Genomic DNA, 69,038 nt, shown 5'->3' with positions numbered 1-69,038 from the left:
GTTAAGGAATTATTGACTTAAATTGTGCTGAGAAGTTCCTTGGAAGTTAGTTTTGTCTTATTTCAAGTGTAATAAGATGTTTTCGGTACAAACTAGATAAAAATGCTGGGTAAGATTTTGTGTTTTTGCAGCGTGTTTGTACTGAGTCAGTTAAACGACACATGGTGACATCTCAGCCAGTTTATTACTTTTATTTATCTGTACGATGTTTTCTCTCTTCTGACACTCATAGCATAAATATGCTTTACCAGTTTATTCTTACTTTCAATAAAGAATCATCTGGAAGTAAAACATGGAAAAACTGCTTTTAATACACTCACAAATATAAATTAACCATTAAATTATTTTTACTGCAACACTATCACATGATTATAATTGAACCATTAAACTAAATGTTATTTGTGCTATAATTCTTCAAAATAAACATTTTTGTTACAGCCATTATGTCTGACTCACTATAGGTAAAAGTTGCTTTGTGTCTTTGCCACCTGTTCTCAACAATCACTGAAAATAAAACACACATCTTTGTAATTCTTCATTAAAAACTTATTTTACTCTCAACAAAGACTCAAAAATGGCAATAAATTTTATGTTAATGTATTTTAATGGGCTAAGTTTTACTGTTTCCCCCATTAAAAACATCAGAAATTACATTATATTGAGGCATACGCAATGTGTTTCTTTGCAGAACATCTGTGCAGAAACGATCTGCTTCTTTAAATTAATTTAATTTCCATAATCCATCATTCTGTGCATTTATCTAAAATTCATCTGAAAGCTTCTGCTTCTCTATTAAGGTAATAATCAACATTAATTAGCCAAAATGAAAGAAAATTTCAATATTTTCTCAGGATTATTAAAGAGAATTAAAAGAGAAACAAATCAGATGAAACTAACACATCATATAAAGGTTATAAGAAAAAAAAAACAGTTACTATGCATCAATGATCAAAATCACATCTGCTATGAATCAGCTGACATCTTCTCCCCATTGATTAGCTAAGATTAGAGAAACAGAATATAAATAAGGTTCAGACTACTTATCAATGCAAGGCTAATAAATCATTAAAATAAAACTCGAGCTGCAGTAATTAAAGCTGATTAAGTTAAAAAACTATCAGTGTGTCAGAATCTGAAAAGAATCTTGGTTCTGAACTTTGAGTTGTAAGCACAAAGAAAACTGAGTTTCTTTCCATCAAGAGCTGATTAGAGCTGCTTTTGATTAACTGGAATATTGATCAATATATTTGATGTATATTTACTTCATGATTCAAATTGTTCCTTGTGTTTTGTTTTTATGATCAGTTTCCAGTCAGAGGTTCTTCAGATCGGTTTCCAAACTGCTTTTAAACTCAAACATTAGATTTGACTGCAGTTTTTCAAATGGTAGCTTAAAATGTAACATTTTAATAAAAAGCAACACAGTTTGGGGAAACGATTCGATGCAAGCTTTAATAACAGTGTTGTAACTAACAGTGACTAACCACTTCAATAACTAGTGGTGGGACTCGATTAAAAATCAATAATTAATCACGTTTAATCAAATGTCAATGGACAAAAAACTCTTTTTGCTGCTAAATTATTGAATAAATAGACATATGAACTCAGCAACAAAGATGTTGATTGTAAAATGTTTTTTTTTTATAAAGTTTGGCTTTCAGGTGTTTCAGGGATTCCTCAGGACATTAGCATTAGCTGCTACCTGTTTAGCACTGAGTTGCTATTTTAGCTTTGAATAGTTTTGCTACTAGGCTAACTCCTTCTAGCACAACTTGAACACAGCAATAGTGTTTTCCAGAGTGCAGTCAGATTGGTTTTTGAAGCAGAAATGAACCAAAGTGGGCCAAAAGAAGCAACTTTGCCGTCGTCCAAACGACTAGCGGATGTTGGGTGTGTGTCAGATTTATGACCGGACCAGAAACGTGCAAAGAAAACGGTTCCAGTTTGGGCCTTTTGTATGTTTAAAATGAAAAAGTAATTGTGCTAAAATCTTTAGAGTTAATCAAAATTAACCCTTTAAATGTCTCTGTTATATCTAGTAAAACTATTTCAGTATTACTGGCTCTGTAGCTTTTGAATTTCTGTAGATGGTGTTCAGTAATTTGTTACAAACTCTGCTGCTCCCTCCTTTTTTCATTATTGCCCAGCATCACCTTCTCTTCAGGATTTCCTTTTCGTTTCTCATCCTTCCCACTCGTCCTGTTTTAAATGGCCTTTCTCCACTCAGTTTAATTGGAGAGTGTGAAGTTTGTCACCATCTCATTAATGTCTAAGTCTCTGCACGCTCCGGCAGTTCTGCTCCAGTGGGCACATCTGCCCAGGCTCATCCAAGCAGCCGCAGAGGTGTCAGACGCAGAAAGAGCCACACGCATTTGCGCATATGCACCAGCTAGGTATTGTCACTTGGGCTATTAAAAGTAAAGCTGGACCGATTATGATCCCATTCAGAGAGAGAATAGCTCTCCTGACGTGAATGATGGCACATCATATGGCGCCGAGTGGAGAGGGAGTTTCACTGGTGATGGAGGGGAAAGAGAAATGACAAGAGAAGATGGAGGGAGATGTGCAGGTACAGAAAGTCGTGAATAGAAAAACTGAAAAGAGCGGGTAATGAATGACGATGGCACCTATATGGCTGGACACTCTAATCATACAGCTGGAAATTGGAAAAAATGCTTGAAAGGCAATGAATGCATGCACAGAATCACTATTAAAATGATAATTATAGAAGTAAAGTCAATGATTTAGGCGCCATCTTTCATGCGGTTTTATTGGAAATGGACTTCCTCTTTAGTTTTCTCTGTTTCTCATCTCCAGTGTAAGTTTAAGACATTTGCATGTTTCCGCTGAGTTAATTTTTTATTTAGCGTTTAGCATTTTTGCTAACTTTAAAACGTTAAAGTTACATTTTCTTTATCATTAACAGAACTAATGGTTATGATGAATGTAAGCATCTAACTTTTTAGCTAGCGGTGCTCACAGCTGCTTTTTGGTATTCACAGCCTGAGTTATTTTCATCTTACACTAATCTTTAAATTTGGCTTAAGAAACATTAATAAATGGTAAAATGAACATTTTGCTACCTTATTATTCAACAGATTAAACTCAAACTACAGAAAAAGCCTTGTGTGAAATGATGTCCAGTAATTCTGATTTCCTATCGGGTTTCATCCAGTTTACTAACAGAATTTTTCCCCCTCATGTCTGGTTGGAGAAACCTCTCTCTTGCTTTCTGGACCTTGTGCTCTTTGCCAGATAAATGTCCAGCTCCTTATCTTTCTACTCTAAAGAGGGAGAGGGACGAGGCAACAGGTGCTTGCTCAACAAACTTGGTTGTCTGGAGGGACGAGTCGTTGGATCCCATCCAGGAACAAACAGAAGTACATAAGAGATAAAAGAAAGGGGCTTAGCTCCAGGGTTTATCTAAGGGAGATTAAAGAGTGGATGATAAGGGAACACAATCTCTGAGGAGACGATCCTGAGTCTTTTGTCAGTCGTTCTCTCAGCTGACAGAAGAGGAGCCTGGTGTTGTCTTCTGTGTCTGCTCTTCCTCAGTCTGACAGCCATTTTAAACTTCAGCAGGTTGTCTTAATCATGTCTCATTAAACATTTACTCAATTATCTCTGAAAACTGAACAGGACTATCTAAGAAAGGATGTTTTCCCACCTGCCAGTTCGGTAGACTCGGTTCGATTGGTGACTAAAGTTGCAACATTTCTTCCGTTTTCGGCTGCTGTGGTCAAACAAACCAAACCCTTTGAGCAACCTGTTCCCCTCCTGGCCTATGGGGGCGCTGCATCAAGAACCACTGAAGGAAAGAACATGAAAACCTCTGAAAAAGACACTGAGCGCAACCTCCTCCTTCACCAAATGGAAACGAAAATGGAGTGGTGTCAGATTTTAGTGGTTGAAGGATTTCTCTTTTTATTTTGGCAAAAGACTACAAGCCATTTCCCCTGCTAGCGCTAGCTTAGCGTGTTTGTTTTGGCTTTATATACCCAGAATGCTCTGCACTGTAGTTTGCTTCCTGTTTCTGAAGTGGTCTCCGGTCCGCTTGGCATGACGATCACATAAAGTTCAACTGAACCTAGACCGAGGTTTGCTGGCAGACCAGAGTTTGCTTGTTTGGCCGATTACGCATTCACACTTTCCCAACCGAACTGGACTTTCTGAGAAAACGGACTGGAGTTGTATTAAAACAGGCTGAACATGGCTGATGTGAATGCCCTCTAAGTGCCTGGAGATCTCCAGTCTTTGACCACAGCCGCCCACGAATTGCTAAAAGCCATGAATACTTAGTGGAAACGCCAAATAAACCTCAATATACATTAAACCTCACAGTGAAAACCATCTTAGCATTAAGCTAAAACAAATGAGCACCACTGGTCAGAGCAGTAGAAGCTGAAGGAAAACTAAACCAACATAAATTACACTTTAAGAAACAAACCATTTTCAAACTAGACCAAAAAAACTGTGACAATAAAGTAAAAATCATAATGTATATTATGTTGGGTATATATGGTGAGAGGCAGACTTTAACTAATAAACAAGAGCAAGAGAATCATTGTTTTATTGACACGCTCTGTTCTCCTCCATAACTGTGGAGCTAAAACTGTAAAATAAGCTTTCCTCGTCTCAGCAGCAGTTACTTACCCCTCAGTAACGCCAACCTGTATTGACGACTCCACAACAAGTGGCCCAGTGAAATGCATTTGTGCTCATTAATGTCAACATATTTCACTGTGCCTCATACTTGTTTCACACTCTGCAGAGCAGAGGATTCACATATTAAAACCGCCCTTCAAGACTTTGGGACAGCTCATGTAATAAAGGATTCAAATAAAGCATTCCTGGTGGAAATCACAAGCATACGGAGGAGGAGGCCAGGATGTAGAAAGCCAGAGTAAAACTATGAATATGTCAGCTGTTTTATTTTTTTGTCCTCGGTGGAAAGGTTTATTTAAGTGGTTTATTGGGTTCCTGCATCTTTGGGGTGGGAGGGTGAGGGACAAAGGAGAGGAGACAGAGGGCATTTATGAGATTAATACAAAGTAAACTTGTGCTTTAAATGGCCGGCCCTGCAGAGGACCTCAGCCGTCAGCAGGACGCAGACAATGGGAGAAACGGGGTGGGGCGCTGGCTTCACAATCAGCTCAGGGATCAGACAGAAAAATGCTGTCAAGTAATCCAAGCAGGACGTATTAAGTGGTTTCAGGAGAAATGAGGAGCAAGAGCGAGAGAGGGACAGAAAGTCTCATGTCTCCATTATCTTAAGTGCAGAGCGACTCTGGAGGCCGAGCGTCTGACATTCATGTCACATGTATGACTGCACGCATGACACTGCCGCTTGATAATTTACTTTATGGTACAAGCGTAAGGTCATGGTCTTTCAAGGGTATATGTGAAACGAAGCTAAAGGCACTGAGCTCCTGATCAGCCAGCAGCTGCGCTTCTGTAAATATCCCACTAATGTAAAAAAAAAAAAAACACAATTTTGCAGTTGCTGTGTTTCCATTCAATAAGAAATGCATTTAAAATCACATGTGAATAAGTTTGTTCACACAAAAAGTCGTTAAAAAACATGCAGTGCCGTGATCCTCCAACTACTTCCTGTCGTCTTCTTCTTCATGGTTTCCGCCAGTAGAAACTTCCAGTTGTTGACACATTTTTGTGTCACGAAAAATGTTTCCATTGCAGTTTTGTTAAATAAACCAATTTTGACGCAGCCAAAAAAACAACCTAATCCTAGAGGTTAAACTTTTGATCAAAAAAAGGAGACAGTTTTCAAAATTGGCATTCTGAGTTTGAGCTAATTTATTTTCAAAATGTCAAATTAAGCAGTTATATGGTCAATTGAAACCCAGCTAATGTCCTTAACTCTGTCGTCTTAGTTTCTGTCTCTGTAGTGGTTATAAATGTGGTTCATTTTTTTAAAGAGAAAAACATTATTTCTTAGTATTATTTTGGGGTAATATTTATATTCCTTGTTTCTTTTTAATATATGGCAAATGTAAATGTAAAAAACACCATAATTAATTTCTCTGTTGGAGTAAATTCATGGGAAACAGATGTACTGTGCTGATCCAGTGATCTGTGATCACTTATTCTGGCCTTGTGAGTTAAAATCCACAGAATAATTCAGTAAATTGATAACATGCATTTTCTTTAATGTTTCCTCTCAGACTATATAGTATTTATAAAGTGGTAGCTTTTATGTTTTGAGAGTTTATTTATTGATAAGGGAAGTGACAGAAGAGACCAAACGAAGTTACTTCTGTCCATCTGTAATGTGTTAAACTCTTAGAGAAATGTTCCCAGAGGTAAAATCCTGCTCTCTGGATTGTTCTTGGGAGACAGGAGAAGACTCTATCTGAGAATCAAACATCCGACATGGTGATAAAGAATCAGGTGGGAAATGGCACTTCATCACTCAGAGGGAGGCAAACTTAATCTGCCACTTTAGATCAGGCGCTTTGTGAGAGAACGGCTGCAGTAAACCCAGAGGGAGAGTTTCAGCCTCTTCATGTTAGCCATGCATAGAAACAGCTGGATATTAGGATCCATTTGTCCAGAGACGAAGATTTATTCAGCTATGAAGGGTCTACCTGATATGAAGTAGAAGGCCACATACTTTTCCACTGGGATTTGCTGGATATCCCTCAAGGTTTAATGTTTAAAATATAGTTTTCTGAAGTAGGTAGGCATTTTTTAAATTCCATTTGAGTCTCAGTTGCATCTAAAAACAGCCAGAGCTCTTAAATTCAGTCACATTGCCAACCCTAGCTACAATAATTCTTTGAAGAATGTCAATTAATCTGAGTTAGAACAACATAGGCTGCGTTCACACTGCAGCCTGAAGTGACCCAAGTCCGTCTTTTTGTCAAATCTGATTTTTTTGCCGTGGTTGTTCACACATCCAAATAAATGCGACCTGAATGTGATCTGCAGTGTGAACAATCAAACGACCCGCATGCGCAGTAGAGGGCGCAGTAGCGTCAGCGTTCTCGGTGTTTGCGGAAGTCATGAAAAGATCGGATTCAGGTTACGTCAAAAAAATGGGAATTGAGTCACTTCAGGCTGCAGTGTGAATGCAGCAGCCTTAGTTTCCCTTTGGGATCAATAAAGTATATTTGAATTTGAATTCCACGAGGCACTGCGCCGTTACCTAGCAACCCCACCAAGTCTCGGCTTGTTACCTAGCAACACAAGCAGAACTCCAGCACTTTGGTCAGCCGGATTTACCGCTTTGTGGCCAAACAATGGTGTTTTGGTATTTTAAAGGTCATTGGGGAAATAATTCCTATAAATAGCATAATTCCAAAACAAGGCAAAATAAAAAATTTTACATCAATTTATTTCACTGTAAAACTTTAACAAAAACTGCATTTTTGTGTCTGGTGAATTTTTGGTTAAAAGCTTCTTTTTCATTCAGTGAAGTTATTCAATACTTCGTGACAAAATGACTCAAGTAAAAGTACAGCGTAGTGTAGTTTTTTTTTCCAAAAAGTAAATGTAACTAGTTGCAACCTAACTCTGCCTCCTGCTAAATACCAATAGATGCTTTTAGCTTCACCAGCCAGCCACTGGTCATAATGTTATGCCTGGTCTGTGTAGTACGCTGCTGTTTAAACTTTTCTAACCTTCTGTCTGTAATTTTTCTGTCCGCTCTGCCCTGATTGGTCGACCTTTTGACCCAGATCAGCCATGATCCAGATGTGATGATGTCATCAGCTGAGAGCAGAAAAGCCTGACCTGCTTCAGGCCATCTCTGTTTTCTGGGAGGACAGAAACAAATCATTTTGCTTTGGACTCACTGAAGGTTACAGAAAAATGAAGAATGACTTTAATGTGAATAATGATGTTAATGTTTAGCTTAACATCCATTCCTGCAGCGCCACCTATAGATAAAAACTGACGCAGACATGCAAACTGCTGACGTTCTGGTTTCACTCACAGCATTTCCAGTCTGTTTTATCTCAGGCTCTGTCAATAGCAGCTCTAATTAATGAGACGATTATGGAGTGACGCATGGCTCTGCAGAGGACAGGCTAGAGGATTGGAATAGGCCCAACCTGGGCCGAGTGGCAGGAAGTGAGAATATCACATTGCTGTTTGTATATCAGCATAACTGGTTTAATTTTATGTTTTTATGAGTCAGCAACTTTATTGTCAGAGGGTTTACGTACACAGGGGCTCCCCATGCTAATTAAACACAAACCAATTACAAAAGCTAATCATCTAAATGATTTACAAAGTGTCCCTTCTGATGTTCAGCAGAGACCAAGAAGCAGCAGGAAGGAAGGTGTGAAATGATTATCTGCTCAAAATGCTGCAGCTGGAGCTGCAGAGGAAAATCCTCCTGAAAGGAGCTCAGGATCTTTATGTCCAGTTCATTGATTGTATTTTCTGTTTTACATTTGGAGGAATGAAGGGAGAATTTTTTTTGTGTTAATTTTGGTTTTAAAAGTTGTAGCATTTATGCTAAAGGATGTCAATCCAGGTCAGAGTTTTATGCATCAGCAGGACAAAGTTTCTGGTTTGTGCAGCAGCTGTGAACAGTGAGTGACCATCAGTGACGGCTCGGCGTGCTTTGCTGCAGGCGCAGTCAGTGACCTTTAAAAAGCTGTGCTAGCCGTGCTAAGCCACCATGGATGTCACTCCATCTCGTTTGATGCTGTTCCTCCAGGAAGCCGTTTGATATTTTCCAACCATGTCATGCAGCAAGACAATGACCCCAAGCGCACCTATAGGCTGAAAACTGCAGAAAGTGAAGAAGGAGAGAGAAATATGACACAGCGTTGTCATGGCAATCAGTCATCTGATGATGCATCTTACTCTATGAGTAAGATGCATTTTATAAAATAAAAATCTTATTCCGGTGAAAGATTTTTGAATATGTATTGAAGAATAAATGTCTAAACGTTTATATCACACACTTTGTTTGCCAGTAGTTCCATACTGGAACCAGTCACAGCTTAACTCACAGGGTCAGCAGAACTTTCTACAGAAAGACCAATCTGTTTTCTCGGTCATGATTGCTTTAAAATATTTTGAGTTTGTGTTTTAATCTTTGCATGTTTCACCTATGAAATGAAAACTTGTCTTTCTTTTAGTGATATTTGTCACTGTGTGGTTCTGATTGGGTGTTTTAACCTGAACAGAACAAAGAGAACTGACTGCAAACAAAGCACTAAAAATACCCAACATAATTTATAGGCACCATAGGAGGAAAAACAGGCCAAACGAACGTTTCCATTTTACAAGATTTCAGTGTTTCATTGTGAAACTAATAGGTTTCGCAGCGTTTCTGCATTTTGATGTGCGGCTGAGTTGCACTTGGCAGTTTGGTGTGGTTGCTGTGAAAAATCTCCTGATTATTTTTCCAGATGACTTGTAATAGCTGCGCCACATTCATTTCAAGCCACTTAAACATTAAAGGCTGTAAAATGCCGCACACATTTGGAACATCAATTGAAGAATTTGGAGCAGCAGAGAATTTAGTAATTGGCAAGATTAATAATATTTACAGCGGCGAGATGCAAATCTGCCTTCGCTGAGGCTCCATGAATAATTGAGTACGAACAATCATTTTGAATTATTCATCCCTAAATATTCTTCAGTGTGTTTTTTATGACCGCGGGGCAAACGGAGTTTTGTGACAGCAGCAACGCGCGGCGGTGGCAGTAATTACACCGGCTATTCTTAATTGCGTTTAAAAAAAAAAAAGTTCCTTTGTGCCAACGGTCTTCTTCAAAAACACGATAAGACGGAGAGTAAACAATGCTCCTCTCACTCTTCCCACTCATATTCCCATCACTGAGACTTCCTGTACCGCTTCTTCCCGCCCGTGTTCACCACTCACGACTAGAATATTGATGCTAATGGTATTAATTACTTATACTGTTTTCATTTTCTTTTACTATGTGCCTCCTAACTGCGCGGTCTGCAGGGGGAAGAGGGCAAACCGAGCAGACTTTGACTGAGCTGGGAAATTAAAAACGGGAGCGATAAGTTGATGTGTGCAGCGAGGCCTCAGACCTACAGGACCTACGAGGGAAACGGCGCTCCTGATTAAAATCACAGCTATCATTAAAGCAGCGCCCGACTTGCTGCTTTTAATTGAGAGGCTTTAAAAAGACGCTGTGACTCGACTGCAAAACACAGAGCAAAGAATGGCGCTGAAGGCTCTTTCTCTGAGCCTTTTCCAGCACAGGCCACTGCTGCTAATGACGGACCTTCCTGCAGATAACCCAATTATTTTATTCACAGGGAAATGCATCACAATTAGACCTCGCGTATTAGAGGTGAAACAAGAAAAAGGGACGAGGGAATTTCTGCCAAGAAACTCAGAAGTTTTTAGATCAATTTCTAGAAAAAACCTGGAAATTTCTCTGAGTTTAAAAAGCTGAACATTTGCTTGAAAATAATTAGAAATTTTGAGATTAATCTCAGAAATATTCTTTTTAAAAAAAGGAAAATTTAAAAGTGAAAAATTTGCTAAAAAGAACTCAGAATTTTTGAGATTCATTTCAGAAATATTCTAGAAAAAACTTGGAGTTTTCGGAGTTTGAAAAGGCAAAAATTTGCTCGAGATTACCTCAAAAAATTTCCAAATCTTCTCAGAAAATTTCTAGAACTTTCTTAGCTTGAAAAGTTGAAAAATTACAAGAAAAAAAAAACTAAAATATTTTCTTAAAAACCAGGAAAAGAAAAAAACTGAAAAAGTTTGAGATTAGACTCTGAAATTTTCTAGAAAAATCTTGGAACTTTCTGAGTTTGATAAGTTGAAAATAAGAAGAATTCTGAATTTATTGGATTTCAGAAAATTTCTAGAAAAAACATGAGTTTGATGGGTTGAAAATTTGCTACAAAACATATGAAATTTAGAGATTAATCTCAGAAAATTTCTAGAAAAAAAGAACATGACAGCATCTTAAGAGGTTCTCATGTTGTTTTCTTTAGCGGTTCTTGCTGCAGCGCCCCCACAGGCGAGGAGGCGAACAGGTTTGGTAAAGGGTTTGGTTGGTTTGGCTCAGAGCAGAGAAAAAGAATCACAGCAGCTGGAAATGTTGCAACATTGATCCCCAACAGAACCGAGTTTTCCGGGGGTGTTTTTTTTTTTTTTTTTTTTTTTGATTGTTTTATTGGTCTTGAACTGAATCAAAACGTCAAAACCAAAGATAAGAAAGTACTTAATAAAAAGTTACTGCTCCTCATTAAAAGACATGCACCTGTTCTGGTTCTGGTTGTAAATCAGACATCCAGCATCTTCATTTGTCTCTTGAGGCAGGAAATCCTGAAGTCCAAACTGTGAGATAATAACGCCACAAAAGGTTTTGTGCTTTGCAGCACTGGCACGATTCAGGTGTGTTTCCTCCATCGCCTCCTGTTAATTACATTCACCAGCAGCACATGAAGCTGTCCCTGCCTCTCTCATCTTTCTTCTCCTTTAAACGCCTCCTCCTCACTTCTGCAGAGTAACCAGAAACTGAACCGGAGGCCTTTGCTGCCCGCTATCGATCTGGGTGTCGTAATGACGCTTGAGAGATTGCCTGCACCGGGAGTGATCTGGGAGCTGGAGCAGGATTAAGGAAGCCATGGATTCTCATCGATTTCTATGTGATACAATCATTTCATTTGGGCTCTGCGATCTTTAAGACTTAATGCTACAGCACGCCGCTGCGCTAACAGGGTTAACACCTCCTGTTGTTCTTGAAATTCCTACAAAACTTATTAATTGAGGCCAAACCACCGACTGAGGACCCGAGCGATCAGAAATAGATTGAGGTTTCAGCGAGGATTGCATCCTGACCAGCAGAGAGGTCTGGCAGATCAGATAATGTAGCAACTAGCCGGTTATTTTGATATATTTATTAATATGCTCAATTTCTCCCTGTAACCTGCATCTACGGACTTTTACTTGAAGCAGACTTTGGAAGAACCATTCATAGAATTTGGCTAAGCATTTTGTAAGAGTTGCTCACATCCAGATAAGCAAATTTTCACTAGCGGAGTGAATTTTTCATTTATCACTTTAGAGTGATTAAGTTAAATCAACCTGAAGATTAATGAGCTGTCAAAACTTAAAAATAATCTTTAGATAACTTGTCTCTTGTTGTTAGAGGAACTTTAATTTCTAACGTTAAAGTTTTCTATTTGACTTTACTTGTATTTTCAAGTTGGCAGGTGAAACTTTATTTTCAAGTTAAACCATTTTTAAATGTTTTACAGTGTAGTTTGTAATAAAAACATTTACAGGATATAATTATTTATATTTTAGTTTTTAAAATCTGATTCTCTGGTTCACAAAAACAAAACTCAGTGAGACAGTTTAAGCCTTCAAGAGAGATACGGCCATATTCGTGTGTTAGAATGGCCTAGTTAAAGTCACAGATGCTATCCATTCAATCTGACTGAGCTTGAGTTTTTTTTGAGAAGAAAACTAAACTATGATTTCCGTCTTTAGATGAGCAGAAAACACTCTTTTTGATTTCTTTCACATAAAATCTCAGTAAAACGCATTAAATTTTATTGAGGATTGTATCACTGTCACTAAATTTCAGCTGTCAGGGATTCTTTCATACCTTGAAAATAAAATATGATCTCATATTAAATAATCTAACATATTTCTGATCTGTTGTATGATTTAACATCTGCAATGAATTTAGCATTTGAGCAGCGCGCTGACGCAGACCTGCTTGTTTCCTAGCAAGCTCTTCAATTAGTCCAATTTATGTAGCGAGGCCTGGCTTCACCTTCAGCGCAGCTGAGCAAGCATTGATCCGCTCCTGCTTTTCCTCTCCTCCATTGATTAAATCTCCGTTTGCGATGCGGGCCAGGAGGGCGAGAGAAACCGACGCTACCTGTCAGTTTTCCGGCGCGAAGAGAAATGAGCCGCTGGAGGTGAAAGGGGGAAACAAACATGGAGAACCCCCTCACTTAATCCCCCTCGCCCCTGTTTTCAGCTTCAGGAAGAGATTTGTTCCTTAATGAAAGTCTCACCAAGGTAAAGAGAGCGGTGACGGGGTTCAAAGCCACTAGATTACAGTGTCCTAATCAAAGTATTTGACCCCTCAGATTGATTTAGTCCAGAGGAGGCCTGTGTTGTGGAGAAAGGCACCTTGGGAAGGTGCAGATAATCAGGAGACTCTCAATCAATCGAAAGAACATGTGTCAAACTCGGGGTCCGTGGTCCGTCACATTTCCTCAGAATGTTTTATGTCAAAAACATTTATTTTATTAAAGGTAAATAAATATTATTTTATCAGTCAGATTAAATCAGTTTTTGTGTATTAATCTGAAAAGACATTAAATATTTAATATTAAGAAGTACAAATCAAAAACAAAGAAAGTTTAATAGACAGGTTGAGAAAGTCGCTATGCTAAGTCTCTAATTAGCTTTATGGGAAAACAATCTGCACAAAAAACTTATAAACACTTCCTGTTTCTAAGCAGAACGAGTAGCTTGGAAAACCTCGGATTATTTTGTGTTTTATTAGAGAAACCTTTTGTGAAACCTCATCTGAAAAAAACCCTCCACTTTCTCCCTGCTTCTCACGTTCTCAGGCATGACCGCACTGCTAGCTCTGTCAGGGTGTGTGGGGTGAGGAGGTGATAAAAAGGATCTGAGCTCATAAAGCTGCATCTGCCTACACACCGAGTGGCCGGTGTGTGACGGCCTGCTGGAGGAAAACACACTCCTCCACCGAGACGCCCCGGCAGCTTCAGCAGTAACTTACAGAAACGCTAAATGATCGACTCAAACCTTCACACGGATTAGTTTGATGCTCCGCTGATTGTTCTGAATTAAAACTGATTGAACTTTGAACTTCAGGTTTTGTCTGACAGAACAACACAAAGTGGTGCCTGATTGTGAGGCGAAAGGAAAGTGTTTTGCAAGCAGGAGAAAAAAATCTCTATTTTATCAATACTGATGTTTGTTTAGTCCACGGTAATCCAACTCCAGTCCGTTTTCCCAGAAAGTCCGGTTCAGTTGGGGAGGTGAGAACGCTAACTGAACTCTGGTCCACCTACAAACCTCTAGCTTGGTTCAATTGAAGTGAACTCAGGTTTTGTTTGACTGCATGTGTGAACGCCAAGCGGACTGGAGACCACTCCGAAAACAGGAAGCGGACTACAGCACAGGGAATTCTGGGTAAATAAGACCCAAACAAACACATTAGCCTAGCGCTACCAGGAGAAATGGCTAGTGGTTTTTAGCCAAAGACAAAACTGCTAAAAACATGACACCTCCATTTCTGTTTCCATTTGGTGAAGAAGGAAGTTGCACTCAGGGTGTTCAGAGGTTTTTGTGTCGTTTCCTTCAGCGGTTCTTGGCGCAGCGCCCCCACAGGCCAGGAGGGGAACAGGTTGCTCAAAGGGTTTGGTTGGTTTGTGGAAGAGAACTGCAGCAGCTGGAAATATAACAAATGTTGCAACTTTGGTCCCTAATCTAACCGAGGCTATGAGAGAAAAGTTTTTTATCACATTTATTCACTATTTAGTAATTATTATATTCATTCAGCAAACATTCTGCCTCATTTCCTCTTCATTAGCTGGACAGATTTTTCAACCACAGCAGAGCTTCTGAACTGTTGCTTCTGCCTTTTCCGCAAAGTAGCAAAACATTTCAATAAGTTATTTTATAGGTTATACTTTTTCTAATAATGTTTAAAAACAGATTATATTTTCAATCTTAAAAGATGGAAGGATTTTATATCAGAGTATCAGAAAAAATCTCACCAAGTATTTTTGTCTATTTTCTCATGCAAATATTTTAATACATTTGAAGTATGACAAAACTTTCTCACAAGTAACTTTTCAGTAAGATATAGGAGCTTGTTTTAAGCCAATAATTCCTTAATATTTAATTTTAAAAATAGGAAAATATCTTATTACAAATACTTTTTCATCAATAACAAGAAATTAATTACTTTAAACAAACTCCTATTGTGCTGAAAAGTTTCTGGTGAGTTAGTTTTGTCTTATTTAATATAATAAGATTTTGTGTTTTGCTGTGATTGAGACATTTTTCAGAATATTTTCCATCATTTCAAAAAACAATTTATTCTTTTATTCTATTCTACAGCATCTCTTTAACTCCACTGAAGTTTGTGCACAGTGCATGTTATATCTGCGCTTTATCTGTTTTATCGAAGTCAAACAAAACTTTTCTGCACAGTTTCAGGCATAGACTCGGTGAAGTTCATCTCCCCTGTGGAAGAGTTCAGTTCTTCTCTAAAGAGCACGGCGGCCGTCCGACTGGCATATGGGCGCATGAGACGACGTGTCACTGCGAACATAAAGGGGCCAGGTTATGGAGCCGGAGCAGATGCAGTCCTCCAGGGGAGTAGCTGGCACCAGGCTGCTTTCCTTGGCCCCTGTCCATGTTCTCCAACTACAGCAGGACTATAGGAGATGCCTTTAATATGGCTTTAAGTCCCAGCGAACAGCAGGGAACCCAGGGATCCAATTTAATTCCAGCCAGCTGCCCAACTCGCCTGCTTGCAGTCTGCCATATGCAGTTCTTACTGTGAGCGAGCGAGTGGCGCGGCGGTGAGTTTCCATGTATTAATGATGCTTGCATGAGCAAAGAGCACAGACAGGCCAGAATGTCTTTTTCTGTTAGCTGGTTCTCTAAAAGTGAAGCACGGCTGGGCGGTGTGGAACTTTATCACAATATTTTATCTTACTATTGTGATAAAAATGATGTAAATTAGTTAACAAACAAATATTCCTCTGAAAACTGGTTTCTTCAGGATGACAGTTTCTTAAAGGGCCAGTGTCGTGTAAAATCAACTTTTCATGTCATCAAAAACAAACATGGAGTTTTGCCTTGATGCATTCATGTATGTTTGAGAAATCGTTTAGTCTCCATGGAAACCAAAATGCCTGGTTGGACCTAGCTCCGCCTTCAAGATGTAGCTCCTCCCCCACTCAGCTCCTTCAGACTAGCCAGCAGAAATTAGCACCTGGTGCAACTGCGCATTGTATGAGATACTTTTCAGTATAATGCTGGTAAAAACATTACTAAAGGACTGAATAAGTTTAAATAATTCCTAAATATTGATGAATTAACTTATTGGGAAAATATCTTGTTACAAGTGAAATAAATTTAATTAACTAGCATTTTTAGAATTTTTTTCTTTTTTTTTCTTGCTGAAAAGTTATTTGTAATTTAGTTTTCTTATTTCCACTGCTTTAAGGTATTTGATACTAGACCAAAAATACTTGGTAAGATTTTGTGTTTTGGCAGCATAAATGGCTTTTCATCATGTATCACTCTCTACTTTCAATTTTATTCTGAGTTAGCAGTTAGAAATAGTTTGGTTAGCCAGTATTTTTCATTAAGCCTTTGCTTTTATTGTAATTTCCAAACACTACTATTCAAAATGTTGGGAACTGAATTAATCTTTATCGTAGTTTTCCACTCATACTGTCCACTGAAGGCACTTTAAGCTGCAGCAGGAACATTTAGAAACATATAAACACTGAGAAGAAGACACTTTGTCCAAACTTGGATTGATTTTCTCCTGTGGTGGGTTAAAAACGTGGCATTAAAAGTGGAACAGCCTCCACAGTCCTCTCACCTCTCTGGAAGCCAAGCTTCCTCTCCAGCAGGCTGAGGTTTGACACGGGGCCCCTGGAGAGCCGCCACCCTAACCTCAGCAGTGACCCCCAAACCACCGCAGGCCTCCTGAGGCCGACCTCAGCCGGAACAACTGGACGACATTCACTGAGCACAGGAGCTCACGGCTCCGTCCGCGCGCTCATAAACTCTAAATGTGTGCAGACGAGTGTGAGAGTCTCAGCTCACTTTGTGAGTTTTAAACCAAACCAAACTGGCCTTGGAAAGTCAAAGTAGGGATGTAAATAATTAACCGTTAATTAATGGTTTATTAGGTTAAAATTAGTTCCAATCAGTTTGTAATGTTGTAGTTTGGCCTCCATCCAGCAGAGGGCGCCGCTGGTCATCCTTAAACTGAGCCAGTTGATACAGAAAAAAAGATGGCCGCCATATACCAGAACAGGAAAGAGAAATGGTCCAAACAGAGTCCGGTTTGGTATGTAAAATGAACTCTACTGTTTAGACAGATAAAGTTTCACCGTCGAATTCTCATTCAAAAATTACCAAATCGCTATGAAATTGAAGATGTGATGATGACAGAGAGACGGAGGCGATAACTCAGAAAAACTGTAGCATGATGGGAAAAAACATGATGCCAGGAAGGAAGGTTGAATGTTGAGGGCTGGCTGTATTTAATAATGTGAGAAAAACACAATTTCCTGTTTAATCAGTCATTTAACACACAATGTTAAAATTTTATGTTTGTTTTATTTTTTAATTTGAAACATTTAGCCCTTCATGTCATGGAACGACAGTTGGCCATTTTGGTACAAGACAATTTTGCCCCTCATCAATTAATCGTAAGGCATATTATTTGGTGTTTGAACTTTTAAAATAAGTGTTTTATAAAGGGAGTCTCGGGTATTTAGACTCCCCGACACTTCGGCCTGCCACCGTAACAAACTTAAATTGTCCAAGAATTTGTTGCGATAAACGATACTGTTGTTGTTTTGTGGCCATTTTTAAGTAATTTAATGATAATAGTAAACAAAATAATGTCAGAGATGATCTAACTTTAAATTCTAATCAACATTTAATACTGGAACTGGAAAACAAATATCAAAAATAAATAAAACAACAAATAAAATTAATCAAGAAGTCTTTGTAAATTAAATTATCATCTAGTTTTTGGTAGAAAGAAAAAAGAGAAAAATGATGAAACATTCAAATGGAAATTGTTGAGTTTGTTTTAATTTAACAAGCGATTAATTCATTTATTGCGACAGACCTGCAAACACCCTGTAAAACATAAATGGAATGCGGCCAGCATGCATGTCGCTCTCAGAGCCCATTAACTGTTCAGACTGGGCCAAGAGTCGCCGTATCAGGTGTCATAACGGTTTCACTCCAGTGTCTGTGGACGCATGTCTGCAGAGGATCAGTGAGGAACCAGAGTTTTCTGTCAGGTTCAGTCTAATCCTCCTGTTAGTGAAACATTCTTCCAAAAGAAGATTTTAGAAGAAAACATCGACTTTATGTGATTATTTTATTGAGTTGGTGCATCATGCAAATATTGCAGCAAATATTGGTGATGCTGCAACTCAGGGCTGTTGCTGAAATAGTAATAAGGAACATGTGTGGGTGCGTGCGTGCGTGCGTGTGTGTGTGTGTGTGTGCGCCGTTGCCAACAGGCATTTCCTAATTTACTGCCTGGCAGTCCCTCCACAGAAGAAGCGCTCCATCCAGGGATGCATAAATCTCAGCAGCATACAGGTTATTGCTGTTTTTATGCTGAAATTCTGCTTGCCTTTCAATGTTACAAACAATGTTTCCTTTAACAGCACAAGCTGTTGTACACAAATGCTGCTTGTTTTATGGACTATATGCATTGCAGGGCTACACTCAACAGTGACAAACACAGAGAGAGCTGGGCATAATGAACGGTTTCCCCTCTGCAATCATCTAAAAACATCATATTAAAGAGGAGAAATGTGAATTATGAACGACGTGAGGCGCCGTTTCGCGTCCTGCTGGTAAATCACAGAATCGTTATGGTTTCTTCAACATGTCGTCATTTCAACATCTGTGCAGAAGTGGTGAGAAATTGTAAAGTTTCCAGAGTTTAAAAGACTTTGGAAAAGAAAAATCTGAAAAGTGTGGCTTGCATTTGCATTTATTACCATAAAATCCTAAAATAAAAAATAAAAGGAAAATGGCACATGTTTGATATTTGTTTTCGTTGTCTGGTGAATAGAAATCTGAAAAGTGTGGCATACAACATATTTGGCACACTATACTCTATATTCTATGATACTGCAGCAGATTTGACATTTTGTGTCTCAGTCTGAAGCTATTCCTCTATTCAACCCGAAGAGGGCAGCACTGAGACAGATTTAGACCAAATATTACAGATTTATATGAAAACTCCATAATATGCATAAAACATACATTGTACTTTTTTTTTTTCCAGGATTTTTTTTGGGGGGGGGTGTATAAATTTTTTTTTTTACGGTTAATTTCATGAATATTTCCATCAAATTACTGAATCTTTGATGTAATTTAGCAGTTTTTTTATGTTAAATTTACTCACATTTCTGTTCATCAGAAGCTGAAATTTTCTGTATTTCTACAGCATATCTCTAACTCAGTGTTTCTCAGCCCGGTCCTCACCGCTCCCTGTCCTGCATGTTTTAGGTATTTCCCTTCTGCCACACCTGAATTGTATCTCTGGTGATTAACAGGCTTCTGCAGTACTTGATGGTCATGCAATCATTTGAATCAGCTGTTCTGGAATAGAGACGCATCTAAAACATGCAGAGCAGGGGGATGTGAGGACCAGGGTGGAGAAACACTGATCTAATACATTCACCAAGATTATTTAAAAACTAAAATTTTGAGTATTTTTCCAAATTTGTCATCCAAGCTATTAACGTCTGTATTATATATTAAATATATTCTAATTAGGGGTTTATTTTCTCTTTAAGATTTTGGTGTTGGATTCAAGACAAAAAAGTGAAAAGGAGAAGAAATCCAGAAGATGTTTTTTAAATGTAAATTGTATTTTTGGTCAGTTTGATCAATCGCAAAGGTACAGTTTGTTCACATGTGTTGAAGTGACCCTCTGGATGCTTGGAGGTGTGTGTTTGGGTTGTAAAGCAGCAGAACGGGGGATGAGGAGCTTTAAGGACAGAGGAAGGAGGGAGAGGTGGCGGCCGGTAATGGGGTCAGCCTCAAAGCCGAGGACTATAATCCATCAGCAACCTTTCCTCCCAGCCCGCCGCCGTGGGGGGGTCCACCGCCGCACCGAGGGGCTCGCCTCGCCGCATCCAGCCAAACGTCTGCTGTCTGATGAAAGCCAGAACGCCCCACCAGATCGCACAAATCCCCCTTTAACTTTCCAACAACTTTAGCTTTGTAGGCCGATCTGTGTCTGTGTTGACAACATTTAATGCTTCGGGATTATCCGACAAAGATTTCAGGCAGCCGCTGTCTCGCTGCGGGTTTGCACAAGCTTTTGATGGATATCCCTGATTCTGTGAAGCAGCTGTGTGCTGTAGGTGCAGCTCGACCCTTTGTGGCGCTGAGTCGCCTTTTATTGCGCCGTAGTTTCATGTTAATTGTGGGCTCCGACTTGGTGCCAGCTGGAAAACAGAGGAATATCCCAAGCTGTCATCAGCAGCTTGTGCCACAGAAACCCAGAGTTTTCTCAGTCATCTGGCCTTTTTCTGCAGAGCTGAACATCATCAACTGTTTGCTGCTCTTTAAATTAGGGCTGCATCTAACGAGTATTTCAGTAATCAATTATTATATCGAGTATTTTGACGAGTCATCGCGTCACTATGACAGATTTTTCATTTAAGCACTTGAGCCTTTTTTACATAACATTTGAAATGCATTAATGCATGTAGAAATAAGGGAATCGTTTACTTTTTTGAATAAGAAAACAAAAAATATTGCCTAAAATACAGTAATATCGTTCTCAAGCGGCGTATTGGGGACATTGTAGACAGAAAAGAGGAGTCAATTTCAGCCAAAACTTTTTCAGATTAATTCCACATATTTTCTAGATATAAAAAATGTCAAAAATGTTCAACTTTTGAGGAAACCATCTTGATAATTTCTGACATTGGCCCCAAAATTTCAGATTTATTTTCTCTCAAATTTAAATTTTTTTAAACTCATAAAGTGAAAAAATTTTTTTAGAAGATTTCTGAGATTAATTCTTAATTTTTTCTGACAAATTTTAAACTTTACAAGCTCAGAAATTTTGAAGATATACTAAAGCATTTCTGAGATTAATCTAAAACATTTTTTCTAAAAGTTTTTTTTTCATAAATTTTACTTTTTGTGCTCAGAAAATTTCCTTGATTTTCTACAAAATTTCTGAAATTAATGTCAAAATTTCAGATATTTTTTTCTTGTAATTTTTCAATGTTTTAAGCAAAAAGAATTTTCTTGTTTTGTTCTAGAACATTTTTTAGATTAACCCCAACATTTCTGAAATTTTGGCAGAAATGTACTCCCTTCTTTTCTGTCCATAATAAGTAGCATTCCTTTAATGAACATTGGATCATTTGTCAAAAAAGTTGCATCTGCAGCTAAAACAATACCTGCCTACTCATCTGATTATTTTTTGGATTAATAAATGGACAGAAAATTTTGCTTAATAAGAGATTTTTACTTTTTACATGATTTGAACCAGGTGAAGTTAAAATCGTTTCTTGAGGAGTTTGAGGTTGAACATGTTTACAGATATATACTCTGTTCAGTTTTGGCTTAATTTCTGCTCTGTGTTCTTTCAGCAAAAGCTCATTCTTAGAGTTTGTATTCTCCACTTAACGATTGATCAATTACCAGATTAGTTGACTGTTATGTCAATACTTGATTAATCACGATTAATTTGATTAATCATTGCAGGCCTAGTTGAAATGTTCAGCAGCTACTGAGGAAACCAGAGACACTGGAAAACCACAAGCTCACAGTTCAAATTAATTTTTTAGCGCAGAAGCTGAGCCGATCCGTTTTCCTTTTAGCTGTGAATTAAGGGGATTGCAGGATGATGTTGGAATAATTCATCTTTTTTTGTGTTTGCCACATTGCTTAAAGGGTGTACAGGCATTGAAAACTTGGCTGGCCTAACAAGTGAGAGGAATGAGAGCTTTAAACCTCCGGCCAGGTTTTTCTTGGAACAAGGCAATCTCCTTCGCTCACAGAGCCTGCATTTTTAATGAGAACATCTGCTCCGGTGGCCCTCTGGTGGAACCCAGGCTTGCTTAATCACACAGTCGAGCCCCCGTCTCCCTCACAGTGGGAGATCTGCTCAGTCCAATGATCAGACAGGGCTCGCCACTTTGCACTGAACCACAGTACTAGATGCTAGAGAGAGCAGGGAACAGAGAGCTCAGAGGAGATGGAAACTTTCCCGTATCGAGGAGAAGTTACTGTAAATGAGGTTCAAAATTCAGGATGTGAGTTATTGTTGCTGCCAGGCTTCACTTTTAAACACACTTTATCTCCTTTGTCTCTTCATAATTCTTTTTACTTTGGATCTGGCTTTGAAAATAGTTCCTAAATGCACTTTTAAGAGTTTGCATTGGACTTTAAACAAATATGGCACCTTAGTTTTTTCCACAAAATAACATAAAAATAAAACTTTTTACTGGACATTTAATGGCAAATATTACACAAATTTGACTTTTTGGGCATTTTTATGCTTCCATTTGGGCCTCTGCTGCTTCTAAAAGACGCGCAAGCACTTAAAAAAAACACACCCAATCAGTTCATGTTTTCTGGTGTCTGGAAAACGACTCATTAGAAAAACCTCTTAAGTGTTGTGTCACATTCCATGGGCAGTGCCGTTACCTAGCAACCCCAGCCACGCCCAGCTCGTTACCTAGCACCCCGGCCACACCCAGCAGGTCTGGTAAATACAAAAACATAAAATCTTAACAAGTATTTCTGTCTAGTTTTCACTGAAAATACCTTGGTTCTCTTGAAATTAGACAAAACTAACTTACATGTCTGGGAGTGTGTGTGTGTGTGTGTGTGTGTGTGTGTGTGTGTGTGTGTGTGTGTGTGTGTGTGTGTGTGTTGAGTGTTTCTCATCCTGTAAGGCCTTCTTCCCAGGATCTGAGCTTCATAAGGATCAAAATTTTGTAGTTTTTTAAAGCAAATTTACGACTTTAGCAACTCACAGAATTTCCTTGTTTTCTTGAATTTAATCTCAGAATTTCTGAGATTTTTGATGGATATTTACTCCTTCTTTTCTATCTACAATGACCCTGATGCTGCGTCGTAGCTTTTGGGCTCAGTGTGAATGATTGATCATAAGTGTATTTGTGTGTGTGGCCTCTCCATCATGCTGAATGCAGTGAAACACGAGCAGCTGGGACGCAGAGAGACTCCCATCCTCAGGTTGAACCTCCAGCAAGTCCCGCCTCCTCATCCTCCTCCTCCAGTTAGGAGCAGCCGTAACGCGACCTGAACGCTCGGTGAACATCCTTCCTGCCTGCAACGGCTTTTGTGTTTTCAGCGTGTGGGAGTGAGCGTGTGATGAGGCGAGGCCCAGAGTGATGGATCCTCCCTGGAAGGCTCGGCGTTGTAGTTATTGCTTCTTCTTTCTGTCCCACTGCCTCTTTCTCTGCTGACTACATTATCTTATCTGATTACTCTCTCGGCCCGGATGCGCAGACATGCTGGAGACTGCAGTGTAATATAACATGCCTGTGTATGACTTGTGGTTGCTACATGAGATCTGGCAGCGCCCGAAGCGTCAGAGCCGTCTGCCCGACTCTCAGGCCGAACGGCTTCATCGTTACGAACCAAAACAGAAGAGCAGCATATCAATGCTGCAGCAAATCTCTGCAATTACACCATAAACCAAAGCAATTTCCAGACAATCTGTGTGCAAAAAAGGTTGTTTTGCTGCTTAACCTGAAATATTTAGTAGATCTTTGTACACAAAGCCTTGCAATGAAAAGCTTCACATTATAACTAAATCCTTCAAATATATTTTATCATGATTTTAATGGGTTAACCAACACAAATTATGATTATGATTTGGAAAAGGAATATCATTTTTAAGAGTTTGAGTGAAGACTGTTTATGCAGCAGTTGGGTTCATTTCCTCTTTATTTATTTAATAAATGGTACAAAATAAAGTATAAAACAAACAAATGTAGGAGGTTAATCAAACATGGGTGAATTTAGCAGCTTAGCTTTAACTTCTGCTAAATACAATGTTTGTATAGCGCATCAGTGTCCTTCTAAATATCATGTTAGTGTATCTTTTGATCATTTCTGTGTTTGTACAGCGTTTAGCATAAGTGGGCTTAGTGCCTATGATTAACGCTTTAGTTTTAGCACATCTAACCTTTTAGTTAGGTGCCCAACTTTGTGTTGTTCCTTTATTTTCTTGGTTCTAGATATTTTCTAATGTTCTCAAGCAAACCTTTGAGGTTTTCCCAGTGGAGTCTGGATAACGGGTCTATAGTTGGATTATGATTTATTTAGGATAAGAGTAAAACTTTTCACATTTTCCTCCTGAAAAACATTAGAAACCATAACTTTCTATCGGTTTGTAACATTAAACCACAGCTTTCTGTAAGATTAGGAGCCATGCTCTGGTATTTTCTGTATTTTTTCAGGAGTAAAAAAACTTTGACAGCTTTAAACCGTAAAGTGGTAATGAAACTGTAGCCTGCCACCTCTGTACAGCCCTGTGAAACATCGCCTGTATGGTGTGGCTTTAATGGGGGACTGGTATAAACACTGAAACCAGAACAAACCCTCCAGTTACCGTGACAACAGGTGTGACCACTGCTGTTCTGCGTTTCAACAACAAAACAGACAACAAGTTTAAAATCCAGCTACAGGCTGCAGCAACACGTTGCTCTGAATAAACCGGCTGCTCTCTGCACCCTGTGGCTGCTTACATCAAGGCGTAGCATTTCATTGCGTCAGGCGCGGCGTAAAGTGGAGGAGTTAACTTTAAATGGGCCATCGGGTTTCACCGATCCATCACTCTGAGAGCAGCCTGACGCGCTTGAGGTCTGAGGAAAGAGAAGATCAGGCGCTTAGAAGGGGGCAGAAAATTGAGGTCAGAGAGAGAGAGAGAGGATTGACAGGAGTAAAAGTGATGGAGAGAGACAGAGTCTGAATCCGACACGTTTTTCAAGAAATATGTAAAACTCTCAACCCAAAGTGTTTAAAGAGGATCCTACTGTTGCTTCTAGGATGAAACCAGATGTATTCAGCTCAGGGAAATCTAAACAGAAACACTCAAACATCCTGCTGGAGAGGAAAATGTTCAACTCTTTACTGAAATCAAAACTAAATCAATCAGTAGATGATAAATATGAACTTCACCTCAATTCAACCCATTTTTAATATAAAGTCAGAAAAGTATCTCCAATTCACATCCAATTACAAACTCTATAAATGTACATAAACATGTATTTATGAAAGTATTAGACAGAAATACATAATTTCAAATTCCTCCATATTGGGACATTTATCTGATACAAAACTAAATTACAACTTTTCAGCAGCACATAAGCTTTTGTTCTAATAAATAATTCCTTGATATTGATTTTAAAATATTCCTTCCTGTTTTCTCTCTACCAATCAGCTGCAGGTGTGGGAGTGCTGATTAAAAAATAGGCGGGGCTTATTTCTGCTAGCAGCAGGTTTAACTGGTTTCCCTCCTCAGGTTAAAGTTCACACACTCCGCCTCCCTGCTTGTTAATGGGCGGCCATGTTGGTTTTGGTAGGTAGTAACCTCCAGTTACTACGCAGCTCTGCACGTCCTGCCCAGATAAACCAGTTCCCAACTTGCTTCCAGTCAGCAGGATTGATCATCTCCATGTTGGATCCGCAGTGAGCCGCTCCATCAGACGTGCTCTCCGCGCCCGCCTGCCTACTGTTTCCCCTGGAGAGGCGCAGAGGTTTGGAGAGCGGAGGCTGGCCTCTGGTAGTGCGGCTCTCTGCGGACTCCATATTGATTACAGCCGCCACCGGCGGGGCGGCAGCTGCAGCGCCGCCTCAGATGGATAACTGTTCCCGCTCCAGACGCGTCATCACCTGGCTCTGTGAGCGGCGCTAAGACGCTGCTTTTATTAGCATCAGGCAGCGTTTGGTCATCATTACTACATTTTACTTAAGTAACATTTTTTAAAATGCACCTTTAGGAGTATTTTTACTACCCTACTTGAGTAGTTTTATTATGAAGTACCGCTACTTTTACCTGAGTAAAATTTCTGGATTCTCTCTGAATGAAGTAATTTTGGTCTAATTTCTAGTGCAAATATCTTAGTACACTAGAAATAAAACAAAACTAACTTAGTAAATGTTCAACTTGCTTTAAGTAAAAAACAAATCCTTAATATTGATGGAAACATACAAGCTTCACATGCAGATTAATAACATGAGCAAAGAGTCATGTTTTAAGTAAAATAATCTGAAAATGAAACTATAAGTTGTTTTCATCAATATTAAGGATTTTTAATCCAACAACAGCAGCAGATCTTTGAGCCGTTCAGTGATTTATGAACTAGCAGCTTCATTTTAAAGTCTCTTCTCTCAGTGTAGGGACTGTAGAACTGGGTGATGCTCTATCTGCCTGGTTCTAGTCAGAACTCCAGCAGCAGCCTTCTGGATCTGGTGAATTTTTAGACAGACCTGTGAAGACGCTGCTGCAGTAATCAATGCGACTAGTGGAGGAGGTTCTCTGGATCTTGCTGAGACATCCGTCTTTTAATCCTGGAAATGTTCTTCAGCTGACAGAAGGCCGACTTTGTAACCGTCTTTATGTTGCTCTGAAGGTTCAGGTCAGAGGTCAACCTGATCTCTGGTTTCCAGCTGTAAAAACTGAAGCTGACTCTGGATCATTCTAAAGGTCTAAAGATAATAACTTCAGTTTGTTTCTGTTCAGCTGGAGAAAGTTTTGGTGCCCCTAAGCATTGATTTGTTGGGTTCAAAGGTCACCTGGTGGCATCGTAATGCAGAGCTGGGTATCATCTGGGTAGTGATGGTAGCTAATCTTATTTCCTGTTATAACCTGAACTAATGGAAGCAGAATTAAAAAGGTCCTAGGACTGAGCCCTGGGTTACCCCTCATCTAACTTCTGTCCGTTTTAATGAGAAGTTTCTTTATTCTTTTGTACGAACAAAAAAGCTGCAGTCGTATTTCCAAAGCAGTTTGGACTTTTCTGCTTGACAAGAAAATGATGTATTTATTGATGATACTTTAACTGCTTATAGAGTTTTATGGTTGGAAACAGAATATTTGCCCTTTGAAATATGAGGTCTACTTTCCCTTTAAGGAAATTTTCCACATCATATTTTACGTTTTCTTTCACCCCAGATGGACGTCTTTGAAAATATTTCAAAGTAATCATGTGATTTCATGTATTTTTCTTTATTTCTTAGGAGCTGCTGTTCACAAACTGTTTACAAAGTGACTGACTCTCCTCTGAATCCTTTTCCCACGTCTCCTCTGCAGGTCCGCAAAGTACATACAGCGGGTTGATTATGGAGATGAGCGGCTAAAAACTCGATGTTTTCCAAGGTGCAGTGAGAAGCGGGCGAGCCCTCGGAGAGGCGCAGTGAACAAACTAAAGGCTGTAAGGGGGATTCAGGCGGCTTAGTGTGGATGAGGCTCCGGCTTCTGCTGGGATCTTCTCCTGATTTCTGTCTCTGCTTCCTTCTCTTCTCTTTCTAAACTCACAGAAAACACCGTTCAGCGGATGGATGGATGGATGGATGGATGGATGGATGGATGGATGGATGGATGGATGGATGGATGGATGGATGGATGGATGGATGGATGGATGGATCTTCTCCAGGTGATAGAAGGCTGACTTTGTAACCGTCTTTATGTGGCTCTGAAGGTTCAGGTCAGAGGTCAGCCTGATCGCTGGTTTCCAGCTGTAAAAATTTAAGCTATGTGTTGATTCTAGAGCTATAACTTCCAGAAACAAACAGAAGTTATCTTGTTAAAGTATTGGCACCCTTATGCATTGATTTGTTGTTTGATGGGTTCAAAGGTCACCTGCTGACATCACAATGCAGCTCTGTGTATAATCTACTAAACTTATTTCTAGTCATGGATGTGAAACAGAAGGATTCCCAAGACGGAGCCTGGTGGTTCTCCATATAGACTCTGACTCTAATAACGTTGAATTTGTTTTGACCAGAGGTGAGCAGAGTAACAAGAACTGAGTCATTTATCAAATTATCAATCATTTAATAGAAGGGTGTCCAAACTGAGGCCCGGGGGCCATTTCTGGCCCTTGAAATGATTCTGATCGGCCCCATGACCACAAGTCAAAAACAGTAAAAATTTGACCCACAAAGTAAAAAACAACTGATGACCCCCAAGATGTGGAAATTGTCTTTTTTATGTTTTGTATTTTTAAGGATTTATAGACTTTATAAAACTGTTATTTTCAAGCAGGTAAATATAACATTTACAAAAATCACAAATTTATTTTTTAATTTCATTCATTTTGGGCTCACAAGTAGTTAAAGAGTTTAAACACCAATGATTTAATATTTAAAATCATCAGATGGCCCAAAATACAAGGTTAAGTGGAAATTTTAAGGACGGAAATGACAAAAATTTGCATAAGTAACAAAAAAAATTCCATATCAGTTTATTTTAATAAAAAACTTCTGAAACTTTAACAAAAACGTCTGTTTCTGGTGAATTTCTGATTGAAACATGGTTTTCATTTAGTAGAAAATCCAGAAATTAGTAAAAATACTCCGAAAAGTGCATTTTGTCAATAAAGTTACTGAAGTAAACATAACCGGTTACCGCCGATCCCTGAGGAGTCGGAACCAGAGACCTGAGACGGAAGAAGAGTCGGTCGGTTTCGGTATTTTCAGTCAGCCAGGCGCGCAGCCTCTCAACTGTCTGCTGATGCCTGATGAAGTGCGAGAGATGCCAGAGCATTAATGGAAGTGAAACCAAAATAAACCATTTTCAAGTTTAGACAGAAAGCGACGCACAGCTATGTGGGGCTGCCTGTGTCGCCTTTGATTTATTCCTCTGGGGGGGAAGAAGGGCCGCATTTGTGCATTTTGAAGAGGGAGGAGAGAAAAACAACAAAAACAGAAGGAAGATTCCAAGTTTGCCACCGGAAATCAATTTATTAGAGAGGGCAGCCAGCCTAAAAATAGGGAAGCCCCGAACAACAGCGCAGGAATTAATTGTTGTGAATCGGAGGGAAGGCGCGGAGACTCCAGAGATCCAAAGTTTCCTCTGTTGTCTTGTTTTCGTGGAGGAGATGCGGCAGCATTAGTCTGGTCTAGCTGTCAGCCTCTTTTGTTTTCGGTATACTTCTGCTTGTCTGCTGCTGTCAAACAGAACTGAGTCTCAATCACACGTCAACACCACCGCCAGCTGTCTCCTCTGACAGTATATGATGATTTATCACCACTTCTGCTCAGTAAATACACAATAAATGTTTTGTCACACCCCACTAAGTTATTTCTGGGTTTTTTGGGTGCTGAAGGGTCCCATTCCCCCCGTTTTTAATGAGATCTCTCAGCAGTGTTTAAATATTTAACCGTTCTCGGTGAAGCCTCTCTAACAGCCGCCAGGCAAACCCGGTGAGGTTTCAACGCAATCATGGCAGACAATACAGGATCCAACCCCTGAAAACATCGGAAAAAACGCCAAACCTGAATGCATAATTGCGCTGCGAACACACAGCATGCTGAGCGTAATTCCTTCACCTATCGACAGGAATCCTGTCTCTGCACCCCAACACCGTGACAAAGGCTGAGCAGGAAGTTTAAAAAGCTCCTGAATTATACATCTGCGTTTTAATGGGATATTTTCAAAACTTTTCTCTTCCCCCGTCGTTGCCTTTCTTCTGCTTTTTCTTCCTCATTTTGAGCTTTTGCTGTTCACTTTTGAGCAGCGTTTCACCAACGATCTGTTCGACTCCTGCAGCCTTCATGTTTTTCCATCCCACCACCCATCATTCACAGAGAGCGGAGCCGGGGTGTCTGCCACCACCTGCTGTGTTCACAGGGATGCTGCTGCGTGTGTGTGTGTGTGTGTGTGCTGCTTTTATGTGCTGAAGAGTGAAGCAAGACGAGAGCCCTTAACTCTGCTCTCGCCTCTTCATGGACTGACTGGATGGACAACCTGTGATGTGTCATTTTCACGGTATGCTCAGTTTTTACACATTGATTTTAAGCAAAAAAAAAAAAAAATGATAAAGATAAGCAGAAGCTCACCTGCTACTTTATTACACTGTAAAACAAAAAAAACTGTCCCTTATTTACGGTAAATACCTGCAGCTGTGGTTGACAGAAATTTTATGGAAACAATCCTGCCCTCTATCTGTGCCAAGAAACTTCAACCAGGAAAAAGCAAATATTAGACCATTTTTTTAGCTTATTGATGCAAAACACCAGTTATAAACATTTTTCAAAACCTTTCCAATGAGCACTGTTGGCATCGTAACTTAAAAGTAAGAAGAAAATTATTTCATGACTTTGTAGGATTTGTGACAGAAGAGAAACTTTTTCCCACTAAAACAATAACCTAAAGGAAAACTGAAAATTGTTTTTAAGATCAGATGAAAGAAAATCATATTGGAATGTTTTTCATTAAAATCTTTTCATGCAATATAATATTTGTTGATATTTCTCTAAATTCACTGCACAAGACTCCACTGGTGAAGAAAGAAAACACTGGAGTTTATTACCCTATTATAACCCTATTGGACAAACCACTAAAATAGGAGCACACAGTTCATTTGAATGTGATTACACTTACAGTGCAAACCCATTACTGGGTGATATTGACACCAGAACAAATGTAAACAAAGTGTTTAGTGCATTTTTGTGGTACTGGACTGAAAAAACATGAGGAAGAATATGAAGAATAAAAAAATGGGAAATGATCCCAAATGTTTGGACCCCTTGCAGTTAGCCGCAGGTCCAAACACCTGCTAACTGCATGTTATTGTTTACATCCGTAAATGTCACGCATGTGCAAAACGCCTGAGAGCAAAAACACAATTATTTTACCTGCCATTGGTAGCTGCGCTGCCAACGTAGAGCCATGAACTAACTGAAACCTGGAGGTGCAGTGTGTCACAGCAAAGGGAAAAATAACAGAAAAACCATTACAGAACAACTCAAAACCACGTTTCTCTCTCTGTAGCGGCTACGCTACACGTAGGTTCGTTGCCATAGCAACTGAAAATTTCCCACACCAAGAATAGAACGCTAAGTCTGTTACAGTTTAATGTTTTTAGTCTTGATGTTTATTTTATGATCATTAATAAGTAATTGTTGCTATTAGCTAAGCTAACGCAGTGGCGGTGGATTAGCTAATTTAAACACCTGCTCTACTGATGATCAGTCAGAGTTGGAGTTTAGTCAAAACAGAGTTCCACGTCACATCTACATGCTACAATTGTCATAGTCAAGCTAGCATAACTGAACTACTTCCCTCTCCCTCACTATTGTTTTTCCTAATTAAAACTTTTTCCTGACTTAGATAGATAGATAGATAGATAGATAGATAGATAGATAGATAGATAGATAGATAGATAGATAGATAGATAGATAGATAGATAGATAGATAGATAGATATATATTTCTATGAGGTGTACATTTAAGATTTAGCATGCTATATTAACAGCTAAACCAATGCTAGTCATCGTCAGCTAGCAGCTTTTTGCCCTCCAGAAGGGAAATGGGGGCGGGATCCTGCGAGCGTGACGTCATGCTGCAACGTCCAATTATAATTTACTAACAAAAACTGCTTTTTTATGAAATGCTGATTGAATTTCAATAAAAGCTGTTATAATGTGGCTTACTTGTGTTGCTTTCTTTGTGTGAAACTTGAGTTGTTTTAGACATCTGTTGTGAATTTCTTGTCAGGAACCCGTTAGAAACATATTTACAGAGGAAAGAAAGCATTGATGGGTCCAAGGCATATTTCCCCAGCTGTGTTTTTAATCCGGTTTTATTTATAACCTTCTCTTTCTGCGGCTGATGCTGATATTTGTGAATGTGAACAGACCAACATGTGATGGCGGTTACCGGAGGCGGCAGATGGAGGACAGTCTGAGGAAACCTGACAGCCAGAGGAATCTAGAGGGACCCGGGTTTCCAGATGACAACATTTCCACACTTTCACAACCCCCACTCTCTCTTCCACTACTTCCCCTCCTCTTCTCGTCCTCCTCGTTCGTTAGCTCGTCTCTGGCTCTCCAAAGCCAGCTCTGATTGAAGGCAGCGTTATTAGCCCCTGCTAACCTGCCCTGTCACCGTTTATTTGACGAGAGTTGTATACAGACGTAGCTGAAGGGTTTCAGACTCTCTGTGCTAAATCATATGCATGACTCCTCTCCGCTCCATGTGGCAGCCAAGTGAGGCTTTTACCAAGGGAATCGGACTACAATACGAACCCCCCACCATTAAAAAGAGCGTGTTCTTCACTGCGCCCTGCCTCCAAACCTGAACCCGTCCACTGCGCTCCCGCCCCCCACGCCTTGAGTCTCCACACCGCAGTCATTATTAATGATCTGAGGGACAGCTTTCATTTGATCTATTAGTTAGGATGGGACAGCGGCTGCATCCCTGCTGGATCTTTAATTATTTCATGGAGGGCTTTCCTCCTCACCGCGGCTCCGTCTCTGTTGTGCAGATGAAATATTGAAGCAGAGGAGTGTAGTGCAAAGTGGCGTCATGCAGGGCGAGCTTTCTTTCGCCTGATTCGCTACTGTATGCTGGATTTACTGTCTATATGCAGGTGTAACCAGGATGTTTTCCTCTTTTGTTATAATTACACTAAATTTATTTTTCTTTTGGTCATTTGGATGTTCCTTACCCGACTGGAACACCTTTGAAAACTCCGTCATGTGACTTTAAGACCAGGACCTCCTTCTCTTTATCTCTTCTTCTGTGGTATTGTTGCTAAATTGTTAGACCTCCCCTTGGTGTCATTATTTTTTAAAATCTAAATTCATCCAGTTTATTTCTAGATTGTTTAAGTTAGTTTTTATCGTCACCATTGTGATATTTGAATCCATTCCATAACTTTTGCTATGCTTTTGTTTTGGAGTTTGTTGCTCTTGTCAGAATAAATCGAGAAGCCACCGTTTCAAAAACGAATCGAGTCACAGACTAATTATCTACTAAATTTACTACAGTCAGTAACTCGGCTCTCTAAATGCTGTTCAAATGCAAAGATACTGTAGCGTATCAAAAAGTCACCATTTTAGATCAATTGCCAAATTTTTACAGTTTTAATGTAACTTATCCTGCAAAAATACAACTGAAAAACAATTTGCAAAAAAAAAACTTTCATTATTCAGTCTTCTGGAGTTCACACTTCTGATTGGTTAGTGAATCTGAGTGGTTGGTAATTTAGTTACCATATGGGGTTCATAGGGTAGCAGGTAAAAATTAACAGCCATAATTTGTATTTTGCTAGCTAACTAAATATTAAGTTTGGAGCCAAATGTTGTAGTTTGTTAACTAAATATTTAGTTAGTATTTAATAAAAACTCAAAAGTTTTATTTTCATTTCTAAATCTGACTGAAGATTTTTCAGCTTCAAATATTTTAGTTTGCAAACTAAGCATTTAGCTGGTAAGCTAAATGCTTAGTTTGAAGCTTAACATGTAGCTTGCTAACAAATATTGAGTTTGAAGCCAACTGTTTTAGTTTACTAACACAATATTTAAGTAGTAAGCTAAATACTTTGGGGCTATGTAGTTGCTTACTAACTAAATACTTTGTAGGCGAGCTAAATGTTTAGTTTGTTGCTAAATATTTTTACCTGCTAACTAAATATTTAATTATATGTTATGGGATAACTGCTCTTCAGCTGTAGATGTGTTTTTTTTGGTCAAACAGTGGACTATTTGACCCAAAGCTTTTAGGTGTCAGCTGGAAAACTGACTAAAACTAACTTTTGGAAGGTTGCGGTTAAGTACCAAATCAAGTTGCTGAAATTAAATCGAAGGTAACGTTGATGAAGTATTAGTTTATGAACAATAGTTTGTTTTCCTGTGTGATTATGGGCCATCAGTGTTACATTAGCTGTTTTGAAGGACAGTAATGGGGCGCTATCACTACTCATTGTTGCCAAGAAAATCAGCGTGAAACTCACAAAGCAAACACAACTTTGCGGTAACGTCTGATCTCTAGCTCGAGGTCTGGTGGCTTCGCTCACACTCATCTGTTGAGTCACCACGCAGCTAAAGCATTATGAATACAGTAAGCTGTAAACAGAGAGATCCTTATGAACGTACGTTACGTGGTGTTTCAATGTACGAGAAGCCGCGCTCCTATGCGGGACCGTAGCAGTGACAGTGATATACAGCGCTCCATTAATTGCCATATGAATGGGGTCTGCATTTGTTGGCGCGGCGCTGATGCATCACAGTAAAAGAGATGGGTCACTCTGTCTTCTGCAGCCCGCAGCTTTGCCAAGCTCATAATTACTAAAACCCCCAATTAATCTTCCCATCACGAAGGCCAAATACACGCTTCCTGCTCGTAGAAATGACTTACAGCATATACTCTTAGCAAATACGCGTACTAGTGTGTGTATTTAGTGCTTCTGTTCATGAAGACATCAAGTGTAAATGGTATGAATTATCCTGCGGGGGAATAATATGTACTATATACCACGGATCAGGGTATCAGGTGGTGCCTGGGCTGCCATTAGCAGCTTAAACTAAACTGATGTTGGAAACTTTTTACCTCTGAAGTCAAAATGTAAGTTTGGGAATTACATTAAAACCAATTTTAACCATATTTCAGAAAACCAGTGGGATATGCTAACTAAAATGCTAAATGCTACTAGCTAGTCTTGCTGATAGTTTGTTTTTAGCTATTAGCAAGACTAGCAAGTAGTAAGTCTAGATAATAGCAATACGTGTCTTTGTATTTTACAAATTCAAACATTGAAGTACGATGGAGTATTAGGAAAATAAAAATATTTTAAAAAACAGGATTGAAGTCATAAAATTACAAGAATAAAGGCTTATATTTCAAGAACACAGTTGAAAGAATAAGAGAATAAAGTCAAAATATATATATACTTTTTTCTCGTATTTGTTCTTTTTGTAATACTGCAACTTTATTCTCATACGACTATTCTTGTAATATTATAAATTTACTCCCATACTTTTTTTTCTTACTATTGAAGTATTACTTCATTGTATTTAGTACTATTATAATATATGAACATATACAACATGTAAAGATTTAATGAGAAAGAAGTTCTCTAAGGTGAAGTTTTATTACTACCTTTAAAACATGTGATGTGGCTGCCACATCAAAATGGCTGCCACATTTTTCTGAGGTTAGAACCTCAGAGTTATTGTTCAAATTCTGAGCTTAGGATTGGTGAAAAATCAGATTTTTACATTTAACGTTCTGGCTTCAGAAAACATTCCTGTTCATTTTCCCAACTTGGAGCAAAGAGGGAAATATTTCAGTGAATTAAGAAGATATTTATGCTAATTAATGTTAGCAATACAAGCTAATAGTAGGCAGACATTAAATAGTGATAACCATTGTATTTATCTATGGTAAATGAGTTTGTATCTATGGTATTACAACCTCAGCATCAATACTGAATGCATTATAATAATGTTAATTAAATATTTGCACCAAAAAGAGTACATTTAACTCTTAAAGTTCAACTCTGCTAGTGGAGTAAACTTTATTTAAAGTGGGAAAAAATTTTATTTTTTAGAGAAAAATTTTATCCAATTTGACTAGAAGTTACTTTGTGAGTTTTTCAGTGAAGGCACTGGGTGAAACTCGATAATAAATGAGGTTTTACTGCTTGTCACTTATAGTACTGATATATTTTTCTAGCAACACAACAAAACAAAAAGTTCATTCGATTCACAGGTTGTGCAAACTGTTGCTTTGTAGAAAATCAGCAGAACATAAAGTTGAATTTTACAGATATATCTGACCTGTTAAACTTTAATCCACTTTATTTAAAATTCCTTAACAAAATGAATAAAATTAAATAATAATCTTTCTAAATACATGTTATTTCTCCATTGCAGCTCAGACTCTTTAGTTGTATTTCTTTTCAAAAACAAATAATATTTTAATTTTATATATTTCACTTACTCTGCACATTTATAAATATACAAAATAATTTTATTTACACTTGTTGCATATTTAAATTTACAGCAGAGCTCTGCTTTAAATAAGGTTATTTTTAGTGAAACCTAGCCAAAGTTAGCAACACAAACTGAGTATTTTTTACTTTAATAAGATGTGTTCAAATTTACAGTTTCGTTTTGAAAATTTAAGACAATTTAACCTATTAAGTTAGAAAGCTGCATGCATCATTTACAGCTTAGGTGTGATTCTCATCGCTGTGAAGTGAAACAGACTTCTTTTTTTTTAGACAATCCTCCTGTGAGAGAATGTTTGTGTTCTCCATTAATATGTATTTTTTTCTGCAGCATGCCGTTCTGGCTCCTGGCCACTCAACCTTTACTCATTGTGAGCAGAATCTCTTTTCCACACTCCAATCTGGGCGCCTGCCCTCCCGCATCGGCGACACCTTACTGCCACCCAGCGGCGGCAGCAGGTACTGCAGCAGCCAGCTGCAGGGGGAGGCAGGGAGGACTGTTTACAAGTGGCATTTGGCCCTAATTAAAAGCAGCGCTTGTTGGAGCACCAGGTCTGCAGAGGGGCTCGCATCCAGGGCGGTGCAGGCTGGGCCGCCGATCCGCCGATAAGCTTCCTCTACTCTGCAGCAAAACACAAACACATCAACCAACAAGTGAGCAGTGTGAGGATATAAACAGGATGGTTTTGCTGCTTTTTATTTCAAGGAAAAGAAACAACCCAGATGGCTGAGAGTGCAGCTTTTCTCTTCAGTCCAATAAAAAGCGTCTTCCTAGCTCCGTCTGTTTTCTAATTCTGCTGGTCCAACATCTGGCCGTCCCATGTGGACAGGCCATTACGTCAGCGCAGAAGATGAATGAAAGCAGCTATCGACCTGTCTGAGCAGCGACTAACTGGGCCGACAGCGGCTGCGAGTTTGGACCGGCTTAATGGAGCACAGCAGCTCGGCAACTAATCACCTGCTTTTTCTCATCAGCCGCTTCCCCCGTGGGACGGTAATTGATTGTTAAGTGTTTGATGGATAAGACGAAGACTGAGGTGGCCTGACTGGGAAAGAGCTGCGCAGTTTGCAGCCATCTGTGACTTCAAACACAGACATCTACCTAAAATAAAAAAACATTTGTTCACATGTGACAATCTGGCATCAAAAACTATTAATGGACTTAATATCACTGCAAATACACAAAATCTTAAGTATTTTTTCCTCTATTCTCTTAGTACATTTAGAATAAGATAAAACTAACTGAAAAGTAACTTTTCAGCAAGATAATGAGCTTCTTATAAGTCAATAATTCTTTAATATTCATTTTAAAAAGTACTAGTTCCACTGGCAGATTGTTTCATTTACATCACGGGCAAAATGTTTTGCTATAAGTGAAGTAATCTGAAATTAAGAACTAATTAAGAATGTGTGAGGCAGCTTTTATGATAAACTAATCTAATAATCATTGAAAAGTGAATAAAAGTGAAAATAAAATCACTCTACGGGTATTTTCACATCTGATAGTCCGGTAGACTCAGTTCTATTAGGACCAGAACTTTATCATCTGCTCCGTCTCCAGCTGCTGTGGGTCTCTCTCTCTTGCTCTGGGACAAATCCACCTGTTCCCCTCCTGGCCTGTGGGGGCGCTGCACCAAGAATCACTGAAGGAAACGACACTAAAACCTCTGAAGAAGACATCGGACTTTCTAGGTAAATGGACTGGAGTTGGACCTTTGATCTGATTCTCAGACATATCTGTGTCAAGCATTCTTGTCTAACCTGAGTCTGAAAAGTTTGTTGTGATCCAGCTCCTCCTCCTCGTCGGTCTTCATCAGACCTCTGCTCCTCAGCCGCCTCTTCCTCTCCTCCGGGTCCAGGGTGAGTAAGATCACCAGGCTGGGCTGCAGGAGGTCACCGGGCCAACGGTACACCTCGGCGCCCTCGTGTGGAAGGTTACTCACTGGGCCGGTTACTGCGGTGGCGATGGCGTACGCTGCTGTGCTGTGCCAGAACCTGGGGATCAAAGATGGCTGACTGAAGGTGAGTGAAGACTTCCTGCACCACCTGACAATAAGGCTGAAACATTAAAGGTGCTTCCTTGAACAGCTTAGGGTAAGTCTACGGCCTATCCAAAACATGTTCATTATACTTTTTCAATTTGTTTTAAGTTGATCTGTGTGCTCTTTTTTTTCAATGTGTTATTTCAGGAAGGTACAGCAATTTTAACTTTTTTGCAAAGCCACATTATGGCAAAAGAAAAAAATCATAACTTTGTGAAAAGATGCCGCAACAATCACAAAAAACATCATAACATCCTGGGGGGACTTAAAACACTTGTTTGTTTGTTTTCCAGCAGCCATTGTACAGTGCATGCGTAGGCCTGTTGCAATAAACAATAAATCAGTTAATCAAATGATTAATTCAAATGAGGTCAATAATTTCCATTTGCATGATTAGCGTTTTTCTCTTTTCTCTCTTTCTACCAAAAACTGGGCGCTAACAGTCTTCAGTCTGCTGCTTTGGTCTCAACTAGCACATTTTTTGAAGGACTAATTATTTACAGAGACTTTATGAATCGTTTTATTTGTTGTTTCGGTTGTTTTGTTTAGTATTTTGGATATTGAAAATGTATTCCAGTTCCAATGTTAAATGTTCATTGGTTCTTTGAGAATATGTTGTTGCAATGTTTTGCCATTATATCATTTTCAAGTAATATACAAGAACAATATTATTGTTTATCAGAATAACTGAGACAGTTTATCATCCAATGCATGCTGCCTTAAAACCAGCTGGGCAAATGTTCTGGAACTCCACCTGGGTTGCTAGGTAACGGGCAGAGTTCCGCTGGGGTTGCTAGGTAACGGGCTGGTAGGTGAAAGGTCAGTGCCTGCTGATTTGTGATGTTACATTTGGTTTGTTTTTGAAACAGACACCAAAAAACATGAACTAAGCCAATAAACACCTGGTGGTTTTTAAAGCGTTCTAGAAGCAATATAAACCCAAAAGGAAGAACAGAAACATACAGAATGAGTGAATTTGGTGGCCGTTAAGAGTTCATCACTGCTCTAACATGACAGTACAACATCTTGCCTGTCAACGATAACAGGAGACTTGCTGGCCTCTTGGTTTATCTGCTCAGCGGTGATGTAGTTGCCCACTGCATAGAAAGCCCTGCGGATGAGGGGTGGTTCTCGATCGAAGCGCCCTCTCCAGGCGGACAAGCACTGGGGAGGCGACCGCAGAAGCGTGGCCCCCAGAGAGTCCCGCAGAGACTCTGTCAGCGTCGTCTTTCCTACAAAATGAAAGTGAAAACATTTGTTACTCTCTCTTCATTAAAGAGAGTCTACCTGACACAGTGGAGCATCAGACGATTCAATAAACCATTTCCAAAGTGATGTAATGTTTCTGAGGTCATGATACGTGATATTCCATTAGGCAGAGCGCTCTGACAGGTAATGTTTTTAGCAGAGAACAGCCACCCATCAGGCTGATCCTGTGTTTATTTATGAGGTAATGGCATTAACCTGTGGCATCCAGGCCCTCTATGACAATCACTGGGAAGTCTGGTTTTCTTCTGGCATCCAGGCTGCTGGGAAGCATCCCCAGTACAGACCGGGTCTCTGGGATGATGTCACCACACTGCAGAAAATGGGGAAAAAATCAGTTCACTGCGGATCAGGAGGGAGTCAGAAAGACTGCTGCATCTGCTCCTCTTTGAACGCTTGAAAAGTCTAGTTTTTTAGAGGTAATAATCTGAGACTTTAGTGAGTATTTGAACAGGTAAAGACAAAATACCTCAACGCCAGTGAGACTGGATGGAGAACAGCTGTGAAATCTGTCAAATTTAAAGTCTGGCTACAGATCCTCAATTGGACGTAGGTCTGGATTTTGACTAGGACATGGGTCAGCAACCTTTACAACCCTAAAACTCATTTTTGCCTTTGCACTATCTTACCAAAGTTGCTATGACCCTTCAAAATAAAATGAATAAATCAATAAAAATATACTTTCTTCTAAACCAGGGGTGCCCAAACTACTTTTTCTCTCACCAGCCGGCTGAGATCATTTTAACAGAAAGTGACCCAAATGTTGTTCTTAAAACTTAGAATAAATGTGTTAAATCGAGAAAATAAAAACTTTTCTTTTAATACAGCAAATGAGCCACATTTGCACACATAAAAATCATTTTTACAATGAATTACATCCCGTTCCTACATTGTTTTCATAAAAGACGTCAAAATTTTTGACTTAAACGCTGAACTTAAATCTTCAGGATCTGGAGACCCTGCAGTACCATTCTCCGCCACATGAGTGCGCCATTGTGCAAAATGTTGCAACTAAGCTTAATATTTTTGAAGTGTACCTGTTTCAGCACGTCGCAGGCCTCCTCCAGGCTGTAGAAGACATCAGAGTTGATCATGTTGAGAACTGATGGATGATGTTTTGGTGTTTCTGAAGGCACCACGCAGAACCTGACCGGGTTCTCCTCAGACTGGTACCAGAGACACTGAGTCCACTGCTGGCCGTCTTCACTTTGGGAGTATGAACACACCAACACGGGGTTTCTCTGCTCCAAATCTGTTAAAATGTCCTCAATCAGCGATGAATTCCCAGCCCGGCTTTGGAGGAAATACCCTTTGAGCAGCGAGCCCTTCTGGTCCGGGATGAAGGAGGACATGGACCGGAGCCCGGAGCCCGGTGGCAGCTGAGTCTGCAGCCGGTCTCTCAGCTCCCAGTGAAACCTGTCTCCTGTGACCCGGTCCCCGCTGCAGACCAGCAGGGAGTAACATCTGTCCTGCTTCTGGACCTCACTGAACACATCAGGCGGCACCGGTTCCCCACGGAGCTGCTCTCTGACCCCAAAGTACCGCGGCGCTGCGTCCACTTCCACGGAGAAAACACGGGACGACCACCGCTGGACGAGAAGCTTCAGGTGCCGGGCCATGTTCCGGTTCTGGTGTCGGCGGGTTTCAGTGTAGCTGCAGTCGGCTGTGGTCAGGAAAACGAAAGTTACCGAGCGGAGAAGGAAAAACGAAACTTACAGGCGACGCCTCTAGGGTGCAGCAAATAAGCGTTTCCTCTGAATCCAAAAGTTAAACTCGAGTTTGAAAATGTTTTCAAACCTTTGGCTCTGCACGTCGACACTGATTAAAATCAGCATAAAAGTTTGCATATCAGTCTGAAATAAACCAATCAACCAAGTTTATTTATGTAGCACATTCCAGCAATAAGGCAGTTAAAGTGCTTTACATTAAAAATACAAAAATACAGAGTGATAAAATATATGCATGACTAAATATGCATGTGATCATTCCAGTACAAAAAAAAACATTGCAAATAATTTAACATTTTCCTGCCAGTTCATATATTTAGGGTGAACATATGCTGGTTTTTACCACTTTTTTAAACTTAAAAATTTTACTTATTTCATGTTGGAAATTTTGAAAACTCTAAAGAAATATAAAAAATTCAAGGCAACCAAACCATGTCTGCTTTGTGGTGCATAGAAACTGAAAGCTATTTACAAAATCGGTTTTGTAAGCAGCAAAGCAGACTTTGGTTTGCAGCTATTTCTGCACCGATACTCTAATAATCCCATATATATCAAATATGACATAAAAAGACTTAATTTAATGCCTTGATATTGGGCCTTTGTCTCTCTAAGAAGCTCCTGCTCTTTCTGAAACTCCATCTCCCAAAAGTCTTTACAACACGGCTCCTCTGTTAAGGATTTAACAACATTTCTACCATTGTCTCACTGAGAAATAGATCGCATAATGAGATCATAAGATGCACAGTTCCACCAGGTGTTTGCTAATTGCTGCTGGCCAGTCTGTAGGAGCTGCTCTGTGAGGTGGAAGCGTAGGAACTTCAGCTCTGAGAAGGAGCGTTGTCGTGAAGGCGGAGCTAGATCCACCCAGGTGTGTCAGCCATCTGAGTGGTTACCATGGTGATTAAAGCATTTCTCAAAAAATCAAAGCATCACTCCATGTTTGTTTTTGATGAAGGAATAACATTATACCATGATGTAAAGATTTTAAAAAGTTGATTTTACACAATACTAACTCTTTAAAACTCACGTAAAAGATTTTTTTTATTTGTGGGCTTTTGCAAATAAGAACGAGTGTGAGAGTCTTTCTGTTCATGAAACATGTTTTTAAGTGAAGCAAAATTAACTGACAATAATTTTAAAGTACTGTAATGTGCCTAATTTTTCACTCTAATATGTGATTATGGTGGTTTGAGGGCAAGGTGAGTAACAGGGACAGGCATTAAAAATGAAAACATATTAATATTAATACATATTTTCATACTTTTCTCTCTAAAATCCATTCATAAACATATTATAGCAGGTTGGGTCAGGGTCCCGATATGCCCCCCCTTACTGGCGCCACTGGTTATCAATAGAGCGACTTTTTCCAACATTTCAGTTACATTTCTTGTTTTGCAGTTGTTATCAAGAGCCATCTGAAGGCACTTAATGAAAAACATTTTATGCATCTTAATCATTTCTTCTCAGAAACCCAAACCAGGACAGTCGGTCCTGATCTGGTTTTGGTTTCGATGTTTGTAAACAGAAACTTACTCAGCTGACTGCCTCCGGGGCCAAGCCTCTATTTAAACAGCCGCCCTGCAGAATGACGCAGTCTGCAGCTTCAACAACCGGATAATAACTTCTGATTTCAAGATGCCTGGAGTTTCTGCCGGCGCCCTGCTGGAGCTCTGCATCAACACCATCCTCAGCATTTTTTCGGGAGTCTTTTCCAAAGTTTTTTCCTGGTCCAAAGGAGCCTGCGGGGCCACAAACTCCCTGCTTTCGGACGCGAACAGCCAATCGGAGCAAAGCAAAGACTTGGATGTGACGACCCCAACCAGCGTCAACTATCACTTTACCCGCAAATGCAACTATAAATGCGGGTTTTGTTTTCACACCGCAAAAACTTCCTTCGTCCTTCCTTTGGAGGAGGCCAAGAAGGGGCTCAGACTTCTAAAAGAAGCAGGTAATACTTACGGCTTAAAAGCATAAAATTCTGTTTTATTGGTCAAAACTAAATGAAAGTAACATTTGTGGTTTAAAGGGATGGAAAAGATCAATTTCTCCGGAGGGGAGCCGTTTCTGCATGAACGGGGAGACTTCCTGGGGAAGATGGTTCAGTACTGCAAGGCGGAGCTGCAGCTCCCCAGCGTCAGCATCGTCAGCAATGGCAGCATGATTAAAGAGAAATGGTTCCAGAAATATGGTGAGGTCCAGCTTCAGCTCAGGAAGTCAGGACATGAATGAAAAGTTTAATTATTTGAGTAGTTTAAAAAGTGAAACTCATGTATTTATGGCACAGACGGATATAATTTAGTATTTTCAGTGATGAAAACTCAGTGATGCGTTTCTATTCACCAATTGCGCAAATTGGTATTACAAAAATAAGTTTAATTGAAAAATACCAATATCTTAAAATCTCTCTTTTTTATGAAAAGTTTTGATGAGGTCGTTTTTGCGGACCTATTGAAATGGGTTTATCCAGCAAAATTCCAATTGAAACTTTTTTAATCACATGATTAACAACTGGCTGTTACCACTGGGAAAATATGAAGAATCCAGGAAGTGGTTGGAGGGTGGTGGTGCTACATGTTTTTTAATGACATTGTTTGAACAAACTTATTCACATGATATCACATGATTTTAATTGCATTTCTTATTTAATGGACACACCGAAATTATGAAATTGGTTTTTTTTTTTTACATTAGCAGAATATCGGCAAAGTTTTGCGCACATTTGTAATGGAAACACAGCTATTGATGGGAAGTTTAGTGGAAGGTAAAAATATGTTGGTCGACTGTGTTTTATGACCAAAGTAAATAAAGAAAGGACAGACACGATAATGTTATGCTACAAGTAGTTATACTAGTACAACTGCTAGCGTAACGTCTGTTGTGTGTTAGCATAACGTGCATTTTAGGTTTTGTTGTTTCTTTGCATTTTATTGACCCTTCTGGGCCACCATAAATAAGCTCTCATCATTTGCTTTGTGCAGGAGACTTTTTGGACATCTTGGCAATCTCCTGTGACAGTTTTGATGAAGAAACCAACCAGATGATCGGCAGATGTCAGGGCAGCAAGAGTCACATCGAGAACCTCTTCAAGATCCGCAGCTGGTGTCAGCAATACAAAGTGGCGTTCAAGATCAACTCGGTTATCAACACCTTTAACGTTCACGAAGACATGACCGAACAGATCAACCAGCTCAATCCGGTCCGCTGGAAGGTAAAAACAGTTTATATGTTTTAAAACGTGTCACAGCTAGAAGGAAAGCTGATTGGGTTGCTGTTTTCTCCTGGTTTTTGCTCAGGTGTTCCAGTGTCTGCTGATCGATGGAGAGAACGCTGGAGAGGAGGCGCTGAGGGAGGCGGAGAGGTTCGTCATCACTGACCAGCAGTTCCAGGACTTCCTGGACCACCACAGCGCCGTTTCCTGTCTCGTTCCAGAGTCCAACGAGAAGGTAAGAGACTGAACCTCGTTACGCATCTGATCACTGACACGCTTTAGCTTTAGCTAACTCTGACTGCAACAGTTGTTTTTCACTCTCATAGGTAGTTTATAGAACACGATATTTTGCCTTACTGTTGTGATAACAATAAAAGTGCTTTTATTTATTTCTTCTTTTTTAGGTGTTTAACTCTGGCATTAGCTGCATTTCCATTGCCCATATAACTGTGCTGTTAAACATTTTGAAAATGAATTCTCTTAATGAGTTGTTTCAAAAACAACTTGTCGTTGCTAGGTAACAAGTTGTTACAAGTTGTTACCTAGCAACTTGTAACAACTTGTTGTTACCTAGTAACAACTTGTCATTGCTAGGTAACAAGTTGTTACAAGTTGTTACCTAGCAACTTGTAACAACTTGTTGTTACCTAGTAACAACTTGTCATTGCTAGGTAACAAGTTGCTACCTGGCAACTTGCTGCACTTTTTTTTCCTCCATGCCTCATAACTGCTTAGAAATAAAAATCATTATATTCACATTGCAGTCAGTTTTTAAAACATACATAACTTTCTGTTGTAGTTTTGATTCTTTTCATACCAGGATGTGATATTAAAATCTGTTTGTTGCTTTAACAGATGAGGAACTCGTACCTGATCCTGGACGAATATGTAAGTACTTTCTGTTGCTAACACTGTTAGCTTTGCAGCATTGCATATGTTCAGGTTAAAATATTAAGAGTGTTGTTTAGTCTTACCATGGGTTCTTCTGTCTTCTTTTGTTTGATTTTGTTTTAAATGTGTTTTCTTTCGCTCCATGAAGTCAGACTCAAAGTTTGTGTTTTTTGTTTTTCCAGATGCGTTTCCTGGACTGTCGGGAGGGAAGGAAGGACCCGTCCAAATCCATCCTGGACGTCGGCGTGAAGGACGCCATCAGCTTCAGCGGCTTCGATGAGAAAATGTTTCTGAAGAGAGGCGGGAAATACGTTTGGAGCAAAGCTGACATGAAGCTGGACTGGTGAAATTTACAAATCGGAAACTTCTCGGCTTTTATGCACTTATTTCACTTTGCAGCTTGTTGTTTTAGAAGTGTTACCATGTTCAGGTGTGATTTTTGGAAATGTCTTAAGATTAAGATAAGCTTTGAGTGTGTTGTAAATTTTTTTGTATTGTTGATGTAAAGTTTAAATTAAAGTTTTAGTTTTGCTGACTGGATTCAGTGTTTCAACTTTAACAATTTTATAAACTTCTTTATTTCATATTTCTCTGTGTAAATGTTCCCCATATCTACTCTATTTCATGCATTTTCATAGTTTCTCTTCCTTTAATTAAGTCCTACATTTTCTTATTACCAATAATTATTTCATTTAATCTTTTCCTTGTGTGTCTCTTGTGGTTTAATGTCTGTATTTCTGTTTGTAACCTCTGTAAACTTTGTGTCATACCTCATATTGATTCATTAAATTTATTTATATGACACTAAATTACAACAGATTTCATCGAAAGGTTTTTACTCATATAGTTAGTAACTTTGTCCAAATTCACTTATTAGTTATTTTATGAACAACTAATAAGTGTTCATAAAATAAAGAAAAATGCAGTTCAAATCTAAATTTTATAAAACATTGGTAATAAGTATTAAAGAAAGATGATTGATTTAACATGCTTTTAGTTATACTGTCAATAATTTGGGTTATTTAGCTTGTTATAAGAGAAAAAAAAGCGGGAGTTCATTTTTCAAAGTCATGTTTTCACCATGATATTCATTCATTTATAAATGTCACATTTTCAAACAAAATATTTAAACAAATAGTTTTGCAAAAATTAAATATTTAGTTAGCAGGTTGAATATCTAGTTCCAAACTAAATTTTTGTTTTAAATTCATAATGTGAGTCGTTTTTCACTTTTTTATCTTATCAAGTAGAAGTAAAAACATAATTTGCATTCACTAAACATCAGCTCCAAATGTGATGCATGTTTAATACTTTTTAGCACTGCTGACTAAATGTCATGCTATTAGAAATATGCTAAATGTTGAAAAATTGTGACAGTATGATATGAAGATATTTTTAGTAAATCTCAAATAATTAAATGATAAAATTATTGTTTACACCTCGAATTATTCAGGTGTTAATACCATATAGGTCATATGTAACTCTCTCCATGTTTAAATAATTTATGTTTCCCAGCTGTCCATAGAGTTACTGCCCAAGATAAGATAATTTACTGCCAGTTTTGTTTATCAAACTCAAACATACGCCACACCAGCAGGCCAGATATGAGTTTAATGGAGGGAAGAGTCACAAAAGTTTGTGATGTTTTGATGAACTGGAGTGGGAAATGATTAAATAAACAAATACAGAAATAATTATCCTTGATTTAAACATATTATTTTTGTTCTATTTATTTTGTTTACAATTATTTAGTTACTTTCAGTTTTATTTAATATCTGACCAATATAAATATAATTTGTATGTATTATTATGCATACATATTTATATTTTTTTTCATATTTATATTGTCAGATAGCTTGCATTGTGTTTTTTCTACCTGCTGTTTTCAATTCTGCCGCTCTTTTTTTGGAATATCAACTTAAATTTTTTAGAATGTCGGAATAATAAAGAATTATCTTATTTTATTTTCCAAAATTATCCTTTTTTTCTACAGTAAATACATCAATATGAAAAAAAAATCAGATATTACAGACATGATGACAGAAATATTCCGTGATTTATATGTGTTTACAGCTTTGTTGTTTGTACTCTTGGAAATGGTGAATAAAAATAATTCAATTTCCGAAACAAAACTGCAAAAAGGTACCAAAATGATCTGAGCCTTAAACTGGTGTAATGGAACCATTCAGCCAGGAGAGGGAGCTGTCCGGAATGTAAAGAGCTGCAGGTCCTGACTTCGCCTGTGGGCGGCAGTGTTGCGCACTGGCAGCCTTTCCTTGTAGACAAATGGCGTCTCTTCAGCGAGCAGCAGCTGATTCCCCACCGAGAACGGCAGCAGGAACGGAGGGGAGGTAAACACGCCGCCCCCGGATTTCCTTGCAGTAGGATAGTCCGTTGTTTTCTGCGGGATCTGCGTCGCATCCTGACGGCTGGACGTCGCTTTCTTCCTCCCCGGAAATCGAGAGTTTGGAGCCTCCGCGGTGTGAAAACAACCCCCTTCCCCGCCGGAGAGGAGAGGGTCAGCTGCAGCCCGGACTCCCCTCCCCGCTGCTTCTGCTTGTTTTCGGAGGTTGTTGCTCCTCGTCAGGGCCCGGACTCGGATACGTGAGGATGGGCATCACCCCTCCGCGGCTGCCCTCCCCCTCCGCCTGACTGACTGACTGACGGCTCGGCGGCGTTAATCCAATTCAGGAGATCATCTTTTCAACCCTCCTGAGGTCAAACTATTGAGACCAGGTAAGGCTTTCAGCTCTCATCCACCGTAGCGCAGCGGGAGCTCTTCGAGCTGCTAATTTGGTTTTATTTATAGAGCTCTGCGTTTTCTCCAATCCTCCACTTTCCCTCCCTGAAATCTGCTGTTCTTCGGTGTTCATAATGACCCCAGAAAGAATCATTCCGAAGGTTTTAGGAGCATCATGGGACACGGAATGGATCTGAAAGGTCGTTCAGTTCCGTGACATTTCCATTCCAAAGAGCAGGCGACATCCATGCTGTCATTACCAGCTGAACTGGTTCTCTGGTTCTGCGGACTTTAGCAAAATATGTGATTAAAAATCAACTAGGGCTGTAACAAATAATCGATTAATTTTCATACTAGCTTTTTTTGGTCTATGATGATGTGATCGATTATCGCAACGACTTCTGGACAATTTATCGTCCAGCCAATGTTTTTTATTATCGTGGCAACCATAGTCACCACACTTTGCACAATCAAAAAACATTTTTATTCCACTTAACATTTTGATGCTACCTTTCATTTTGCGTTGATATTAAAGTGAGATTCTCTGTTTACGTTTGTGTTGGTAGGACAGGGGGAAAAAAGGCTCTTTCCTGCTGACTTTGTTGCTACATTTAGCAACTCTTCACACAAAAATATTGGGCATAATCAGCGTTAGCAGGTTGTAAAGGGCCGAATGAAGTAAAATAGATTTTTGTTTTTCTTTCCATCACAGTGCTTTTCCCTCATCAAACACAGACCTGCAGTTGTTGCTTTGATTCTTTTATCCATGGCAACCATTCAGTTGTGCCTGGTTGGACCCAGCCTCGCCTTCGAGGCGGAGCTCCGCCCCCTGTCAGCTCCTTCAGACTAGCCAACAGCAATTAGCAAACACCTGGTGGAACTGCTGTCCTTATAGGAGGTACTTCTCAGAGCAACGCTGGAAAAAACGTTAAGGGGTTAATAGAGGAGCCATGTTGTGATAACTTCCTGAAGGCAGAGATTCAGAAAGAGCGGGAGTTTCTTAAAGAGACAGAGGCCCAATTTCAAACTACAAAGTCAAATTTCTTTTGACTCATATTTGTAGCATATTTATAACAACTGAAGCTAAGATAATTGGTTGATTGTGCTATAAAATGGCACCATGTGCCTGTAAACACATAATAGCGCCTCTATAAAGATCGTTGATCAGTCTCCAAACCGCTAGAAAGAAAATGTGTAGCTGCCACCTTCACAGGTATTGATAATAAGTTTTGGCCTGGAGAGCAATCTCAGCGTTAAGCAGATTGGAAACCTGTTTGACCCACTGGGACCCAATTACTCCCAGTTCACGGCCTGTCGGGTGCAGAGGAGGGCAGAGTACCCAACAATTACACCATCGACAGAGTACAACTACTTCAACATATTTTTACTCAAGTTAAAGTAAAAAGTATTTGTTAAAAATCTACTCAAGTTCTGACTAATTGATCAAATTATAAATCATTTACTATTTAAGAATTAAATCATCAAACAGACCAAAATGTAAAGTTAAGTGGAAATTTTGCTATTTTAAGGAGAAAATGACAGTAATTCATATAACTAACAAAAAGTAACAACATTTTTCTAAATCAGTTTCTGTCAATAAAAACTTTTTAAACTTTAACAGGAACTGCCAGTGTGTGTCTGATGAGTTTCTGGTTAAAACATGTTTGTTTGTCATTCAGTGGGTAAAAAACACAGAAATTTTACCTAAATAAGATTAGAGATACTTCATAATAAAATTACTCAAATTACAGCGTAGTAGAAATATTCCTAAAAGTACATTTGTTCAAAGATGGTATTCAGTAGATGTAGTTGAGTATCTTCCCAGCTCTGCATGTCTGATGTTACCTGGTTAGGTAACGAGGCTCAATCGCTCCTTTCTTCCGCCGTGGATTCAACCCAAAGGTGGAACAGACCGTCTTCAGGGTCCGTCTGTCTGTCTGCTTATGCAACGTTCCGGTGTGTTGCTGTTGTTGGGGGTTTGAAATGATGAGGGTGGCGCCGGGTTCCAGGTGAAGCATCATGGGATGCATGCGTGCTTTTTGCCTGGCAGCAGCTCTCGCAGGTAAAATGAGACGGCCGTTATGCAACGCTCCTTGGAATCTGCTGACCGGCTGACACTTTCCAAGATTTAGCATTTCAGTAATGCTGCGTGGCTGGGAGCCTGCAGAGTTCAGTGGTATGAGGAGAACACACAATGGCTTCCTGAGAGCAGGACGAGCAGCAGGGCTGAAACGATTAATCGGAGTAATCATGATTAATCGGTCATTGAAGTAATCAACTAATTTAGAAACAGAGTATGCAGACTCAAGAAATGGAGCAATCAAGCCAAAACTGCTTAAAATTTATAGTTTTTCCAACTTAAAAACCAAAATAATTTTTCTCTGGATTACTTTTATCTGCTCGGTAATAAATTAAACACGCAATAATTTAATTAAGCAACAAAGTGGTTTTATTTTGGTCTTAATAAAAACAGCTTCCTAACTTTTTGGGGTGGTTTACCAAAAAAAAAACAAAAAAACATTTAGTTTATATATTAATCCCTTTAACTGCCCCATTTTATTTGTTTTGTGTTTAATTAATTTATTTTTTGTTTGTTTGTTCTTTTCTGTTATTTTTTTATTTATTTACCTTTTATCCACCTGCTTCAGTGAGGAAATATTTGATGTGGTTTTTTTGTGTGTTTTGTTTTATTTTGGGTTTGTTTTGACTTTTACTGGTTCGTGTTTATTATTTTAATTACTTTTTTAAAATTATTATATCACAATTAAAAAACAACTGCTACCCAACGTTAATAGAAAAAATAATGTACTCTAATCATTTATTTAGTAATTCTTTTTAAAACAAAAAGTAATTTACTTTAAAATTAAAATTAAACTAAAAGTGCTCTGTGCTTAACAGTTTCCGTTGAAGAAGAATTAAATTTGTCATTGAAATTCTTGTGCTAAAAAGTTGACAAACTACCCACTGCAGGGCCAAATTGGTAGCATTTTTGAAATGCAGACAAGCGACCACCAAAAATTGGTGGTAAGGGCCATTTGGGGCCCCCTGACCACACTTTGGACACCCCGATTTAAAGTATGATGGAAGAACAGAGGAGAAAGAGGAAAAAAGTTAAATATTGCAGCTAGATTTGCATTGATATGAAAATTTGGACCGATGTCGGATAATTAATATCATAAATGTTTTCTGTGTCCCAACATACAAACATGGCAACCTGCTGGTCCAGGACTGGATTCTCATCTGGGACGGATCACATGTTGGCCAAAACATGAATAAATCATCGTGTTAATGGCCTCTGTACATTAGTCATGTGAACTGAAGCATCTTCACATTTAAATCAGTCCCTCCCTTTTATGAGACCATCCCATAATTTCAGATGTATAAAACATAAACTCACATCATTCATTCAGGTTTTCAGTCAGTGTTTTAAATGTGAATTTTCCCGGGTTAAAAGTGTTTTTTTTTTTTTTTTTTTTTTTTTTTCTCAGTATTTTGGCATTTTGAAACTACTAAAAATTTGTCACAATCACAAATTTTACTGGATGAACTGATTTATTGCTTATTATGACAGACCTGACCCTGGCATCTTACTCAACTTTAAATACCAATATTCTAAATCTTTGAACATTTGAATTCTCGGTTTTCCAGTAAACCGGATGGAAATTGGATCAAACCTGGACGGTCCAGTTTGTGTTCGGCTAAATGCCGCTGTGATTTGGAACAAAAGGCCTCAAAGGGAGGCTCAGTGCCTTCTCACACCGCAGCTCCCTGCTCTGATTTAAGTTTCGGGTGCTGTTTTCGGCTCTCCGTCGACCTTTGAAGGGGTTTCCTTTCCTCTCGTTTGATGGGTTCACATCCTTTGTGTGTCTGCGGCGAACCCAGCAGGAAGTTGAACCCTTTCCTACGTCAGGTCGAAGCTTCCTCCTCCCACGGTTTCCCTGAGACCCGTAAAATATGTCCTGATTTCTTCATTTTGATTTATCATTGTCTTGCAAAATTTCTGTTATGGATGTTAAATTTAAAAAATGACACCATGATTGGAAGTGTTTGATATTTTCTCCCATTTTGTTCAATGATAAATATTGGTAAATCAGAAAATGAGATTTAAATGCAGCTTAGTGAGATTAATCATCAGTCAATGTTAAAATACCAGTTTTAGTTTTTTTAAGTGGTTTCCTGAAGAAGCTTATTTCTGTAACAGTGATAGAGAGATAAAAAACAGAGTAAATAAACAATGAAAATATTAGAAATTTTGAGATTAATCTGATAAACTTTCTAGAAGAAAATTTGGAAAAAAAATTTAAATTTCTGAGTTTCAAAAGTGGAAAATTTTTGACTGTTGAAACCAGAAATTTCCACATTTTTTCTGGAAAATTTCTGAGCTTTAGATATAAATTTCTGAGTTTTTTCTTGCAATTTTTCAACTTTTTGAACTTAGTAAATTTAGAGATTTGTCTACAAATTTTTTGCAATTAAGGTCAAAACTTCTGAAATTTTTTGAGAAAATTTTTGACTTTTCAAGCTCCAACATTTCTGTTTTCTCTAGAATTTTTCTAGAATTTTTCAAAAGTTTATTTTTTATAGCTTTATAACTTTAATGTTTCGAAATCAAAAATTCAAAGTTTATGCTTCAAAATTTCTGAGATTATTCTAAAAAATTCTCACTTTATTCTAGCAAATTTTTAAGTTTTCAAATTTGTAGATTTTCTAGAAAATTTCTGAGTTTTGTCATTTGGAGGAAAGATTTCATTGTTTTTTTTCTAGAAAATTTCTGAAACTTGACGGAAATGTACTCCTTTTTTCTTTTCATATAATGTAACATATTTGAAACATGTTTCAAATATGTTACATTATTTCATTAACAATATTTGTGTGTATGGTGGCATAAATGCTGCCGCTGTCCTGCAAAACTATTTATTACCTAAAAATAAGTATCAGATATTATTTTTAATCAAAATCTTTATCGTTATCACAGTCGTTCCACACAGTATCTCGTCCATCGTCGTGAACTCTTCGCTGTGCTCTCTGTGAATGAGAATCTGGGGTCAGGCTGACTGCAGACTCTTGTTTTGTCTGAAAATCCTGGGTGGGTGATTCCTGGGACAGTTCAGGCCGTATGTGTGAGCATTAGTGTGTGTGAGCATTAGTGTGTGTGAGCGCTGGACGCTGCGCCACGGATTAGCCTGTGAGTGTCTCTCTGTTGGAGTGGCGCTCTCCCCTCTGCTTACCATGAAGACTCTATTGTCCCGCAGAATGACGGCGCTCTGCGGCACACACTCTTATTGTTTCAGTTTTTTATTAAACACATTAGTGACCTCAAGGTTTCCCTCTGAAAACTTGCTAAGCCTGGTTGTTGGAGCAGTACGGCAGTTCACCAGCAGCTAACTGTGCTTTTGTGTTAAAAAGCGTAAAATGTTGACAGAAAATGTGAAAATACAACAAAATAATTGGACATTATTTTCAGTTCTTTACTTTTCCAACCGGTCTTTGACGTTCCAGCCTTTTTGCTCTTAGAGTTGGAAATGTTTCCAGACCTTAGTTTTGTAAATGTTTCAGTTTTTTGCTCCATTTTGTCGCTTGTTGTAACCGCAGGATGAGTCGAGAGGAAATCTGGGATGTGTGACTGATGGGAGCGGAGCCACATGCGCTATAACATGCGTTATAGTCTAATTAACTTCTGCACCTGAGGACAAAACGTCTCTTCTTCTATTTATTTAATAAACTAACCCAACTTTATATTCTTTTCATTTTTGGTTAGTTTTTTCTGTGCTGTATGCAGGCTTAATACATGAAACTCTGACCCAGTCTGAATTTTAGTTCTGATCAGGCTTTGGCTCTAAATCTAAACACAAGCATGAATATGAATAAATGAATAAATCTGAAAAGAGATGGACCAAGAGCTGTGCCTTGGTATACACCTGTTTTTATTTTATACATGTCTGAATCTTATGTCATGTTTTAGTTAAACCTCTTACTCCCTGCACGTCGTTTTTTTCTACATTTTGGTAGTTCTGGACTTATTTTTCCGAAGGTTTGATGCAGTTTCAGGATCAAACCTTTTGTACTTGAACAAGCCTCTTGTTGCATCTTTCTTCCGTTTCCTGGAGCAAGACGACCCGGCTCACTCCGCTGATTAAAATCAGCCTTTACTGAATATTTCTGAGCAGATCTCATTTCCTTCTGCTGTTTGCAAATGATCCCATATTATGTCTCACAACAGGAACCAAATGTCAGACCCTGGGAGAAAAACACAGTGTCACAGATGCAGATTACAGTCACGCTTTTATGAAGATAAATTATTAGTTTTTATTCCTCCATGAAACCAAACTGCTTATTTTTTGTCTCCTATATCGTCATGATTTCTATACTTATTGTATCGTTTATCATTTATCGTGATACATTTCTTATAATAAGAATTTTGATGTATCATTGTCGACTAATCCTAATTAATGACAACTTATTGTCAGGATTTATAGTTTTACGACTTTCCACTGTTTGTTCAAAGAAAACATAAATAAATACCAATAAGTTTTAACATAAATGTTAAGTTTAGTGATAAAATCTCACATCTTTATGTGACTGGTGTCTTAAAGAAACATTTTAAAACTAATATTTGTGTTTGTGGTGATGCACAAACTGCGTTTCCATTACAAATATGTCAAACTTTTGTCGAAATAACAAAAAAATGAGCTTAAATAAGTTTGTTCATGCGAGACGTAAATAATATGGTCAATGGATATGCAGCCTAAAAAATAAGACAAAGTACGGTGATAAATGTCAGGTTCGTATCGCCCAGCTCTCCCAGATGAGCGCAGAAGGTTTAGTTTTGGCTGCAGCGTGCCGATAGCTGGAGCTGCAGGGACTCCAGGCTGGCAGCAGAGTCGACCCTTTGCTCTCCGCGTCCGTCAGTAGGAGCAGGCCGAGTGTGGACTTCCTGTCGTCTTCACTTAGCCGAGGAGACAACTGCATGAGCAGCGACGCATCTCTGAAGGAAGTGCGCTCCTTCTGGACTTCCTGTGTGGAGTTACGTAACACAACCGGGAGATGTGACGCACGTTTAGCAACGTTTAAGCTCTACCAATTCACTTTGTCATTCAATTTCAAAATTCAAGCTCCTTAGAGTCCTTAGAAACAGAGCGATGTTTTTCAAATAGTCCTGAAACGATTAATTGCGATTAATCAATTAGTGGAATAATCGTTAGCTAATTTAGTGAGCGATTAATCGCTAACTGGAGAATGCAGACTCTATAATGTGACGTTTTGATGTCAGAACAATGTCTTCAGAGCTTTAACTAGGCCAAAACTGGACAACAATATAAACATTTATGAGGAAAAACCTTTTTTTGTCTGTAAATGTGTCCTACCCAGAAACAAACGGGCAGCTTTACTTTCACCTGGATCAAATTCAGTAAAAAATAAAACTAATAAAATCTTGTTTTATTTCATTATTAATTGGTTAATCTGAAAAATAACTGATGTAAAGTCAAACAGAAAGGGCTGAGCTTTTCATATTATTAGCTGCAGATTCATATTTTGCTGCAATTAATCAATTGTTCACTAAGCAAATTCTGTTATTGCATTTAGGGGGAAAATTCTTATTTTGTTGTTTAAAATAGGAGCTGAATTATTTGATTATTTGGATTTTCTTGTATATTGTATAAGATAAGTTGGTTAAAAGAAAAATCTGCAGAATTTGTCAACTCTTATTAATTGGCAGAATAATAAATTAATAAAATAGTAATTAGCTGCAACTTTAATCTGTTATTTTTGCTAATTGTAGCCCAAAAATTAAATAAGACCAATTTAAATGAGTATTTAAGACAGAAATCTTAAGAAAGTTGGCAGTTTCTGTCTTATTCTGCATCAATTTATTTTTTCCTTTTTAAAAATCACTTTTTTTTATTTGTCTGATATCATTTTCTTAATCTGTACTCAGGTCCTGAATTTTGTATTTTTCTCCACTTTTTGTTCAACGAGAACATCAATAAATGTCGGCACCACTATTGATTATCTAAAAAATAAGTAACATATAGTGCCTTATCATAATTTTTATCACAATAGTGCCACCAAATAAAGTTAAAGATGTCAAGTTTATTTTGCATAACATCAAGAACAACAGTTTGAGAAACTTTTTATTTTTTAAATTTGTTAAAATTAAATTTATCTTAATTAATTTCTAATTATAAGAATTTTGATTTGTTTTTGTCACAATAAATTCCAGTTAATTATGTCCATATCATCAGGATTCTTAGTTTGACTACTTTCTCCACTGTTTGTTCACTGAAAATATCATTAAAAATCGATACATTTCAAATATAATTAATGTAAAGTTAATGTGTGCAGCTTAGTGGTAAAAATAAATGGTTGAAGTGACAAGTAAGTTTTAAAACGGATGCGGTGCATGCATTCACTTTTATCTTTGTAACAATTATACCACAAAATATTGTCATAAAACCTTAAATCCATGTCAGTTTTTAGGAGAGGAAAGCCCGTTTCTCGGGTTTCTGCAGGAAGCTGCTGCTGCGCCGCTGCTGAGTCGGGTGAATCCTGTAATCCTGCTGCCTGCGTGGGCCAAACTGGGCACACAGCCATTAACATGATAATTAACCTGTTTGGTTGTTTTCTCTGTGGCAGGTGGCAAACATAACGACAGCCCAGCTGATTTCACCGCTGGCTCTTCACGTTTAACTGTTCACTTCCTTCCTGTAAAGTGAACTTTCTGGCCAAACTGGTGGAAATATATTTATCTGCTTTGTCTCATTTAGGCATTCGCTTCCTGTTATTTTATTAGGTTTTAACAGGCTGTGTCCAGTTATAATAAGGTTTCTGTAATACAGAACGTATCACGACATAGTATATCTCCCTCTAAATGTTATAATTTGGCCGATAAATTGTCACAGAAGTTATTGCGATAAATGATATAAAGCTAATGGCAAAATAATGCAATAAACTTTCATTTATTATGAACATGTAACCCTGGAACTGGAAGATATTTTAAATATGCAACATAAATAAACAAAACAACAATTAGAATATATTTTGAAGTCTGTAAACAAAATTGTCCTTCGAAAAAAGACAAAAACTCCAGACTGAAGATTTTTATTATCCAATTTTGTAGAAGGAGAAAAACGATAAATCATTCAAATGGAAATTATTGAGCTCATTTTAATTTATCATGTGATGAATTGACTTATTGTGACAGGACTAATTAGACATCTGCCTGTTTGCTTCAGGAAGTGATTCTTTGGAACGGAGATTTAACTCACACTTTCAGTTTTATAGTTTTGCAAACTGTGGCCGATTTTGCCAGAATAGATTTTAAACAGTTTACTGTTCAACAAAATGCGGCACATTCTGGATACCAAACAAGTATCATTTGCTTTACGGGTGGCGATCCTGAGGGGAGGAAACAGAGCTGCTATGTAAATGGACTTCAAAATAAGAGCAAGAATAATAAACATCTAAACTGCTTAGTTTTTAACAGCCGATGAGCGTAACTTCAAAACGGACGTCAAACTTTGTTAAGCTTTTTTCTGTTTACCTTGGTAAAAACCACTAGCTAGCATGCTTGTTTCGTTGTATTTACCCAGAATGCTGTGCGTTGTAGTCCACTTCCTGCTTTGGTCCGCTTGGCTTTCACATATGAACTCAAACCAGAGTTCAGCTGAACTGAACCAGGTTTTATTTTTTTCTGGTTGACTTCGCGTTCACACCGCCCCGACCGAACCGGACTTCATTGGAAACGGACTGAACAGGACTGGAGTGAACGCATCCTAACGCAGGGGTGGTCAAACTTTTTGCATGAAGAGCCAAAATCCCCAAGGTGGAAGAATTTAGGGGCCAACATGAAGAAAAAATCTTTGTGTTGTACTTAATATTTTCAGCTTTAGAAGTTAAAAATTTGCCGTCATAAAAGAAAATTACAAGAAGTGCAGGAAGGCCACGTTTGTGCCATTCCTGAATTACAGTCGGCGCCCACACAGAATTCGTCAAAAGGTCACAAATGGCCCCTGGGCCACACGTTGGACACCCCTACATAAAAACATTGAATTTTTCATTGCGTTTATAATAAATGTCCTCCTGGTGAGCCAACAGTCTTAGAAATCTCGCCAGCAGGAGGAAACGGCGCAGATGAAACGTAGCGTTCCCACTTATTTATTCCAAAGGGATGGAAAAGCAGGAAGGAAGTGGCAAGGGAGGAGCCGCTTATTACAGAATAATGGCCTTCTCACCGAGCGAGCCGCTGATCTGGGTCTCATTTACGTTCAATATGTCATTTAGATAATTTAATTAACTTATTTAATACTCATTTTCATTCTGGTTAGAAATAAAGAAAGCTCGTTGATGAACTTCTCATAGATTATTGTCAGGAATGCTTCCTCGTTGTCTCGCGCTCCATGCCCTGTCCAACATGGCGGCAGCTGAGTGGCGTCTGTTTTGTGCAGGAGGGAAATGGACTGATCCCTTTCTTTCTCTCTCTCTCTGCAGTTTGCTTCCACATTCAGTGGAGCTGAGGAACATAAACAGAGTCTTACACAATACTGTGATGTCCTGTTATATAATTTCACTCTGGAAACCGTCAACTCAGCTGAAAATGTTCAATATTCTTTAATGTTTCCCACAGCAGTAAACAAAAAGCAATATTATTTTAAAAATGCAGTAAATTGGGAAAGTTTTTGGTTTGCAGGATGTAGAAATGAAATCTTTATGCACAGTTAATATTCAGTCAACCTTTTGTTCCACCACAGCTTAATTTATATGAACTAATAAAAAATCTGTTTGCAAACTTTTGTTTGTTAAAAGTTATCTGGAAAGATGAGGAGATGAAAATCGGGAATATTTTTAACTAAATCTGCAGTGAACTTCTGGTATATTTAATTCCTAACTTCTCCTTTAGTTTCCTGTAAAACTCTCTGAACAGTGTCTTCAGTCAGAGGCTTCTTTGCTTTCACTGTAACACAGACTGCTACAGAGATTTGTCCTGATAATAACCATCACTATCTACAATAATTCTGAAGAATTAATGAGTTACAGCAACATTATTTTCATTTTTGAATTGGTTTGTATGCAAATAAACTTGATTTTTACTTAAAAAAAGGTTCTGGGTTAAACATTTAACTCAGAACCTTTAAGTAATATTTTTTGTTCCAATATAAAATAAATACAAAAACAGTCACATTTCTTAGAACTGTTAGCTTTTGCTAATGTATATAAATTAATTTATTTTGTCCGTCTTGGTGCCCTCCATGCCTCCATAGCGCCACATGTTTTAATGCATGTTTGTGGGTTTCTGTCTGGGCCATTAAGTCGTTAGGTCATAAATTATGCTGCAGCTTGTTAATATAAGAGCAGCCTTTCAGAGTGATGACCGACACATGGGGACAACCACTTAGGATTGCATTTGACTCCCAGCTCTTACCTTATTGATTATTTTTTATTACTTTTTACCCTGACCTGCCCATTCATCCGACATAGAGACCCACAGGCTGCTCCCTGTTGAGGGAAACTACCTGTTTTCTAATGTATTAATCTTGTTTTTGTTTGTTTATTGTTTTTTTGTTTTTTTTCAGGGCTGGACGATATGGCTGCATTATTAGTCAATATCAATTAGGGCTGCATAATTAAATCGATTCTACGATATGTATCGATATTTCCCCCCCTCGGAATGTATCGATTTTTCATCCGCGAGTATCGATCCATTAAAACATAGTGGTCCATAGCCTTATAGCATCTTTTTTACATGTCTGGTTTGTGATGGCGTAGCAGCCAGACTCCGCCTCCCTCAGTCTCACTTTCAACTTGTGCTTAAAGTGCACATTATAAACTACACACCAGTTTTTAAATTGTGTTAATAGGCCAAGTAAAACCGGAGTTATGGTAAATTAAGTAAGTTTTTCCGAATGTCAGAGAAATGTCAAAAACCGGCTTTTCTGGTTATGTGACAGGAAATGAGCTTCCAAACGTAAAAATGAAACGCAACGTTAGATTCCTTTGTTTTTAGAAATCTCACTCTTAAGAACTACTTAAAACTAACTGAATTAGACAAACAAAAAGTCATGAGGAAATAAAACTAACCTATAATGAAAGGCCAGGATGAGGCTTTTCCTCTGCCTGCATCTCCCAGAATGCTATGCGGTTCTGGATCAGAGTTCAGTGAATATTCTGTCAGATGTATTATCTATTGATATTGATATTGATATATCATTGATTGTTTTTAAGCTTAGCTAGTCAAGTTTGACTCCGTTTCCCAGAATCCATCTGGATTGAAACGTTTTCAGTGTTGGTCTGAACAGGAAGTTGGGCCCCAAGTCACACAGTCTAGTTCAGCCCTGCTGCTGCGTAAATAAAATGACTTGCTTACTTAATGTCTGGTTGCGAATCTCTATTTTAAATAAATGATGTAATCTGATGTCATTTCCTTTCTAAACCACACTCTTCCCTCTTCGGTTCACTTCTCCGCCCTGATTGGTCGTTAAGTTTTTATAAACTCATAGCGGAGCATCCCCACTGCTGGTTGCTTCATGTTGATCAACACGAAGCCTGGAAACGAACGAACGGATGAGGATCTGAATGAGTCAGAGCCGAGGTGTGGAGTTTTCTCCGCAGTCCTCCCACAGACCACATGATGAAGAAATGTGAAGGAGGAAGAGTTCATTATTAAATGAGATATGTTGCAGAGTCAACCAGGAACTGACTCACTGCTTAGAGTGGCGGGTGGAAAGTTGCCCAACGCAGAAAAGTTGCTGCATCTCTACTCGGTTATACTGTACACAGAAGATGACAAGTAATCCAAAAAAACATCGAGGTTTTGTTTAAAAACAGAGAAATAGGTATCAGTCAGATTTGATCATGTTATCAAATTGCTTTAGAGAATTGAAAACAACGGGGAAAAAAGCAGAAATCTGTTAGCATTGCCTATCAGTGCAGGTTCACAGTTGATTTAGCCCTAATAAATGGCCTATTAAAGGCCTCTAATGCTGCAAAACCTAGATTTACCTTTATGAAGTGATCAGTGTTTCTTTGAGAACCACTTGGGGCCCATAGTAACTTCACAATACTCCACTGCTGAAGAACAATGTACTGTAACTCATTAAGTTTCCTACAGAGTATCTGAATCAACCAGATGAGGCCAAAGTGATATTTGTTTAGATGTTGGTATGCAGAGAACCAGATTTAGAGTGCTTCTGTGTGTGCTTATTGCACAACACTCCACTGATGAAGAAAAACGCATTGCAACTCATTAAAAAGTTTTTAGTTTTATCCTGATGATCTTAAATCATCATAAAAAATATAAACTTAATTTACAAAGGTCTGAATAAGCTCAATTTTAATTTAGGCTTGTACATTTAGCTTTTCTTTTTCTTCCATTTTTAATTAATAGATATTAAAATATGAATCTTTTGTGGTGACTGAAGTAGAGGATCGGTTCTGGACGACATCCGGCCCGTTTCCTTGTTTCCTCCTGCCTTACCGGGTCGCACATGGACGCAGCACGAGCCCACAGATTGGTGCTGTGAACTCTTGAACCTCGTTCTCCTCCCGTTCTTTGTCCTCTGCTGCCAACCAGCAAACTGACGCAGACTGATCTGTGGTTTTTCATCTTTCTTCATTGCCTCCTCCATCTCTGAAATCCTCCTCCGGCTGGTTGCTAGGCAGCAAGGGGAGAGGTTGATAGTGCTGACGCTGAGAGCGCAGGACCACTTCCTGTAAACAGCAGAGTGGGAGCTGTTTGCGCTCAGCTGCAGGCTGAGACGAGACGGCCCAAAATAACCCATTCCGGCTCTCAGAAAGAGGAGCAGCCATGTTACTTAATGCAAAGTGAATTTTCACAGTGGGCTTAGATAGCTGTTGTAGATGACCACAGGATTTTCCAAAGCCTTTGAGCTGTTTTCTTCTTTAATGCCACAAAGTGTGTTGTTTGAAATGAAGCGGAACATGGCTGACGTTGGGTGTTTATGCAGGAAAACTGGTGTCACGCTGCATATAAAGGGCCGGTTTGTGTGCGCGCTCACTCACTCCAGAGTGCATTTATTAGTCCATGAGGCTTAATCTGACAAAGCACATCTTTAACTCACGGATTAAGTGGAGACAAACATAAATGCCTCTGTCCTCTCCTTTTCCCTTATTTTCCCTCAAGCGATCCATGACCACTGGAACATGTTGGCCTGAATATGTTGTAGTTTTTATATTAACCTAAAAGTTGGTGTTTGGGATACGAAAAAACTCATAAGTTACTTCAAAAATATCAAAAATGTTAAAAATACCGTAATATGTGAAGGTCATGCAGGTCGATGTGGTCAGGCCGCAAACATCCTTTCATTTAGACACGAGACATCTGTTGAACCAAACTAACATGATCGGCTTGTAATCTATGGTTTATTATGTAAACTGGAGCTAATAAAACTAGCAGGAGCTAACTCCATTAGCTAATAAATCTAGCTAATGGAGATAATGCCATTAGCTAGAGCACCGACATTAGCAGAGTTGAACGCCATTGGCAAAGCCACCAGCAGGCGCTTACACCATTAACTAGAGCTAATGAAACTAGCAGGAACTAGTGCTATCAGGTAGAGCTAACACCATTAGCTGGAGCTAGTGCCTTTAGCTATATCTAACGTTATTAACTGGATTTAAAGCCAGCTAGAGCTTACATTATGCATAGCGGAGGCCATTAGCTTGAGCTTATGCCATTAGCAGGATCTTACACCATTAGCTAGAGCTAATGACATTAGCAGAGGCTGACAACATTAGCAGAGGCTAGCACCATTAGCTATAGAAATAAAACAAATTGGAAGATGATGAATGGACGTATAAATTGACAATGAAGCATCTTTTAATTTTGAAACACGATTCTTGAGAGAAAAGTTTTGGTCCCGATGCTAACTGTAAACATCTGGAGTTAGAAATTCTAGCTCTATTTCTAGGTTAGCATTTCCAACATAAACACCAGCTTTTTTCTGCGTTCTCTCCATTTTATCCTTCTGTTTTCTCTTATTTCTACATTTTGCCTTCCTTTTCATCACACTCTGCCTCACATTTAAACGGATGATTGATACTCAATGTGCAAAAATGACTTTACTGGCTGGACATCAGCGACCCTGGATGTACTGCAGCATAAACAACATAATGTGAATACTGTGTTTGCATTAACGGCGGCTCTCCTCTGTCCTGTCTCAGCTGTGTGGAGGTGAAGATGACCACAGCACGGTACCGGCCCACCTGGGAGTTGGCCGTTGACCCCCTGGTTTCCTGTAAACTGTGCCTTGGAGAGTTTCCACTGGAGCAGATGACCACCATCACGCAGTGCCAATGTGTTTTCTGCACACTGGTGAGTTTTACAGATTCTGTCACGTTGAAGCTAAGTGTGCTAATTGTTTACAAAGTTAGCTAAAGCATTAAAGCCCTAAGCTAAATTTAGCTTGGTTACATGCACATTAGAATTTATCCAAAACATTGATTTAGGTGAAGCTACTAAAAGTGAAAAATGAATTATACTACTAGAGCATTCAAATCTAACTGGAAAAAATAACTTAAGGGAAACTGAGTGTGCTAATAATTTACAGTTACCAAAATGCTGAAATTCTAAACCAAAAATTAGCTCCGCTATTAGCACATTTGTGGTTTATCACATAACATCCTAATAAAATATATTAATGATAAAAAGGTAAAATGTGAAAAAGATCTTGGTTTATGATCACTTCTGGCTTATCCAGACATATTTCTGTGTATTCAATGAAGCAATGTGACATTTTAACACAGTGAAAACCACCAAAATAGTTTCAGTAAACTCTGGTTTATCATCTGATGTTACAGAAAGAAAGTGACATCCGTTGGTTTTTACAGCCTAACCAAGAATAAGCTCTAAATTTAGTTGCCATTTCCTCAAACCGGCTGGCGGCAGCGGTTACCAGAGTTCACTCACCACAGATTATTACAGAGGGCAGAGACCCTGTAAACACGTCTGAGCTGAGCTCTGCTATCTGATACTTGATATCTACTATTTACTTTGCAATTTTTTCTAATCTGAAAGAAGTTAAATAGAGGCTGAAGTTAAACTTTTCCTGGCTGTGGACGCTCTGGTTTCACAGCCGGAGCATTTTGGAGGATTTCCACTGGAAACATGAGGAGAAAAGGTTTGTGAGGTGTGAATACTTTCTATGCAGCTCTGACCTGTGGTTTTTCATTTTCAGTGCCTGAAGCAGTATGTGGAGCTCCTGATTAAAGAAGGCCTTGAAACTGCAATTAGCTGTCCTGACTCTGCCTGCCCTAAAAGAGGACATTTGCAGGAAAATGAGGTAAAAATCAAAACTGTCATCACCAAAAATGTTTTTGTTTTAGTCAGAGCCGGCCCAAGGCATTAGCAAACTAAGCAGCCTGACCAGCTAATTTTGATTTTGGCTGATATGAATTTTTTTTTAGATTACATTTTTTTGTTGTCTGAAATGTTGCTAAATGTAGCAAGAAAGTCGGTGAGTTTGCCACAGTGGGGTAAATATTGTTAACTGTAAAGGTTCAGGCCTGACCTGGTTGGTCTCACTGCAGAGCAGAAGAGGACAGAGGCTGATTTATAAACCTTTGCTGTCAAAGAAGAGATTAGGTGATAAGATGGGCTTCACATGTAAGTATCGGCCGATTACGATCCCCCAAAATTAAGTAAATCGGTCCCAGAAATCGACTGGTTGATAAATCAGGTGGCCAATAAATGTATCCTATATTAAACATGAATATAATATAAACAGCCAGAGATGCATTAAGTTTATAGCAGGTGTGTGAATAACCTAATGATCAGGCTGCTGATTGCAGCCTGTCCACATTGTTAGCAGAACTAGAGGGCCCCAAAACCATATTTCGCTTGGGGCCCCATGGAGGTTTGGTCCGGCCCTGGTTTTAATCCATAACATAAAGTGATAAATTGTGTTTATGTTGGGTAAATGAGAAAAGGTGGGTTGTTGTGAGTTGTGCTGAGTACAGTTTGATCGAGTTGGAAAACTTCTGGTGTACCTCATGGCTGTGTTCTCAGTTCTTTGCTTTTCACATAATGGGGAAACCTGATGGTAACACACTCATTCATATAAATTATTAGTTATTGGTTTAATTTGAAAATGAGCCTCAACAATTTCATCTCACTAAGCGTTTTTTGTTGTTGTCGCATTTAAATTATTTAAGATCATTATTTTAGTACCAAATAAAGATATCCTGCTTTAATGCAAACTATTGGACTAATATCTGATATTATTATTGCTGTTATGGCCAAAAGCTGATATTTATCTGTATTACATGACTTAAATATATATTTCCTGATATTTTTGAGATGTAGATATTATTAATGATTTTGTGCTGGGCAGTAAAGGGAAAATAATGCAGAAAAACCAGTGAAGCATAACTGAAAACCACCTGTATTATCCTCTTTTCTCACTCTTTGTGGCAAGCCCATTGCCATAGCAGCTGGCTTACAACAGCTTTACTAGCATATCAGGATTCAAAAACCTGCAGTTCCCCACGCAAGGAACTGATCATTCAGTCCATTACAGTTTCATTTTTTGAGGCTTGATGTTTATTTTATGATTGTTAATAAATTATCAGATTCTGCAGCACATCTCGATGTTAAGGTTTTCAAAGTCAAGCTAGCATAGCTGACCTACTTCCCTCACTATTTGTTTTATTTTTTATTAAATTTTTCCTGACCTTCTTATCTGGTTGTCTAATTAGCTGCAAAGCACTGAATCCTTTTTTTTCTTTGTCATGCGTATATTTAAGATTTACCGCGTTGTGTTGACAACCTGATGGCTAGTCATCGTCAGCTAGCTGCTTTTTGCCCTCCAGCAGGCGGCTGGGGGCGTGTCGTCACATTGCAACATGTTTATAAGTCAAAGAAATCCTTTCTGCAACCTGTTACATCCTTCTAAAGCTGCCGCTCAGCTCCGCCCGGACTGTGTGGGTCGGATCCGCTCGGTTCTTTACTGAGAGGCTCATCGTGGTTCTGCCACCGCAGCATTATGTTTCTGATCAATTAGCATCTGATCGACTTGCAGCTGATGAAACCCCAGCTACTCCTGCCTGTCTTTCTCTTCTCTCAGCAGGTCCTTCGCTGTGAAATTGATTCTTCTTTACAAAGCCTGAACGTTCGATGCATCGACCACTAAATGAGGCTAACCCTGTTTGCTCCTCTCTCTATTTCCTCCCACAAAATAAGAATCAGATCCAGGGATGGACTTACAATTTGATTTGGTGGTACTGCTGTGATAAATTTTCTAGAAAAAGCATTGAGATTTTTGAGCTCCAAAAGTATTTGCAGTAAAAAATCTGAAATTTCCAAATTATTTTCTAGAAAATTTCAGAGATTAATCTCAACATTTCTGAGTTTAAAAAGTTAAAAGATTTGCTAGAAAAAAACTGGAACTTTGAGAAATTTTCTAGAGAAAACTTGGAAATTTGAGTTTTCCCTTTTATGAAGCTCAGAAAATGTTCAAAAGTCTAAAATTTTCAACTTTTTAAACTAAGAAATTTGTGGAAGTAATCTTCTTCAGGACGCCTCCGATATAAAACGGTGAATAACATCACTAAGCTGCACACAGTCAAGTCACTTAATCTTATTTTCTAATTTACTGTTTTTTTTTTAATTGAAGCTCTCATTGAACAAAAAGGGAAGAAAACGGCAAAAATAAAATTTCCAATCATACCATCAGATTTTTTCATTATTTGGCATCAGTAGCTAAACTTTCTCATGATTTCAGAAGCAAGAAAATAACAAAACTGGAGCTTAATAAGATGATATTCCCGAAATGATGGATGTATTTCTGTCAGCTGAATAATTTCCTTGTGTGTCTGCAGATCGAGTGCATGGTGGCGGCGGAGATGATGCAGAGGTACAAGAAGCTTCAGTTCGAACGCGGTGAGTTTATTCCTGGATTCAGACAGGGCCTTGAAAACCTTGAAAATGCTTGAATTTCAGTCACGTGTTTATTACAAAACTGGACAGTTTAGTAATAAAGTGTAATCTGATGTTTGATTAAAGGCTTGAATATTTAGAGCTAAAACCAGATATTTCCATACGCTGTATAAAAAGACAGACAATTTTTTTTCTCAGTGTCTGAAGTTAAATCAGATGAATTTTTTTTTCCTTAATTTGGTTTGGATCAGAACAGCCAGAACATTTTTCTGTCTCAGACGAGTTGGACGTGCTTCTGGTGTTCTCGGGGTTCTTGGCAGAGAAAACAGGGGAAGAAGCAATAAAATGGAAGAACAACAATCTGTGAACTTTGACCCAGTAGGAAAAGAAAATTGTCTTTGGAGGCAGATGCACATAATTGAAATAGTTTGTAGAAGGAGTGGAAGACAGTTTATTTATCGGCCAACAGAATAACTGAATAGTGTTTCTGTGTTTTACTAACATATTTGGACATTTAGATATTTAATATTAATTTAAAGTGTAATGAAAAATAAACAAGGGTAATATAAATAATGAGAAGAGACAGAAACATTCTTTAAATACAGTTTAAAAAGCATTTTCAGCTGATTAAGTCACCTAAATATTTATTCAGCTTTAAAATAAAATCACAAATGATTGCATCACATTTTGTTCACATTATAATTAATTATTCTGCAGTTTGAAGGTTTGCCGTACGATGGAGGATTAGGGCAAAGCTGAGAAAGTAATATTTAAGAAAAGCAATATTATTTAAGAAAAAAAGTCATACAATAAAGTGATATTACGTGAATAAAGTGTTACGATACAAAAATAAAGTCGTAACTTTGCGAGAATGAAGTCATATTACGTAAAGTCAAAAAAACACAAAAAAGTCTTAATGATGCAAAAAAAGTAATATTACTGTTACTTCTCTTGTAGCACTACAAGAAAAGCCATAATAATGAATAGTAATAATGCATGGATAATCTCATAATAATGTTAGAATAATCACAATAATATGAGAAAAGTCTTATTACTGTTTTAATAATTACGACTTTTCTCATCTTACTGCGAGAAAAGTCACAATATAGTAAAGTTGTTTTGAGAATAAAACCTGATGACGACCCAAACGTTTCATGAAATCCTCTAAAGATCGACTGAAATAAAGAACCTGGAAGTTGGAGCCTTTACCTCGGCTGGTTGGTGGGCCTGGTGCACTAACCTCCTAACTTTCTCCTTCATTTGGAAACTGTTTAGTTTTTCTTTTTTGCAGTGATTAAAACAATATTAATTTCTGTTTAGACATAATTTAGTTTTTTAAACAGTGATGTATTTACTGCTGTGGCTCCAGAGGTTCTGTTGGACCCGTGCAGGACGTGGTGCCCGTCCTCCAGCTGCCAGGCCGTCTGCCAGCTGAAAGAAACCGACTCCCCGGCTCTGCCTCAGCTGGTCCAGTGCGCCGTCTGCGCCCTGGAGTTCTGCTCCGCCTGCAAGGCCGCCTGGCACCCGGGGCAGGCCTGCCAGGAGAGCAGCCCGCCCATCGCTTCCTTCCTTCCCGGGGAAAACAGGTACCAGGGCCCCGAAACACCAGGAAAACAACAACTAACAGTCTGAAGCTCTGTAAAAATGTGTGGATAGAAATAAATATCTGTCCACGTAAAACATCTTGAAACTTTTTTTGTAATATTATGACTTTAAAATAATTATTTTTGTTTTATAAAAATGACACAATTATTTACATTATGATCTGCAAATAATAATTCACATTATTTTGAAGCACATCTTAAAATAATGTGCTTTTATTTTAAAAGCGAGTCAGACGTAATGTAACTGGGTTCCTGCTGGTTTCCAGCTCTTTCTATAAGAACGAAGAGGACGACGCCCCCATCAAGCGCTGCCCCAAGTGTAAAGTCTACATCGAGAGAGACGAGGGCTGCGCCCAGATGATGTGCAAGAACTGCAAACACGCCTTCTGCTGGTACTGCCTGGAGTCCTTGGATGTGAGTTGGCCTCGTTTTCCCTTAAAGGGAAACTACTAATAAAAATTCACATTTTTCATGTTTTTGTTTTTCCATGTGGGTCTCAAAAAATACAAAGCACTTAAAGAGACGAGATAAAAAAACACCCAGCTGTTTTTGACAACAAGTTGATGCTTTTTGGTGTCTTTGAAAATCTGCTAGTTATTGACTGGCTCTCTGCCGTTACTTAGCAACCCCAGCGGAACTCCGCCCATTACCTAGGAAACCCAGGAAACTTCCGCCCGTTGCCTAGCAACCCAAGCGAAATTCCAGTCTGTTTATTTACACAAAACTAACTTATAAGTAAGTCTTAATCTACATATATGAGCTTGTTTTCAAGTTTTAAAAAAATCCTTAATATTGATGAAAAAGTTCTAGTTCTATTAGTAGATTATTACACTTATAACATCCTGTAATACAGGGGTGCCCAAAGTCGGCCCGGCATCCTGCACGTTTTAGTTCTCTCCCTGGTGGTAGTAAGAACCTTTTCAGCTTGTCAATGTTCCTCTTAGGCCTCTAATGAGC

At 38.7% G+C, this 69,038-nt stretch overlaps 3 protein-coding genes across 4 annotated transcripts; 2 read left to right on the top strand and 1 right to left on the bottom strand.

The window, feature by feature from the left end:
• Positions 1-35,528: 35,528 nt before the first annotated feature.
• On the bottom strand, positions 35,529-42,357 carry cmpk2 (cytidine monophosphate (UMP-CMP) kinase 2, mitochondrial). Of its 2 annotated transcripts, XM_015053672.1 has the most exons (6): positions 42,283-42,357; positions 40,060-40,685; positions 39,221-39,335; positions 38,787-38,988; positions 37,476-37,709; positions 35,538-36,336 (listed from the first exon to the last, which is right to left on the bottom strand). In XM_015053672.1, exons 2-6 carry the CDS (start codon positions 40,639-40,641, stop codon positions 36,216-36,218), a joined length of 1,254 nt encoding a protein of 417 aa, XP_014909158.1. In that variant the 5' UTR covers positions 40,642-40,685; positions 42,283-42,357; the 3' UTR covers positions 35,538-36,215. The 2 variants fall into 2 exon arrangements, with proteins under 2 accessions (XP_014909157.1, XP_014909158.1); XM_015053671.1 differs by lacking the exon at positions 42,283-42,357 and having other exon boundaries at positions 35,529-36,336; positions 40,060-40,799.
• A 2-nt stretch (positions 42,358-42,359) lies between these two features.
• Positions 42,360-45,657, top strand: rsad2 (radical S-adenosyl methionine domain containing 2). The gene is made up of 6 exons (XM_015053673.1): positions 42,360-42,697; positions 42,776-42,937; positions 43,728-43,957; positions 44,043-44,192; positions 44,813-44,845; positions 45,031-45,657. Exons 1-6 carry the CDS (start codon positions 42,385-42,387, stop codon positions 45,193-45,195), a joined length of 1,053 nt encoding a protein of 350 aa, XP_014909159.1. The 5' UTR covers positions 42,360-42,384; the 3' UTR covers positions 45,196-45,657.
• Positions 45,658-47,042: 1,385 nt separating this feature from the next.
• Positions 47,043-68,560, top strand: rnf144aa (ring finger protein 144aa). Its single transcript, XM_015053670.1, has 6 exons — positions 47,043-47,584; positions 62,766-62,916; positions 63,779-63,883; positions 66,420-66,480; positions 67,847-68,063; positions 68,348-68,560. The coding sequence occupies exons 2-6, from the start codon at positions 62,782-62,784 to the stop codon at positions 68,532-68,534; spliced, it is 705 nt and encodes a 234-aa protein (XP_014909156.1). The 5' UTR covers positions 47,043-47,584; positions 62,766-62,781; the 3' UTR covers positions 68,535-68,560.
• The last annotated feature ends 478 nt before the right edge of the window (positions 68,561-69,038 follow it).

This window comes from Poecilia latipinna, unplaced genomic scaffold (assembly GCF_001443285.1).
Source record: "Poecilia latipinna isolate Pla-1442-1.1 unplaced genomic scaffold, P_latipinna-1.0 Scaffold1192, whole genome shotgun sequence".
Classification (NCBI taxonomy): Eukaryota; Metazoa; Chordata; class Actinopteri; order Cyprinodontiformes; family Poeciliidae; genus Poecilia; species Poecilia latipinna.
Note: the sequence above shows the minus strand (reverse complement) of the source record. Positions and strands in the feature narration are given on the sequence as shown.

Bases quoted from the DNA above. Each gene is read 5' to 3' on its own strand.
- cmpk2 (XM_015053672.1), bottom strand. From the start codon at position 40,641: ATGGCCCGGCACCTGAAGCTTCTCGTCCAGCGGTGGTCGTCCCGTGTT. The intron at 39,336-40,059 runs GTACACTTCAAA...CATTTTCTGCAG, and splicing joins CCTGCGACGTGCTGAAACAG to TGTGGTGACATCATCCCAGA. The intron at 36,337-37,475 runs GTTAGACAAGAA...GTTTTGCTGCAG, and splicing joins AACAAACTTTTCAGACTCAG to AGTAGAGGAAGCTTATCGGC.
- rsad2 (XM_015053673.1), top strand. From the start codon at position 42,385: ATGCCTGGAGTTTCTGCCGGCGCCCTGCTGGAGCTCTGCATCAACACC. The intron at 42,938-43,727 runs GTGAGGTCCAGC...TGCTTTGTGCAG, and splicing joins GAAATGGTTCCAGAAATATG to GAGACTTTTTGGACATCTTG. The intron at 44,846-45,030 runs GTAAGTACTTTC...TTGTTTTTCCAG, and splicing joins ACCTGATCCTGGACGAATAT to ATGCGTTTCCTGGACTGTCG.
- rnf144aa (XM_015053670.1), top strand. From the start codon at position 62,782: ATGACCACAGCACGGTACCGGCCCACCTGGGAGTTGGCCGTTGACCCC. The intron at 63,884-66,419 runs GTAAAAATCAAA...GTGTGTCTGCAG, and splicing joins GACATTTGCAGGAAAATGAG to ATCGAGTGCATGGTGGCGGC. The intron at 68,064-68,347 runs GTACCAGGGCCC...GCTGGTTTCCAG, and splicing joins TTCCTTCCCGGGGAAAACAG to CTCTTTCTATAAGAACGAAG.